Source organism: Moschus berezovskii, chromosome 21 (assembly GCF_049115385.1).
Source record: "Moschus berezovskii isolate FMDL1 chromosome 21, NW_MosBer_1.0, whole genome shotgun sequence".
Lineage (NCBI taxonomy): Eukaryota > Metazoa > Chordata > Mammalia > Artiodactyla > Moschidae > Moschus > Moschus berezovskii.
Window position 1 is genome coordinate 30,827,658 of NC_142480.1, and position 72,089 is coordinate 30,899,746.

A 72,089-nucleotide genomic window follows, 5' to 3' on the forward strand; every position below is an offset into this window, starting at 1 on the left:
AGGCTCCCCCTTCCCTGGGATTCTCCAGGCAAGAACACTGGAGTGGGTTGCCATTTCCTTCTCCAATGTGTGAAAGTGGAAAGTGGAAAGTGAAAAGTGAAAGTGAAGTCACTCAGTCGTGTCTGACCCTTAGCGACCCCATGGACTGCAGCCCACCAGGCTCCTCCATCCATGGGATTTTCTAGGCAAGAGTACTGGAGTGGCTTGCCATTGCCTTCTCCGATAATGAGCCCTAGAATGTCTTTATCTACATATGTTCAATAAGTTAATGTTTGAGCGTGCACTCTAGAGCTGGAATGCTTGGATTCAAACCCTAGTCTAGCATATTTACTATGTGTAACCTTTGGAAGACAGCTTGGCCTGTCCAAACATCTTTCCTTGTCTTAGTTTAATCATATCTCTGCCTTATACTTTTCATTCTTCATGGTAAGGAACAAACCATCTCTTCCTAAGTTTAAGTCTATAAACATAATAATGGCAGTTTTTTTTCTTCTTTATTATAAGTAGTGATGTTTATAATGGTTAAATATTTCTATGGCTCAGTGGTAAAGAATCCATCTACCAAGCAGGAGATGCAGGTTCGATCCCTGGGTCAAGAAGACCCCCTGGAGAAGGAAATGGCAACCCACTTCAGTGTTCTTACCTGGAAAATTCCATGGACAGAGGAGCCTGGCAGTCTACAGTCTATGGGGTCACAAAAAAATCAGACATGACTGAGCACACACATGCACACACACATTAAATCCTCACACATATTACTCCATTTGTCCACACTCATCTTTTCATTTCATCTTAGATTTAAATAAAGCTTCCCTTAATTTGCTCATATTTCAAAGGATGGAGCTAGGATTCTTATGATAGAAATAGTGTTTTCTCCAAGAATTTCTTGAAACATGAAGATTCAGATCATGAATAGCTTTTTTAATCATATTCTCAAATATTATTCCATTTTATTAATCATCTTCCCATAAACATTTTGAAGTTATTTATGATATGTATGGTCTTTAAGTAGAGGGTTCATATGATGACTTTCCATAGCTGAAAACATTTATAGTACAGAAAGGCAAAGTGGCAAACTTAAAGTTGATTATGGGCAAACTTTTAGTAGGATTGACTACAGTTTCAAAAACAAGTGGGAAGAATCATCTTATCGTGGATCATTACCCCATACTTCTTTAGTACTTTGTATTCAGAGTGATCTGTGATTAACCTACCTCAAACAATAAGCAAAATATACATTGACTAGTCGGTGTTCATTACATGCAATGGGAATGATGTATAAGAGATCAACCCAACCTGACTCTCAGGTACATAACAGTGTAAACAGGAAGATAAAATTAAACTTCGGGAAACTAACTTGGGAAGATCACTAGGTATTAAAATGTATAGAGCAGTCTATAAGTGTGCCAGAGGTCTTATTTTTAAAATACTTCTCAGTGAATCTTGAGAGGTACTCCTTTATGAGTTTCTTTCCCTGCAACACTTTTGCTACTTCATCCAAGTAAAGGAGAAAGTGAATGCCATGTAAGGTAGAAGAAGGGAATGAACCAAGGCAGTTTCTGTCAGATGGAGAAATATAAGGGCCCTCCATCTCTAGGGAAGAAGACAAGAAAGACAAAAAATGAAGGAAAAGGCATGATGTCAATCATGAGCATATCAATCAATCATTCTTATCGTTCCTCCATCCTCCAGAAAACGAGGGAGCCAGGAGTAATACATAACAGACAGTGTATGCATATGTGAGTGTGTGTGTGTATGCTGAGTTACAGGTATTTATTTCAGTTTCAGTTCAGTTCAGTTCAGTTCAGTCGCTCAGTCGTGTCCGACTCTCCGCGACCCCATGAATCACAGCACGCCAGGCCTCCCTGTCCATCACCAACTCCCGGAGTACACTCAAACTCATGTCCACAGAGTCGGTGATGCCATCCAGCCATCTCATTCTCCGTCGTCCCCTTCTCCTCCCGCCCCCAACCTTTCCCAGCATCAGAGTCTGAACATTAGTTTTACTTGTGGTAGTCAGAGATCATTGTTAACCTTAACTGAAACCATTTTTCACACTACTGGAACTGGCTAACTTTGACGCATATTGAAATACTCTTTTAAAATACATGGATTGTCTTAGATGATCACTACAGTAAAGTGCAAAAATTTTACTTTAGACATCCAGAAAAGTTGCACAGATCATACAAAGAATTCTCATTTACCCTCTGCCCAGTTTCCCACAATTTTACATCTTATATAACTATTGTTCAATTATTAAAACCAAGAAATTTTATATGTTTAAACTAAAAAATAAAACAAATGAATAAATATGACAAAACATAAGCAGACAGATGCAGATAACAAGTTAGTGGTTACCAGAAGGGAGAGGGGTGGGGGAGGGCCAAAATATGTGAAGGGAATTAAGAGGTACAAACTACTAAGTACAAAATAAATAAGTTACAAGGATATATTTGTACAGCACAGGCAGTAAGCCAATACTTTTCAATTACTTTATTTGTAGCTACTTTATAAAAACATCAAATCTCTATATTGTATACCTAAAATGAAATAATAGCATAAGTCAACTATACTTCTATTTAAAAAAGTAAGAAATCAACAATGATGTCATATTATTAACCACTATGAAAGCCTTATTTAGAATTTTACCAGTTATTCCACTAATATCCTTTTCTCTGACCTAAGATTCAACCCAAGGTCCCATATTGGATTTAGTTGCTTTTGGGGGTTCTTCAATGTGTGATAGTTCCTCAGTATTTCATGTTCTTGACACATTTGAAGAACTCATGCCAGTTCTATTTTTAGAACATCCTTCAATTTGTGTTTCTCTAGTGCTTTCTCATAATTAGATTGTTGTTAACGTTTTGGCAAAAATATAGCAGAAGTGACGTTATGTCCCTCTTTGCTGCTGCTGCTAAGTCACTTCAGTCGTGTCTGACTCTGTGTGATCCCATAGATGGCAGCCCACCAGGCTCCCTCTTCCTTGGGATTCTCCAGGCAAAAACACTGGAGTGTGTTGCCATTTCCTTCTCCAGTGCATGAAAGAGAAAACGGAAAGGTGAAGTCGCTCAGTTGTGTCTGACTCTTAGTGACCCCACGGACTGCAGCCTATCAGACTCCTCTATCCGTGGGATTTTCCAGGCAAGAGTACTGAAGTGGGTCGCCAGTGCCTTCTCCATATGTCCTTCTCAGTGCATCATATACTGGAATAAATTATGGCATTATATCTTATTATTGGTAATGTTAACTCTAATCACATGGCTAAATGGTGTCTGCGAGTCTTCTCTGTTCAATGTTAATATTTCCCCCTTCATAATTAATAAGTATTTTGTGAGGAAATACTTTAAATTATACAAATATCCTATTTCTCATCAATCATTAATTTTAGCATCAACTGATGGTTTGAACATGTAAGTAGGGAGACAGATTTCACAAATATTACTGACATGTTTGTTTAATGGTGACTTTAATTTCACTTATTCCTTGTAGATTTATCCCTTTATATTCTCTCGTAAAGGAGAGTTATTGCTGTTGTTGTTCAGTCACTAAGTTGATTCTTTGCTATCCAATGGACTGCAGAGCACCATGCTCCTCTCACTATCTCCCCCCATTTGATCAACTTCATGTCCACCAAATCAGTGAAGAATTCTATCTAACCGTCTCATCCTCTGCCACCCCTTCTCCTTTGCCTTCAATCTTTCCCAGCATCAGGGTCTTTTCCAAGAAGTCAGCTCTTAACATAAAGTGGCCAAAGTTTTGGAACTTCAGCTTCAACATCAGTCCTTCCAGTGAAAATTCAGGGTTGATTTCTTTTAGGATTGACTGGATTGATCTCCTTGCTATCCAAGGAACTCTCAAGAGTCTTCTCCAGCACCATTCAAAAGCATCAGTTCTCTGGTGTTCAGCCTTCTTTATGGTCCAGCTCTCACATTCATACATGACTACTGGAAAAACCATAGTTTTGACTATACAGACATTTGTCAGTAAAGTGATATCTGTTTTTTAATATGCTGTCTAGGTTGGTCATAACTTTTCTTCCAAGGAGCGAGCATCTTGTACTTTTGTGGCTGCAGTCACTGTCCACCGTGATTTTGGAGTCCAAGAAAGGAAAATCTGTTACTGCTTCCACTTTTTCCCCATCTATTTGCCATGAAGTGGTGGGACTGAATGCCATGATCTTAGTTTTTTGAAAGTTGAGTTTCAAGTCAGCTTTTCCACTCTCCTCTTTCACCCTCAACAAAAGGCTCTTTAGTTCCTCTTCACTTTCTGGCATTAGTGTGGTATCATCTGCATATCTGAGGTTGCTGATATTTCTGTAAGTCTTATTTCTAGCTTGAGATTCATCCAGCCCAGCATTTCACATGATGTATTCTGCGTAGAAGTTAAATAAGCAGAGTGACAATAGGCAGCCTTGTCATACTCCTTCCCCAATTTGGAAACAGTCCAATCTTCCATGTCCAGTTTTAACTCTTGCTTCTTGACCTGCATACACGTTTCTCAGGAGACAAGTAACGTGGTCTGGTATTCACATCTCTTTAAGAATTTTCCACAGTTTTTTGTGAACCACACTGTCAAAGGCTTTTACATAGTCAAGGAAGCAGATTTTTTTTGGAATTCCCTTACTTTCACCATGATCCAGTGAATATCAGCAAGTTGATCTCTGGTTCCTCTGCCTTTTCTAAACCCAGCTTATACATCTGGAAGTTCTCAGTTGATGTCCTATTGAAGTCTAACTTGGAGAATTTTGAACATCACTTTAATAGCATGTGAAATGAGTATAATTGTGTGGTAATTTGAATATTCTTTGGCATTGCCCTTCTTTGGGATTGAAATGAAAACTGACCATTTTCAGTCCTGTGGCCACTGCTGAGTTTTCCAAATTTGCTGATACATTGAGTGCAGCACTTCAATAGCATCATCTTTTAGGATTTTAAAGAGCCCACATAGAATTCTGTCCACCTCTACCAGCTTTGTTTGTAGTAATGCTTTAGGTCCACTTGACTTCATACTCCAGGATATCTGGCTCTAGGTGAGTGACCACATGATTGTGGTTATCCTGGTCATTAAGACCTTTTTTGTACAGTTCTGTGTATTCTTGCCACCTCGTCTTGATCTCTTCTGCTTCTGTTAGGTCCTTATACTTTCTGTCCTTTATCGTGCTCATCTTTGCATGAAACATTCCCTTGATATCTTCAGTTTTCTTGAGGAGATCTCTAGTCTTTCCCATTCTTTTGTTTTCCTCTTTTTTTTCCCATTGTTCATTTTAAAAGGACCTCTTATCTGTCCTTGCTATTCTCTGGAACTCTGCATTCAGTTGAGTATATCATTCCCTTTCTCCCTTGCCTCTTACTTCCTTCTTTCCTCAGCTATTTGTGAAGCCTCCTCAGACAATCACTTTGTCTTCTTGATTTCTTTCTGTTTGGGATGGTTTTGGTCACTGCCTCCTGTTACAAACCTCCATTCACAGTTCTTCAGGTACTCTGTTTACCATATCTAATCCCTTGAATCTACTCATTGCCTCCACTGTATAATCTGAATGGATTTGATTTAGGTCATACCTGAATGTCTCAGTAGTTTTCCCTACTTTCTTCAATTTAATTCTATATTTGCAATAGGGAGCTCATGATCTGAGCCACAGTCAGCTCCAAGTCTTATTTTTGCTAACTATGGAGAGCTTCTCCATCTTTGGCTGCAAAGAAACAATCAGTCTGATTTCAGTTTTGACTGTCTGGTAACGTCCATGTGTAGAATTGTCTCTTGTGTTGGAAAAGGGTGTTTGCTATGACCAGCACTTTCTGGTGGTCAAAAACCCTGGAAAAACTCTGTTAGCCTTTACCCTGCTTCATTTTGTTCTGCAAGGCCAAACATGCCTGTTACTCCAGGTATAGCTTGACTTCCTACTTTTTCATTCCAACCTTCTATTATAAAACGGTATCTTTTTTGGTGTTAGTTCTAGAAGATTTTGTAGATCTTCAGAGAACCGGTCAACTTCAGTTTCTCTGGCATCAGTGATTGGGGCATACCCTTGGATTCCTGTGATATCAAATGGTTTGACTTAGAAATGAATGGAGATCTTTCTGTCATTTTTGAAATTATACCCATGTATTGCATTTCAGACTCTTTTGTTGACTATGAGGGCTACTCCATATTTTCTAAGGGATTCTTGCCCACAGTAGTAGATATCACGGTCATCTGAATTAAATTTATCCATCCCCAGCCACTTTAGCTCACTGACTCCTAAGATGATGATGTTTACTCTTTCCATCTCCTCTTGACCATGTCCAATTTACCTTGATTCATGGATCTAACATTCCAGGTTCCTATGCAATATTGTTCTTTACAACATCAAACTTAACTTTCACTACCAGACACATTCACAACACATCCTCATCTTCCAGTGTCATTATCTTTTTGCCTTATCATACTATTCATGGGGTTCTCGCAGCAAGAAAACTGGAGTGGTTTGCCATTATCTCCTCCAGTGGACCACATATTTTCAGAACTCTTCACTATGACCCATCTGTCTTTTTTGGCCCTGTATGGCATGGTTCATAGCTTCATTGAGTTATAGAAGCCCCTTCACCATAAAAAAGCTGTGAACCATGAAAGGCTAAAGAAGAGTACTCTCTTCTATTTATTTACTTTTACATTTATATTTTTATATCTGTGTAGTCATTCATAATCATTTTTAATCTAGAGGTTGTAGTTCAAGCAAGGCCTTTCCTGGCGGCTCCATGCTAAAGAATCCACGTGTAAATGCAGGAGATGGAAGTTCCATCCCCAGGTTGAGAAGATCCCCTGGAGAAGGAAATGGCAGTCCTTTCCAGTATTTTTGCCTGGGAAATCCCACAGACAGAAGAACTTGGTGGCTTATAGTCCGTTGGACTGCCAAAGTGTCAGACACGACTTAGGAACTAAACAATAATTCAAACTAGCATTTTTCAGGTTGTTCTCTAATTGATCCAGTTGGGGGCGGGAGGAGAAGGGGATGACAGAGAATGAGATGGCTGGATGGCATCACTGAGTTGATGGACATGAGTTTGAGTGAACATCAGGAGCTGGTGATGGACAGGGAGGCCTGGCGTGCTGTGATTCATGGGGTCGCAAAGAGTCGGACACGACTGACCGACTGAACTGAACTGAACTGAAACTTAGTTTGGTGGATGCTTCTATACTTTATCTTAAGATGTTCCAGTCTTATCTTGTTTTCTCCTACCCTGGTCCTTTCCAGCACCAGCTATTTCTCCAAGGAGTCCTGGTTCCTTTTACTGGAATGATATTTAAATTCCAAGATCTAAGAGTTAAATGTGGTTATTGCTACTGGGAAATAATTGTTTCTAGCCACCCACCCACCCCCCCAAGAACAAAGCTGGGAAATAGATGTATGTGTAATAATATATGAATACACACAACTGTTTATTTCTGTAACTATCCATCTATGCGTATATATATATATATATATTTAAGAAAACTGAGTTCATTCTGATATGTTTTATTTTAATTTAATGTGACAACTCATTTTATTTTTTCTCATTTTCATTAGTAACCTTTTCCTCTGCCAATGAGAAACATAGTTCTTATGAATGAAAGACAGTATATTTGCTTATTTGTTCTGACCTAGTATGAACATAAAATACTTTTAGAATTCCTAACTTACACCCATGTTAGAAGGACATCCCAGGTGGCACTAGTAGTAAGGAACCAACCTGCCAAAACAGGAGACATAAGAGACATAGGTTCGATCCCTTAGTTGGGAAGATCCCCTGGAGGAATGGCATGGCAGTATTCTTGCCTGGGGAATCCCCATGGACAGAGAAGCCTGGTGGGCTAAAGTTCATAGGGTTGAAAAGAGCTGGACACAACTGAAGCAACTCAGCATGCATGCACCCATGTTAGAAACAAATTTACTAAAAAGATTGCAACATTTGTGGGAAACTTTTTCCTTTGTCTTTCAGTTCAGTTCAGTTCAGTTCAGTCGCTCAGTCGTGTCCGACTCTTTGCGACCCCATGAATCACAGCACTTCAGGCCTCCCTGTCCATCACCAACTCCCGATGTTCACTCAAACTCATGTCCATCAAGTCGGTGATGCCATCCAGCCATCTCATTCTCTGTCGTCCCCGTCTCCTCCCGCCCCCAATCCCTCCCAGCACCAGAGTCTTTTCCAGTGAGTCAACTCGTCGCATTAGTGGCCAAAGTTAGATTTACTATATTTAGTCAAAATATTGCTTTCTGCAGTTACTCACTTTAGTTCTTTTATTTCCACCTTCATCAGTGTGGTTATTTTTTTTTATTTATAATACAATCAGGTTCACTTGTTACTGTGTTTCCAGTTTGGGTTTTCCTTACACCCTGCTTTCTTTAATCATTTATTGATTTGACAGGTATATAAAATAATAACATGATTCGAAGAGTATAAGCTATAAAAAGTGTACACTCACAAAAGTATTACTTCTCCCTCAGTCCTATACCATGTTACCATTGCCTCTTTATTTCCATACCTTTTCTACTTATTCCAGTACAGAATCAATCTCTTTAGCTTGTTTTGTTCCTTTCTATAAGCCTTTTCCACAAATAAGCAAATACATGTATATTCTCTTATTCTTCCTTAATGCTTAAATAGTCACATACTATAAATGCTTTTTGCACTTTGCTTTTTTTACAGAACAATATAAACTGAAAAGATCTTTCTCATTTTTATTTAGATGCATGGTACTCCATTGTGTAGATGTAGTAGTTTATTCAACTGTTTTTCTTATGTGTGAGCATTTAGGCTGTTTACAATATTTCACAAGTATAATAAAGAAAACTTTAAGAGATTTCCAGTGAGAGAATTTGCTTCTATATCCTCAGGATATTGACTAGGAAAACTTCAATAATCTTAAACAAGCTCCACATCAAACAGGGCACTGGGAGTATGGTACCTCATGAGCTAAGAGGATAGAAACTTCTCTGGTGGTTCAGTGGCTAAGACTCCACTCTCTTAGCAAAAGGGGCTTGGGTTTGATCCCTGGTTGGGGAACCAAGATCCTGCATGCCACAACTAAGATTTAGCATGTCACAACTAAGACCTGAGATAGCCAAATAAATAAAATAAAATGCTTTTTAAAAAAAAATAAGATGAAGTTAAGAGGATAAGAACAATCTATCGTGGTAGAGCATCAGATTCCTCATGGCCCATACATGATGTGTGGGGCATCCACAGGCTCAAGTGCTGAGACTACAAGTAGATCACAGTAGGCCAGGGTCTGTTGGAAAGGCTGAAAGATGAAAGTATTTCATGACCAAAAGGCATGATCAAGTTCACAGTCAGAAGGAGTAGATTACAGAATAATGTCCAAATGAGACCAGTTCTCAGTGGACTCCACTGAAAAAAAGTGTCAAGGTGAAATGAGGGTCCCTTCGGCAGAGGGAGCAGGGTCTAGAGAATGGTATAAAATACATTCACTATGAATTTCCTCTGGAGAAGTTCCATCTTGGATGAGGAAGGAGAGACTCTTGGAGGAAGTTGGAATTCGGGGAGAAGCTAATCTTATCAGGGAGATTGAATTTCAAATCACTGAATGTTACCTTGCAGAGACTATTATATTAATTATGTATTGCTGTGTAGTAAATTATCCCAAAACTTAGTGGCTTAAAACAACAAACATTATCTCAAAATGTCTATGGCTCATTAATTCAAGAACTGCTTAGCTGGATGGTTCTGGCTCTGGGTCTCACATAAGATTGCAAACAAAATGTCAGCCAGAGCTTCTGTCATCTGAAGTCTTGACTGGGGCTTCAGAGTCTGCTTCCAAGCTCATTCACATGGCTGTTGGCAGGAGACTTCACTTCCTCACTAGCTATTGGCTAAAGGCCTCGGTTCCTTGCCACATGGGTCTCTCTGTGGTCTTTTTTAGTGTCCTTATGACATGGCACTTGGCTTCCTGTAGACTCAGTGGGCCCAGAGAAGGAGCAAAGAGGAAACCACAGTACCTTTATGTTCTAATCTCAGACGTGACACATTATCAATTCCACCATATTCTTTTCTTTAAAAGTAGGTTACTAGGTTAGCCCACATTCGGGGGAGGGGAATCAGACTCCACCTTTCAAATGGAAAAGTTTCAAAGAATATGTGGACATATGTTACAACTGTAATAACTGTTTTAATCTGGAAGATATGAGCTACTTATAATTAACAAACTAAAATTTGTTTCTTTCGTCAGTAGGGCTTAGGCTCCAGAACAAGATCAGCACAAAATAAAGTCCTGTTTTTAAATGTGTTATATGTAAGTTGTCCTATGATCTGAAGTGCTGAAAAAGACCATATACATTCTCAAATAACTTTTTAAAAACTTTTTATGTTGTATTGGAGTATAGCCAATTAGGGATTCCCTGTTGGCTCAGACAGTAAAGAATCTGCCTGCAATGCAGAAGACCTGGGTTCAGTCCTTGGGTCAGGAAGATCCCCTGGAGAAGGGAATGGCAACCCACTCCAGTATTCTTGCCTGGAGAACCCTATGGACAGAAGAGCCTGCAGGGCTACAGTCCATGTGGTTGCAAAGAGTCAGACACAACTGAGAGACTGACATACAAACACATAGCTGATTAGCAAACAATGTTGTGAGAATTTCAGGTTAACACTTTCTTTTAATATTTATTTTTATTTATTTGATCACACTGGGTCTTAGTCTCTTCATGGAGGATCTTCGATCTTCATTTTGGCACATAAACTCTTAGTTGCGGCATGTGGGATCTATTCCTAGACCAGGGATCGAACCCAGGCCCCCAGCATTAGGAGACCAGAGTCCTAACCACTGGACCACCAGGGAAGTCCTCTCAAATAACTTTTTAAAAACTGAATCTATACTACGTCTATGAAGTCACTGATGACATAACCTCATCCTGCATCTGTATCATCAGTAAGATTTGAGAAGAGTTTAAATTCTCGTTTCCATGACTGTTGAATTCTACGATGTAAAATAACTTAGGTTTAATAATAATAAACCTTGATAGAAAGATGTATATTCAGATATACATTGGTTAGAAACTCATTTCTAGTTACTTACTAGTTTCATGTGAAAGTTTTTTTGTGCTTCCATCTTCAACACTTCTTCATAGTATTGATATATCACTAAAGCACCTAGCATAGTACCAAGAACATGGTGGATACTCAAAGAATGATATTATCACTCCATGCCATGCAAATATAATTATATTGGTATGGTTTTATGATTGAATTTCCTAACCCTCATTCTGTTTAGAACTCTGCAAAGTGCTATACATAAGTATCAAGGACATACAATCAGATGGCATTGGGAGATAAACTTTACCATCTTCATCAAGTGTGCTTGTGTGCTAAATCACTTCAGTCATGTCCAACTCTCTGTGACCCCATGGACTATAGCCTGCTAGACTCCTCTGTCCGTGGCATTCTTCAGGCAAGATACTGAAGTGTGAGTTGCCATGCCCTCCTCCAGTGAACCTGAGTCTTTTGTATTAGCAGGCGGATTCTTTACCACTGAGCCACCTAGAAAGCCCATCAAGTATAATATTCATAATAAATTAAACTAATAAAATATTTTCATAAATACCTAGGATTAGAACACAACTTTTCAGTTACCAAGGGAAGATTTCTAAGAGTTAAGGACTCTGATACTGGAGTCAGATAGCCTGCATTAAAATAACTAGTTCCACACTTACTAAGTGTATGACTTTGGGCAAATCAGTAACTTCTCTGTGCCTGGTTTATTATCTATATAACAGAAATAATAGTTTCTTCCTCATAGGGTTTTGGGAAGATTAGTTAATACATTCAAGTAAGTAAATGAAAACCTGGAATATAGTAAATGCTAAATAAATGTTATATTAAAAAGCAGAGACATTACTTTGCCAACAAAGGTCCGTCTAGTCAAGGCTATGGTTTTTCCAGTGGTCATGTATGGATGTGAGAGCTGGACTGTGAAGAAAGCTGAGTGCCGAAGAATTGATGCTTTTGAACTGTGGTGCTGGAGAAGACTCTTGAGAGTCCCTTGGACTGCAAGGAGATCCAACCAGTCCATTCTAAAGGAGATCAATCCTGGGTGTTCATTGGAAGGACTGATGCTAAAGCTGAAACTCCAATACTTTGGCCACCTCATGCGAAGAGTTGACTCACTGGAAAAGACTCTGATGCTGGGAAGGACTGGGGGCGGGAGGAGAAGAGAGTGAGATGGTTGGATGGCATCACCGACTCAATGGACATAAGTTTGAGTGAACTCCGGGAGTTGGTGATGGACAGGGAGACCTGGCATGCTGTGATTCATGGGGTCGCAAAGAGTCAGTCACGACTGAGCGACTGAACTGAACTGAAATAAATGTTAGCTGTTTTCATTAACATGATTATTGCTATTACAATTATTACATTCATTTGCTTTTTTTCTTTGGAAAAAAAGAAGAGTTTTAAAGTTAAAAACAAGAAAATACTGTTATTAATTCCAAGTGATGTTTTAAAATAATTTCCTGCTTGGATTTTGTGAGCTATTTTAAGAATAGTAAGGAAAGACTTTATTTTTAACCCTTCATCACTTGACAGAAGAATCTCAGAAAACCCAAATGTTGTATGTAGGTAAATTTTGGAGCTGAAAAGGTCCTTTTTCAGCATTTCTGAATCTGGATGAAGATGTATATCTGTTAATCATTTTGAGGCCAAGCTGAACAGAGTGCCTCAAGGGAAGAGTGACTTGTAAGGAATTCCCTGGTGGTTAGGACTCTACACTCTCACTGCTAAGGGCCTAGGATCAGTTCCTGGTCAGGGAACTAGGATCCCACAAGCTGAGGGTGCAGCCAAAAAAAGAAGAGTTGTAGCTACTTTTGTGATCCTAGAGTGATCATGATTCTCCTTGCTTCTGTAACCCTCTGTCCTCCATGTGCTAATCACTGACCAGAATTCTCACAAGATTATTGACCCAGTTACTTGTTTCCAGTGATAGACTAAACCCCTCACAGGGCTTTCCCTGGTGGCTCAGTCATAAAGAATTTGCCTGGCAGTGCAAGAGACTCAGGTTCTATCTCTGGGTCAGGAAGATCCCCTGGAGAAGGAAATGATGACCCCCTCCAGTATTCTTGCCTGGGAAAAATCCCATGGACAGAGGAGCCTGGTGGGCTGCAGTCTATGGAGTAACAAAAGAGTCACACATGACTTAGAGACTAAACAATAACACTAAACTCCTCAACAAGTCTCAAGTTCCTGAATTTGAGAGAAATTGCCATGGGGTTAAGTATGGCCAAGAAAGCTTACTTCAAGACCTAGGGAAAAAACACTAGCTTTTCCCCATACCATATATTTTGAAAGCTTGAGTCGACTGAGAATTTTACACAAAAACAAAAATCAGCTTAAAATAGGCACTGATTATTACTGGCAAAATATAGAATTTAAGCTGAAAAAATTTAAAAGTCACGACTTTGCACAATATAGTGGTAGCCTCTTCTGGTTGACAGAGGTCTAGTAGTCTAAGTGAATATCACCCCAGCCCAACTATGCCTTGTGGGAAAAACTTGTCCAGTATCCAAATATCACTAGCCAGTGATTATGAGAGTGGTCACATTTACAAAAATGCTCAGACTGCTGCTAGGTCTTTTATTGCATACCTCATCTTTTCCTCAAAATTCCCCTTCTGAAATTCTCAAGGAGGAGCATCTCATGTTTCCCAGGAACAAGTTTTACGTCTATTTTTCATCTCTGCTCACTTCAGAGAAATCCAGTACTCATGAACCCATTACTGTTGCCTTTCTCCACCATCCCCACTCTGACTGTCCCTTAGGATGTGAATTTTGCACAGAAGTCTACAGAGGAGTGAGGAGTCAGAGATAGCCCTCTGGCTGCCTCCAAGTGGAATTTTAGTGGTATTACCAAGATGATATGGTTGGAATTAATTTGTACTAAAATGTTAATGACTTATGTGTAGTATTTTCATTGTAAATTAAGTAATTTAGTGCCTAAGTTTAATAGAAAAAATGATTTTTATTTTTTGGCCATACAATAAGGTGTGTGGGATCTTAATTCCCCAACCAGGGATCAAGCTCATGCACCCTGAAGTGGAAGCACAGAGTTCTAACCACTTAACCACCACGGAATTCCCTGATTTTTAACAGGAAAAAAGTCTTCACTGAAAAGCTACTACAAGAGATTGTGTGGATGGTGTAGCCTTTCGTGCTGGTGGTGGTTAAGTCATGTCTGACTCTTTGCAACACTGGACTGTAGCCTGCTAGGTTCCCCTGTCCATGGAATTTTTCAGGCAAGAGTACCAGAGTGGGTTGCCATTTCCTTCTCCATGGGATCTTCCTGACCTAAGGATAAAACCAAGTCTCCTGCATTGTAGGCCACCAGGGAATCCCTATGGATTTCAAAATCGAGAACTGACCTCAATATTACAGAATCGATGAAGTAGTATAATTCTTGGCAAAGAAAAAAAAGGATAAAAAGGAAAATTTTTTTAAATGGAGAGGTGAAGATTCATCTTTGCTTCTTTTAGCAATCAGGGAGCCTCTTGAGTGAGTCCACAAACTCCAGGTTTTTGTTTCATTCTAAGTTTTAAAAATGGATTTATAAATCTTTACCTATTTGAGATGATAGGTAATAACTCCAGGGAATCAGAGTAAAGCACACTTTATAGATATAAAATGTTTTGCAAAAGAAGATTGACCTCTTTACTGAAATTTGTAGACCATTTCTTCATATGCTTTCCTTTCAAAAATAGAAAGGAAAATGCTTATACCTTAAACAATAATTTCCTCATCCTCTGGAAAGTTGTCATTGAACTAACATAAAGCATATTGACTCTCACCTCTGGTCTGTAGTGATGGAAAGAATTACTTTGCTTTCAGGCATAGTTCTTTAAACTTCAAAGTAGGTACTATCACACTCTAAGTTTGAATTGATTGAATAAAAAGTTTCAATTAATGTAAAAGTAAACTCAACTCTGAATCTTTGATATTCAAAAAAATAGAGTTAAAATTCTCATTCATTTTACTGAAAGTGTATGGTTTTCCTTAATTCAAATGATATTTATTTAGCATGTGACTCAAGTAAGCTCCCTGTTGGATAGGAAAGAAGTTATATTCATCAGGAAAATAAGTAGAACAGAAGTCTCTCTAGTGCAGTACGGGCTGACAACAAGAAAGTGACAGGCACAGAGGTGATTAATAAAGGAGGCTAATTTAAAAACTAAGATAAAATTAGAGGGGAAGATTTTGTAGCCCAGTGAAGATTAAGCTGTTTTGTGAAAAATCATTAATGCTCGTATAAAATAAAGCTTTTATGAAAGTAATTCTTAGCGTATTAATTTTAGTACACTATAACTCTGCAAAAAAATATTTTTTTACCTGTTAATCTGGAGTAGGTTCTTTATGAAGAGAGCAAAATGTTCCAGATTTCATTTCTTGCCCTTCTTGTGTGCACAGCTCATCATAGAAGAAGGTGTTCTCATTCTGAGATCTTTCTGTTTAAGAAAAATAATCAGTGTCGCAAACTAGAAATGTACCCGTTCTAGGAACTGCACCCTCTAGACATAAGTCATTTTATGTGACTTTGAAGTTTTTTTTAAAAGGCGACTCAGATTGTGGCCCATTCTACTGAAATGAAGTGGAGGGAGGAGCCACACTTTTTCTGAAGTTCTTGGTGTCTGAAACCATGGCATCAATTTGAAGTATTTCAAGATTTAAATTTAAGAAAAAGCAAAATAAAAAAATAGCAGAACTCTGGTTGATGAGATATGGTCAAAATGAGTGTGTTATCATAATCATTTGCGTCTTTATATAAAGGTGCACCTCATCTAAATCTTATTATCATCTTATACTTAAAAAAACCTCAACTAGTTCAGTGCCCACTGAAAATTTCATCCAATGTTTGTCCTAAAAACACAATGCTGATATTTTTAAAGTACAAAACAACCTATTTCACAATAAAGTCATCTATTTTATTAATCTATAAAACAGTTAGTGAGGTTGTCTAGAAAAACAGTTCATTTAACTTAAGATGTCTATCTATAAAATTGAATCTTAGATTTCATTTTATGATGATTCATATTTTATTTGAAATGTTCATTCTAACCATTTTAATTTTTAAAAAGAGATATCCCCTACAAGAAGAAGTAAAGTTATGGTATCAAATGATCTGGAAAATATGATATCTTTGTCTGAAGAGACAGAAATCTTATTAGTACGCTTTTAATCTTTTAAAACAATAAAGAGAGTATCTTCTATTCACTTTCAATAGGACAAGACGATATTAAAACAAGACCATCCCATCAGAGAAGCTTGATTATTTTCTCAGGGTTTTAAATTATGCATATGACTGGTGACACAAATACATGTTTAAGTGGTTGCAAATTTTAAAAATCAATATTCCTAAAGAACTAAAATTATGCCCAATCATAAATAACAAATTAATTCACCTGCATATTTTGATCTACAACTTTCCTTATGAACACGAACATTTTATAAAAGAGAAGTATCTTTTCATATCACCTTATGTTCATTGTATTTCATACAAATATAATTCAAATCAAATGCAAGCCTTTTCAAAGAGGGGAAAATTAGAACTGTTCACTGTTCTCTCCTTGCCCAGATGATCTTGTGTGAGATCTGGACTGCCATGTTGCACCAAACCCACAGCAACCAGGACCCATTGTTCCCAAGGGAAACAGCCTATGCGGGAATGCAATAGTGTGCCCTGCAAGGAACGTGGAAAATAGCATATGTCACTACTGTACGGAACACAACAGACAATTATGATTCAACTGTCCAAATTATAATCAGTTTGACAAATGTCCACAAGCGTCTTCATTCTATTTTATATTTTCCCTAAGACAAGGCAATCACACAACCAGACAATTCCATCAGGGAAGCTTGTTAGCTGCTTAGTCTGTTAAACCCTGGTTGCCATAGCATCTAGAGTTGAAAAAGCTGCAGATTGGCATGAAAAAGCATGTCGACAATTGCCCTGTCACAGCATGCAAGCCAGGTCTGCTCAAAGGCAGCACACTACAAGTTTTCTTTCCCAGTTTGCACTACCCCATGCTGTTTAATAATATCCATTTACTGGTATTGGGATTGATCTAGCACAGTGTAAAATTCACATCTAGTGAGACTTTGCTTTTCACATGGAGTGAAATTCTTTAACAAATGGGAGTATGGCAATTAATTTAGAAATGTAATACTGTATATACTAAGAAGTATATTTAGATTTAATAGAGAAACTGTCCAAAATTTTAATGCACAGTTCTTTAAAGAGCCAAAGAGTTTTACTTGGCAATTTTTTAGTTGACTTTCTAGTCATTTCTGAAACCTAGTCATACTTTGGAGATGACAGACAGCATTCAAAATTCAGTAGTACATTTTAAGCATGTTTTAATCATACCATAGTCATTTCTCCTTTACATGCATGGTATAATTTAATTAAGGATACGCATTTCTAAAATAACTATAATTTAATTAGAGATTAATATCATGAACATTAAAATTATAGTCTAGAGAGCAATGTGCATCCATTTTTTCCCAGAGGAATCATATACTTAATGGTGATAAATTACCATGTATTAATAAGAAGAAGTGTGTTTCTACTGGAGGGTATTCAAATCCTTGCCAACTCTCAGATATATATGGTATATGGATGTTCAATAAAGTAAGCATGTTTACAGACAGCCATTGTTAACTTACCAGAACTATGGAAATATAAAAATGTCTACATAAGTTGTGAGACTTACAAAATAATTTTTGCTCAGAAGTTTGTGTTATTCATTCTTTCCTTCTCCCATTATCTCCTTCTTTTCTATCTGTCACTTCAATTTAGTTTTCTTTCAATGCCACAAAGAAAAGAAATATCTTAAGATTCATGCTCGGGAGCAAATTAACCTGGCAAACTAAGTATTTCTAATACAGATATTTTTCTGTGTTTTCTACAATACTTGTTCTTTCCATTAATATCCACTGCTTTGCTCACCAAATGTCACAAAATCATATTTAATTAAGTAGAGTTTCATTTTCTTGAACTTTTCATGGCAAAAAGTTGATAGTTTAACCACAATACAAGACAGGGAAGTTAATATTTACTCTAAAATAGAGATGCAGAAGTAATGATTACTTTTCTTATTCCTGAACTATTGAAGACCTTTTTTATCCTAAATAAGACTATCGAAGATGTTTTTAGACAAAATAATCAAAGAATAACACATTGAGTTTTACATGTACATATAAGTATATGAGTATGAAAATAGTGTTAATGAGTGAGCCTCTTCAGTAAAATTCAGTATAAATTTAAATCTGTCATTTTCTAGGAATTCTCAAAAATCTCAAATCTTGGGATGAAACTTGGTTCACATATGGTGTCCATGAATGTGTTTTCTTATACCACATCTTCCAGTTTTTTAAAAGAGAGGAAAGCTGTTTACTTGTTAAAGGTCTTTTTATAAGCTTTGATGACTCAAAAACACCTTCATTTTAACACATGGAATTTGGCAAAGAACTTAACCATGTTACCATTTGAAAGACTTTGATATTTTGAAAAAGAGAGAATTAAAACAACAGAGATTGAAACTCAAGTTGGCTTTTGTGTATAGAACATAATTTTCTCGAGTATATTTTTTAGTATAAGAATTTACTATTGAAATGCATCTGCCAGAACACTATAACATATCAAAACTATAATTATCTGGAATGAACAATGGTGAATAGAGTCTCAACCTGTACTCTGGTGTATCAAGTTAAATACACACACACACACACACAGATTCTTGGTATAGCATCACAGTAATCTAAATAGATAAATGTGTATGTCAAATAAAAAGCTTAATAAAAGGTTGAAACAAAATGTCTTCTAATTACGCTTTTCCAGAAAGATTGTACTCAAACTTTATTTCTCATTCCCGTAATTCACATGCAATACAGTGCAGTGCAGTTCTTCCAGTTGGATTAAAGGAGCTACCACCTCTACACAAGTCTTTAGGATGTGTATTTTCAGTCCTCTAAGTATTTGGTTTGCAGAATTCCACAAACTGGGTAGCATGGAAATGAAAGTTTTTTCCTTAACTCAGAGTACCTTTGCTTTAGTCAGGATATCTCAAATGTTCCTGTTACGCAAATGCTGCTTTTGTCGTTGATTTACAAACAAATGCTGTTCTTTCTAACTGTGTTCATATTCTCCATTCCCACTACTTAAAAATCTGTTAAAAGTGCATTTTTTATATCTAGATTATTTCATGTACATTCTTCTGCTCTAAAGTTGGAAATTATGTGATCCTTTCTGAATTGCTTCGAACATTTCATTGGATATCATTATTATTTTGGGACCTCCTCTACAAATAATCTACCTTTCGGTCCTTTTGATTATTGCTGAATGAAATTACACAAGAAAATGTTGATAAATCTAAATAGGAATCCGTAAAATGAAAGAAACAAACTTGACCTGTGGGAGCAAAGAGGTGGTGTCTTGCAGTGGCCTCAGTTCTTTTCATAATACAAAGGGTAAATGTCCTAATAAAGACACTAAACTGAACTGCTTTATTTTGTAAAATTCAGGCACCCTGTTTATTTCCCCCAAATGAACTACTACCTTACACAAAATGCAGGTTTCAAGTAAGTGCATACATTCTTCTGTAAGGTAGTTTTTGTTTTTCTGGGTGATTTTGCCTTATTTAGACATTTTCTTCACCTGACTGAAAGCACATTAACTGCTAGATAGGCATCACACGGCCGTCCCCATGCTGTAGCATACAGCCGTGAATTTGCTACGATCTGTTTAATCAGCAGTGTATTGATTTTCCTCAGCTTTCCTTCATTTTAGCCCCATAGCAGGCTTCTGTAATTTCCTTTGGACAAAGTGTAACCAAACTGTGCTAAGTGATGTTGATTTGCAGGCAAAAGTAAAGGGGTAAATATAAATTAACAAGCTATAAACATTTTACAAGTGGGGAGTCAATAAAAACAGTGTCTGCAGTTTCTTTTAGAAAAAATGATTTGAAGCAGATTGTTAACAAACGTGTCCAAAGAAACTGACATGAGTCTGAGAATAATTTTTGCGCTTTGTGATTAAGAATTGATCAGTCTAAAAGCCTCGGATGCAACTGAATCACCCATAAGCTGCTGGCCTGAAAAGGCTCAGCAGGGGCTGGTATTTGTTTGTTAAACTCCCATGATTCCAAGTAGATAATTGGTCTGTGAAGTTCATGGCAGAATCTGAATTTGCTTTCTTGCTTCCCAGCTGGCTGAGCACTGGTTTATAGACTTCTGTGTACAAATTTAGCCAGCAGCAAACCTCACATCTTTAATATAAAAGGTGTTTTGTTGTGTTTTTCAGGTGTTGAGTGGAAAGCCCACACTCCAGAAGCTCATTAAAAGGGCCAAGTTACAGTACAGGTTTATTTCTGTCACAGCGTTTCTGAAAACAGTGACAAGGATTAATATGTTTCTTTAGTACTGGAAAAAGCCTGACACAATCCCTTGTGAATTTGATCATCTGTTTCATTGCGTGTATAAGATTCAATCTCTTATTATATCCTGAAGTTACAGCTGTAAACTAATGCTGGTAAGAATTCATAAGCTATTGCAGAAGCCTGGGGCAAAACTAATTGTTTTATTCAACAGTCACTTATTTATTTATTATTTGTTTCATACTCCTCTCCTATCATCTTTTTCCACTGTTCCTCCTCAAAGTCAAGATGATCTTGGCTCTTTGTCTACATGCACAGAGCAAATATAGAGACATGGGAAGTTCATGTTGCCAGGAGCTTTCAAAAAAGTTGATACAGATCAGTGTTGTAGAAATGTGGCCCAATCTACATTTTAAAAATAAAACTATTCTTACTTTTCTTTCCTGAAAATAGAAATTCCTTATTAAAAAGCAATATCTGCACAAACATTATAACCTTTGTGTTCCATATAATCATGTGACTTTAAACTCTATCTGCTAGTGGTTGCTATGTTTCTGGGGCATGATTTAACATGTGGTACATGCAAATCCTGGTAAAGTGCAAACTATATCATAAAATGATTCTGTTTTACATCAAAGTAGATAGGCAAATAGCTATTTGTCATTTTCAAAAATTAACAGAGCTATAACAATACACTGTGGATACCATAAAAAAGTAATCTTCTAAATTTAAATTTCAGAGAGGAATCTCTCTGAATCTCTAAGTCAATTTCTTTCTCTTTCTCAAGTCATTTGTAGAGAAATATTTATTCCCTACCTATCAGTTTTTGTTATTATAGCAAATTACATGTGACATTAAAAATTTACATGCAAAAATTTATATTGAAAATTTCAAACTTTAATGCAAGTGCATAATAAGACACAAACAGAACAATTCCGAATAATTCATTTGTATACACTTTAATAAAGTTGGTAGAAATTAATGCAAGATTAGACAGAAGTATGTTCAGGGAATGTTTGAAACTACACATTAGGCTTCCATTCTTAACAGAAGTTGGGTGCTAATTCCCTATGCATCACAGACATTTTAACCCATAATAACTGATTGTAAATACAGTATGAAGCTAGCTGTAGCCTTATTTACACCTGCCAATTTGCTGCCCTCCAGCACTAAAAACAAAAACAAAATGGTAGCACAAGAACTGCCAAGCAAAACACACTCTGCCCCTCATATACACTCCTTTCTATTTCCACAAACAGAACCTCTTGCTTGTTTTCCATCAACAAATTCAAACTATGGGATTTAAAATAAAGTTAAGGAGAAAGACACATGACAGAACAATAACAAATAATTGTTAAAATGATCATCTCTTTCAAATGCCTCCTCTTAAAACATTGTAAGTATCGTAAGCACTTCACGGCACTATTAACTGAGGGAAGTAACACATGTGCCGTGCAATGCATATGTTGCAATGGCAGTCACTTATTTTTACTGGATAGCTCCAAAATTTGCACTCAGTTTTGTTCATATAATAAAAGCCCATGTTATGCGTTAAAAAGAATAATCAAAGATATTTGGTTGACAAAGTTGCACTTTCTGTTTTTTATCCCCTGTGCCTTTCCATCATATCTCATTTACCTAAATTATGACAGTCCAATTATTTCTGTTTCTACTGCATTTGTAGAAGCTTAAAGCATTTGTTAACATTTTAGGGAGGTTTTCCCTACTACCTTAATTCAATAAAAATAATTTCTGCTAAATGTTAGACAGTGTTTTATCCTTCTATTGTGGACAGCAGTGCTTTGCATATTATTGCACATATTACTTAACTTGTATATATTAAAACAGTAACATAAGCATATAATAATGACTTGCATATATAATGATATGAATAATTTGTGTATCAATAGCATCTTTTTTTCAGTGAGCTCAGTGCCTGTAATTTGATACTGAACTCCATCCTTAAATGTTCAATACATTGAGAACCAAAAGAACTCATACATTAGACCAAAGTAGTGGTTCAGTTCAGTTCAGTTCAGTTGCTCAGTCATGTCTGACTCTCCGCAACCCCATGAATTATAGCACGCCAGGCCAGAGGATAAAGGGTAGGGAGTGCAAAATGGGTAGAGGGGATAGATGAAAATTAAATTTTGGGTGGTGAGTACATGTAGCATGCACAGAAGTTGAAGTAGAATGTTGTACACATGGATAAACTAATGTTACTTCAAGAAAAAATAAATTTAAAAAGATACACTTACATCTTAATTAGCTTTTTAAGGTTGTTGAGAACAATTATTATTTTTATCACATAGAAAAGACTGAAGATTACTCCATGGACAAAAATCGGTGGCTAAGCCAATATTAGAATTTCATACTCTTTAGATTTTAGATCACATCTTAATATTTTATGTCAAAAGTTTATGATTTTGAAGGCTGGTAAGCACATATGTGGAGATCTATGTTTTATTGGCTAAATTGTAGGACCCTGAGGACAAGATAAATGTCTCATTTAACTTTTAACCAACACTAAACATGTATTTGAGGAGGGCATGGAACCCACTTCAGTATTCTTGCCTGGAGAATCCCCATGGACAGAGGAGCCTGGTGGGCTACAAGTCCATGGGGGTCACAAAGAGTTGGATACAACTGAGCGACTAAGCACAGCATAACACACAAACGTGTATTTAGTGTTCAGTAAAGAAAAGACTCTGATGCTGAGAAAGGTTGGGGCCGGGAGGAGAAGGGGACGACAGAGAATGAGATGGCTGGATGGCATCACCGACTCGATGGACATAAGTTTGAGTGAACGCCGGGAGTTGGTGATGGACAGGGAGGCCTGGCGTGCTGTGATTCACGGGGCCGCAAAGAGTCGGACACGACTGAGCGACTGAACTGAACTGAACTGAACTGAAATATTCATTAAATTAAACAAACAGGCTTTCAAGACATAAATTGCCAACATATGATATCTTAATAGAGTATACAAATTCTTGGCACTTAGGGAAACAATGACCAGTTCTTCAGGTCAATATGTTAAAATTATAAATCGTTGCACAGACAATGTGTATTGTGCCTTCTAATGGGAAAAGAAATGAATAAGTAATAAATAAAATAGTAAACAATGTCTAGCACTCTGTATTTGGATGTTGCATTACTCCTGTTAATTAAAAAGATTAGATATCTTAGGAGAGAAAAAGGTGAAATTTCAAGAATTTTCTTTTTCATTTTGGGTTAAGTATGTGAAGTATAGAATCCTATGAAACATTAGTAAGCAAGAAATTAAATACAAGAAAAATTCTATAAAAGGCATGATTGCTATAGATTTTTGACAGAGTAAAAGTAAACTCATATCATTCATTAGAAATTGAATGTAAAAAATATAGTTTCAATTGTGTGGCTGTTTGAGTGAGTAAAAATCATGGCCTTAAATTTACTATGAAAATATATATAAGAGAGAGGCTAAAGCAAGCATAATTTGTTGAAACAAACTTTGAAAAAATTTTCTACCAATTTCTGTTCTCATATTAAACCCTCAAGTGTTCAGGTATTGAATCAATATAGGTTTATGACAGAAATCTGAAGCATATTTCTAAGGACAGAATTTGTGCCAACAGTGTCAATCAGACAGTGAGAAAGTATTGTTTATTTAGGATGATTAATGGCTATCTAATGTCTTTGTTGACTTTTCTTTGCAGTTAAGTGGTGGTCTCAGGTTTATTTTGGTAATAAAGCACTGTTCTGGGAAATGAATTCAAACCTTGAGTTCTCGTCTATTTATATTTTAGATTTTTGTTAAGTGGAAATTATGTTTTGTTCCCTTTATTTCCTTTCTTCTGCATTATACTATACCTTCTCATTCAAAAATGTCCAAATCAGTAATCAGATACATACTATAACTTACTGCAATCTGTAGCTACCCTTAGTTCAAGTAGTTTCAGAGAGTTAAGGTAAGTTAATGATCAGTTAATCAGTGTGAAAAGAGTGTTGCAGATCATAGTGTATTTGTGCCCATATAGAACAAAGTAAATGATTTGTGCTTTCTCAGCTTTTCTCATCCACTATTTTTAATTTTTTTAAATTCTTTTACCCTTGAATATCAAACACATGACTCTACTTAATTACTTTAGGCTCTATGAAAAGAATAAACATCCCAATTAATATGTGTCATCAGTTTAGGTGATATATCCTAGGGAATTGTATAACTAAAATAACAAGAAATAATAAATATTTACATAAGGAATACAGATACATTTATCTCATTATAACCAATAACAATGCCATAGATATGGCACTTAGACTGAAACTACTTCTTTATTCCCAAATCATAGATTATAATTTTTGTTGAGCTATTTGTTTGGAAATTTAGAATACGGTTATTTGACTAATTGATTCTTCTTACAGGAAGCTATTCCTTTGGGGGTAAATTATAGCATCAGGGAGGAGGTTGGCCCAAGAAAATTTCCAAGGTTTAGTCAACAATATTTGCGTATGTGTATGCTCAGTCACGTCCAAATCTTTGCAGCCCCATGGACTGTAGCCCACCAAGCTTCTCTGTCCATGGAATTTTCCAAGCAAGAATACTGGAGTGGGTTGCCATTTCCTACTCCAGGGGATCTTCCTGACCCAGGGATCAAACCCACATCCCTTACATCTCCTGCATTGGCAGGTAGATTCTTTACCACTAGCGCCACCTGAAAAGCCCATCAACAATATTTACTAAGCTTTTCTTCCCTGGTGGCTCAGACAGTAAAGCATCTGCCTGCAATGCGGGAGACCCGGGTTTGATCCCTGGGTTGGGAAGATCTCCTGGAGAAGGAAATGGCAACCCACTCCAGTACTCTTGCCTGGAAATCCCATGGATGGAGGAGCTTAGTAGGCTACAGTCCATGGGGTCGCAAAGAGTCGGACATGACTGAGCGACTTCACTTTATGATAAAACAGAACACTATATCAGGTTTTATATAGAAATAATTTAAAAAATGACTGTAGGATATGGGATTCCTCTCCACCGAGCATTTTAGTATATCCTGGAAAATTAGGACATTCATCAAGAAGACTTGAACACTTTTATTAACCAGTGTTGCATAAGTACCATGAAAATGCCAAGTGAAGGCATGGTCATAATCAAGTGGGATTCATCATGGAAACAATTGGTTTTTAAGCTTGGTTTTAGAGTAATTAAGAACTATTGAATGGAAAAGGGGAGAGAATTATAAGCTCACCAGAAGAGAAGTAAATGTCATTCAACGAGCACTGAATGCTTTCTATGTGCAAGGAGGGCACTATCCTGTGAACTTCACTGATGAGTGAAAGACTCAAAGGCATGCCTGCCCTCATGATCTCTCCAACTAGTGATGGAGATACAGAGGCAGAGACTGACAACAATGGCATGGGCCAAGGCTCAGGAACAGAGCCATATCTAAAATTTTTAGAGAACCAAAAAACGTGTTTGTCTGTGCTAAAGATTCCATGCAGAAGAAGGGAAATGAATTAGTTTATGAGAAAAGTTGGAGTGGGTCATCAGTTGGCAGATGATCTTGAAAGCACATGCATCAGCTAGAAACAGTTTCAGTCCTGAGAGCTGTGAATCAAGCTCCAAAATGCCATCAATGTTCCAGGTTCCTTCTTTCTTTCGGCTTAATGATTCATGGTGTGAAACTCAACTGAGAAGTGGAAGCATCATGAGCCTGAACTTCCCTCTCACATGCACCCAGGTGGCCACGCACACACGCACTTTCTCCATCTTAGTTACCTGGGACCCCATTCACCCAAACTACAAATATAGGAATCATCTTTTCTCTCCTTCCTCACCACTTGTAGCAATTCCTATAAACATTACATCCAAAATACTCCTTACATTTAGCCATTATTTATTACCATCTTCACTAATACCACCCTAATTCAAACTTCTGTAACTGGATGGAATTATTACAATAGTCATTTACCAGATCTCCTTGAACTCTTATCCCTCACCATAAAGTCTCCTCTGATAACCAGAGTGATTTTCTAAAGAGTATGTATCAGATTACTCTGCTCACAGCCTTAAAACTGCTGACAAGCTTTTCATTGCAATTAGAATTAAAACTTCAGATTCTGTATCATGGCCTGCCTATATCACCATAAATGATCCAACCCCTCAGCACTCTTCCACTCATTGTCTCCACATTGACACACTCCTTATAAGTTACATGATTTCCTTTTTCTTTTTTTAATTAATTAATTTGACTGTGCTGAGTCTTCATTGCTGCATGTGGGCTTTCTCCAGTTGTGGCGAGCAGTGGCTACTCTCTAGTTATTGTGTGCAGCAACTACTCTCTAGCTGTGGTGTGCGGGCTTCTCGTTGCAGTGACTTCTCTTGTGAAGAACAGGTTTTAAACACATGGGCTTCAATAGTTTCAGAGCATGGGCTCAGTAGCTGTGACTCAGTGGCCTGTGGAATCTTCCTGAACCAGTGATCAAAACCACGTTCCTTGTATTGCAAGGCAGATTCTTAAACACTGGACCACGAGAGATGCCCTCTTATTTTCTTATACTTCATATACTTACACTTTGTAAACTTTCTGTAGAACACATTAAGATCATTCCTGCTTGAATGTTTACAATTTGTTTGTCCTTCCTGTAATACTCTACTACTCTTCCTAGAGTAGGTAATTGCATTCATGTATATAGCTCCTGAAAGAGATGGGAATACCAGACCACCTGACCTGCCTCTTGAGAAACATATATGCAGATCAGGAAGCAACAGTTAGAACTGGACATGGAATAACAGACTGGTTCCAAATAGGAAAAGGAGTGCGTCAAGGCTGTATATTGTCACCCTGCTTATTAAACTTATATGCACAGTACATCATGAGGAACGCTGAGCTGGAAGAAGCACAAGCTGGAATCAAGATTGCCAGGAAAAATATCAATAACCTCAGATATGCAGATGACACCACCCTTATGGCAGAAAGTGAAGAGGCACTAAAAAGCCTCTTGATGTAAGTGAAAGAGGAGAGTGAAAAAGTTGGCTTGAAGCTCAACATTCAGAAAACAAAGATCATGGCACCTGGTCCCATCACTTCATGGGAAATAGATGGGAAAACAGTGGAAACAGTGTCAGACTTTATTTTTGGGGGCTCCACAATCACTGCAGATGCTGATTGCAGCCATGAAATTAAAAGAAACTTACTCCTTGGAAGGAAAGTCATGACCAACCTAGATAGCTTATTCAAAAGCAGAGACATTACTTTGCCAACCAAGGTCTGTCTAGTCAAGGCTATGGTTTTTCCCATGGTCATGTATGGATGTGAGAGTTGGACTGTGAAGAAAGCTGATCATCGAAGAATTGATGCTTTTGAACTGTGGTGCTGGAGAATACTCTTGAGAGTCCCTTGGACTGCAAGGAGATCCAACCAGTCCAATCTAAAGGATATTGATCCTGGGTGTTCATTGGAAGGACTGATGCTAAAGCTGAAACTGCAATACTTTGGCCACCTCATGTGACGAGTTGACTCACTGGAAAAGACTCTGATGCTGGGAGGGATTGGGGGCGGGAGGAGACGGGGACGACAGAGAATGAGATGGCTGGATGGCATCACCAGCTCTATGGACATGAGTTTGAGTGAACTCTGGGAGTTGGTGATGGACAGGGAGGCCTGACGTGCTGTGATTCATGGGGTCACAGAGTCGGACACGACTGAGCGACTGAACTGAACTGAACTGAACTGATGTAGCTCCTTAGAGTCTTCCCTCAGGAGATCCAACTAGTCCATTCTAAAGGAGATCAGTCCTGGGTGTTCATTGGAAGGACTGATGCTAAAGCTGAAACTCCAATACTTTGGCCACCTCATGCGAAGAGTTGACTCACTGGAAAAGACTCTGACGCTGGGAGGGATTGAGGGCAGGAGGAGAAGGGGACAACAGAATATGAGATGACTGGATGGCATCACCAACTCAATGGACATGAGTTTGAGTGAACTCCCGGAGTTGGTGATGGACAGGGAGGCCTGGCGTGCTGTGATTCATGGGGTCAGAAAGAGTCGGACACAACTGAGCAACTGAACTGAACTGAACTGAACTGAACAGTCTTCCATTATAGCTCAGTTGGTAAAGAATCCACCTGCAATGCAGGAGACATAGGTTCGATCTCTGGGTTGGGAAGATCGCCTGGAGAAGGGAAAGGTTACCCACTCCAGTATTCGGGTCTGGGGAATTTCATGAACTTTGTAGTCCATGGGGTTGCAAAGTCAGACATGACTGAGCAACTTTCACTTTCATATAGCTCCTTATCTTTCAGGTCTCAGAGGCCTTCAGAGTTCAGTCTATCTAAAGTGGTCTCCTTTTACCTATTTACCATCCCTGTTCTATATTTTTCTTTGTAACTTTCACTCTGTAAAATAGTATCTCTGTATATAGTGTGTATTGTCTGTCCAGTAGAACATAAGCTCCATTAGGCAGGCATATTAACAGTCATGTGTGTTCTCATTTCTCAGCAGGTACAGCAGCTTCTTCTTCAAAACAGGCCCTCAGTAAATACTTGTGGCATAAATAAATGATTACAAGAATGGCTTCGGAAGATGTCCACATCACTGTCATTGAAATGAGGTAAGTTTGATCTTCCCAAACCAAGGAGAAATAGTAACACTATTTTTTTTGCAGTAGGAAAAGTAATAGTATAGGAGGAAAAAAAAAATAGTTACAGGATGTCCTGGGATATTCTTCCTCACTACACAGCAGGCAAAGGAACAAGGCTATTCAGGTTTGGAACTGAACTGAAAAAAGAATAACGGGATCAGAGGCTATAGACTTTAGTAGAGGGAGTATACAACCCATTTTACTCAGTCACAATTTACATCTATTGTCTCAACTTAGTTATGAAGCTTGCTCCCTTTTCATTCTCAAACAAATGTTCCTTGGATGAAAAATTATATGATCAACCTAAGTTTAGGATGCTGAAGATTACCCATGGAGTTTCTACAAGCCAATGAAGTTTAAATGGAGATTCTTCGGTGGTTTTGTACCATGTTACTTGCTCCTCTGAAATGCAGAACATCTCAGAATGTTTTCCAAAGGCATAGGCCTCAAAGGGACCAACATGGACTTTTCCACCAGCTGCTTCAGTGACTGTGCAATAAGCAATCATCCAGGGAACTCAGCCTGAGCTCCTGCGAAAGTATTTGGCAAAAAGGAATTAACACTGCTACTTCTGATGCAAGAACAGCAAGTACTTCCCTGAATCATCAAGTCAAACCAAAGATGGAAGGAGTCCCAGAATGCCAGCTGGGCTAGGTTCCTACTTTAGTAAGCTAAATACAAAAACTCCATCAGGTCTCAAATGGCATTCATTTAACATTCAGGTAAAATGGGCCATGTGAAGAGTGTACAACATGAACAAACCATATAACTATGTGGCAGCTATTTTATTGGATTTGCAGATATGGGTCTAATACATTTTTATTCAATTTTATGTAGACTTCTTCCAGCTCTGAGTTTAGAGAGAAATTTTTAAAAGCATATATAACAAGTTTTCTCTGATAAACTCTGTTACAATTTTTGTCATCAGCAGAATTAGCACAGGTACTTGCTTGGAAGTTTATGTAAGTTATATCAATTAATCTCTATACAAGCATACTCCAGAGATACTGTTAATTCAACTCTAGATCAATGCAATAAAGCAAATATCAAAATAAAAGCAAATCACATGAATTTTTTTGGTTTCCTAGTGCCTATGAGACTTATATGCACACTATGCTGTAGTCTATTGAGTGTCAAATGGCAGTATGTCTAAAGTCATGTCTAACTCTTTGCGACTCTATGGACTATAGCCCACCAGGCTGCTCCACCAGGAGAATCCATGGGATTCTCCAGGCAAGAATACTGGAGTGGATTGACATTTCCTTTTCCAGGGGATCTTCGCAAACCAGGGATTGAACCTGCATCTCTTATGTCTCCTGCATTGGCAGGCAGGTTCTTTACTACTTCACTACTTTATTGCTAAAAAATACTAACCATAATCTGAGCCATCAGGGAGTCATAATCTTTGTGCTGGTAGAGGGCCTTGTTTCTATGCTCATAGCTGCTGAGTGAGCAGGGTAGTAGCTGCTGAACACTGGGGTGGCTGTGGCAAGTTCTTTTATAATTTATTTTACTGTCAAAAGTTAATTTTTATTGGAGTAGAGTTGATTTAGAATGTTGTATTAATTTCTTCTGTACAGCAAAATGAATCAATTACACAGATACATATATCCACTTTTTTTCAGATTTTTCAGATTCTGTTCCCATGTTCTATTTCAATTACAGAGTACTCTGTAATGACCTATATGGGAACAGAATCTGAAAAAAAGTGGATACATGTATCTGTATAACTGATTCACTTTGCTGTACAGAAGAAATGAACAGTGTGTTATACAGTAGGTTCTTATTAGTTATGTATTTTAAATATAGCAGTGCGTATGTGTCAATCCAAGTCTCCCAGTTTATCCGTCCTTGCCACCGGCAATTTCTTAAACTAAGAAAACAATGAAGTGTGCTGTATCGGTTTGCCCTTCCCCTCGTGAACAATTTCTCTGTAGCACTCAGTGCCATTTGATAGCATTTTACTCACAGTAGAAAGTCTTTCAAAATTGGAGCCAATCTCTCAAACCTTGCCTCTGCTTTATCAACTGTTAGTTTATTTACTATTCTAAATTGCTCGCTATCATTCCAACAACTATCATAGTATCTTCACCAAAAGTAGATTCTCTCTCAATAAATCACTTTCTTTCCTCATCCATAAGTAGCAACTCCTCATCTATTCAAGTTTTATTATGAGATTGCAGTTAATTCAGTCACATCTTCAGACTTCCGTTCTAACTCTCTTGCTATTTCTATCACATCTATGGTTACCTTCACTGAAGGCTTGACCCCTTCAAAGTCATAAGGGTTTGAATCAGCTTCTTCCAAACTCTTGTTAATGTTGATATTTTGACCTCTTCCCATGAATCATGAATGTTCTTAATATTATACAAAAATCCTTTCCAGAAGGTCTTCAGTTTACTTTGCCCAGATCCACCAGAGGAATCAGTCTGTGACAATTATGGTCTTATAAAATGTATTTCTCAAACAGTAAGACTTGAAAGTCAAAATTTATCCTTGATCCACGAGCTGCAGTATAAATGTTATGTTCAGTTCAGTTCAGTTCAGTCACTCAGTCGTGTCCGACTCTTTGCGACCCTGTGAATCACAGCACGTCAGGCCTCCCTGTCCATCACCAACTCCCAGAGTTCACTCAAACTCATGTCCATCGAGTCAGTGATGCCATCCAGCCATCTCATTCTCGGTCGTCCCCTTCTCCTCCCGCCCCCAACCTTTCCCAGCAGAGTCTTTTCCAGTGAGTCAACTCGTTGCATGAGGTGGCCAAAGTATTGGAGTTTCAGCTTTAGCATCAGTCCTTCCAATGAACACCCAAGATTGATCTCCTCTAGAATGGACTGGTTGGATCTCCTTGCAGTCCAAGGGACTCTCAAGAGTCTTCTCCAGCACCACAGTTCAAAATGTTATGTTATGCTAAAATGTTATGTTCAGATCAGATCAGATCAGTTGCTCAGTCGTGTCTGACTGTTAGCAAGCATAAAAAAACATTGATTTCATTGTATATCTCCATCAACACTCTTGAGTGACCAGGAGCATTGTTAATTTTGAAAGGAATCTTTATGATCAGCAGTCTTCAACAGTAGGCTTAAAAAATTCATTCAGTCAGTCAGTCAGTTCAGTCGCTCAGTCATCTCTGACTCTCTGTGACCCCATGAATCACAGCACACCAGGCCTCCCTGTCCATCACCAACTCCGGGAGTTCACTCAAACTCATGTCCACAGAGTCGGTGATGCCATCCAGCCATCTCATTCTCTGTCGTCCCCTTCTCCTCCCGCCCCCAATCCCTCCCAGCATCAATCTTTTCCAGTGAGTCAGCTCGTCGCAATAAACAGACATGCTGTTATCCAGGCTTTGTTGTTCCATTTACAGAGTGCAGGCATAGTAGACTTAGCATATTTCTTGAAGGGCCTAGAACCTGGGGAACTCACCAGCTCCATTAGCCCCTAACAAGTGATTCAGCCTATCCTTTGAACTTTTGAAGCAGGGACTGACTTCTCTCTAGTTAATGAAAGTCCTTGATGGCATCTTCTTCCTGTAGAAGACTGTCTCATATACATTGAAAACCTGTTGTTTCATGCCAAAGGCACATGACAAAATGTTCAACATCACTAATCCTCATGGAAATACAAATCAAAATCATACCTAGATATTACCTCATACCTAAAAGAATGGCCATTACCAAAAACATAACAAATAACAAGTGTTGGCAAGGTTATGGAGAAAAGAGAACACTTGTGCACTATTAGTGGCAATGTAAATTGGTGCGACCACTGTGGAAAACAATATGGAAATTCCTCAAAAAATTAGAAATAGAACTACCATATAATCCAGAAATTCCACTTCTGAGTATTTATCTAAAAAATAATGATAGTAGTAATTAGAAAAGATATATGCACCCATATGCTCCGCAAGGAGTATTATTTACAACTGGCAAAATATGGAAGTAACTCAAGTGCCTATTGGCAAATAAATGGAAAAAGAAAATGTGGTATACATAGACAGTGAAATGTTAGGCATAAAAGAGAATGAAATCTTGCTACTTGCAACAACATGGATGGACCTAGAGGGTATTATGCTAGATGAAATAAGTCAAAGAAAGAAAGAAAAATACTATATTATTTCATTATATGTGGAATCAAAAAAGCAAAATAAATGAATAAACAAAACAGAAACAGTGTAATAGATACAGAGGACAAGCAGGTGGTTTCCAGAGGAGAGGGGAGTACAAGAAGGAAACAAATAGGTGATGGAGATTAACAGACAGAACTTCCCGTTGCAAAATAAGGAAGTCACAAGTATGAAATGTACAGTATGTGTACATAGTCAGTAAACATGCAATATTTTTCTTTGGTGACATAGTGTAACTAGCCTTCTGTGGTGACCATTTTTAAATGTATAAAAATATCAAAATAGACTATTTTGTAATAGAAATTAATATAGTGTTGTAGGTCAACTGTATTTTAAAAACAAACAAACTCATCGAAAAAGAAATTATATTTATAGTTACCAGATATAGGGGGTGGGAAAGAAAGAATTAGATAACGACAGTCAAAGAAACAAAGATAAATAAGTATTAGGTATATAATGTACAACAAGATAAATATAATTAACACTGCTGTATGTTATGTATGAAAGTTGTTAGGAAAGTAAAGCCTAACAAGTCTCATCACAAAAAATTTTTTTTCTATTTCTTTAATTTTGTATCTGTATGAGATGATCAGTGTTCATTAAATATATTGTGGTAAAAAATATTGTGATAATAATTTCATGATATATCTAATTGAATCATGCTGTACACCTTAAACATATTTCATGCTGTATGTCAATCATATCTCAATAAAACTGGAAGAAAAAAGTACTACATATGTAAAAGTAAATCTGTCCTTCAGTATGGACACTTTCTTTTTTAATGAAGTATAGTTGAATTAAAATGTTGTGTTTGCTTCAGATGTATATCACAGTGATTGTTATACCTATATATGAATATGTGTTATACATATATGTCAAACTATATATTATATGTTTTACATATATATATAGTATGGAGGTTCCTTACAAAACTAAAGATAGAGCTACAACATGATCTAGCACTGCTGGGTGTATGTGTATATATATATATATATATGAAAGAAAAGAAAACACTAATTTGAAAATATACATGCATCCCAATGTTCATAGCAGCATTATTTTCAATGCTCCCTCCCTTGCATTGCCTTTTGGTAGCCATAAGTTTGTTCATGGTTATGTCTATGAGTTTGTTTCTATTTTGTGTATAGACTCATTTGTATTAGTTTTTAGATTCCACATATAAATGATGTTATATAGTACTTGTTTTTGACTATTAGTAGTATGATATTCTCTAGGTCCATCCACATTGCCACAAATGGCAATGTTTCATTCTTTTTATGACTGAGTAACATTTCATGTCTATATATACCACATCTTCTTTATCCATTCATCTGTTGGACATTCAGATGGCTTACATATCTTGCCCATTATAAATAATGCCGCTATGAACACTGGGATGCATGTATCTTTTCAAATTAGTTTTTTCTTTTGTCATATATATATATATGCATATATGTACATATATGCTTCCTTTGCTGAAGATGAATTGACCATAGGTATGGGTTCTGATCAGACCTCATATCCGCGTCCTGCTACCCATTTGTTCTTTAGATCTTTAGTTTTGAAAACCCTTTTCTGCTAGTATTTGGGTTGCTCTCAGAGATAGTTGCTCTCTAAGTAGTTATAATTTTGGAGTGCTCACATGAGGAAGTAAGCTCTGAATCTTCCCACTCTGCCATCTTAATCCTGTCTCCTGTTTCATCAGTGTTAACAACACAGTGCACAAAGTTAAGAGGAAACTAGGAGTAGGTCTTCAGCTGGAATTACGGGGTATCTGAAGCTCTCTGTACTTCGGGAGTGGCTTTTCTGTAAGCTTAAAAATGTTCTTTTAAAAAAGTAAATATGCACCTGGTTATGTATGTTCATAAAAAAATTATGGTGGCTAAAAACAGTGAATGTAAATATAATCATATTGCAGAATTTGTTAGAAGATTTGGTGAAGATTTCAGGTGACTTGAGCTTGAATAACTCATTACACACACACACACACACACACATATACATAAAGAGAGAGAGAGACAGAAGGAGAAAATTACAAAATTCTCTTCAAGATAATCAAATCATGACAAATGAAATGTTGAACATAAGCCAAGCACAAGAGAATCTCAATAATAGTGTCTGAGTATAACCTTGGAATCATACATGTATGACCATTGACTTCTCCACCACTCATGTGTAATTAGGCACAAAATCCCATCCACGCTTTCTCAGTTTGCCTCTGCTCTTGAGTCTCACTGCCATCTTCTCTTCAAATTTAATGTGGACTAAAACAGTATCAGACTTTATTTTTTTGGGCTCCAAAATCACTGCAGATGCTGATTGCAGCCATGAAATTAAAAGACGCTTGCTCCTTGGAAGGAAAGTTATGACCAACCTTGATAGTATATTAAAGAGCAGAGACATTACTTTGCCAACCAAGGTCTGTCTAGTCAAGGCAATGGTTTTTCCTGTGGTCATGTATGGATGTGAGAGTTGGACTGTGAAGAAAGCTGATTGCCGAAGAATCGATGCTTTTGAACTGTGGTGTTGGAGAAGACTCTTGAGAGTCCATTCTAAAGGAGATCAATCCTGGATGTTCATTGGAGGGACTGATGCTAAAGCTGAAACTGCAATACTTTGGCCACCTCATGCGACGAGTTGATTCACTGGAAAAGACTCTGATGCTGGGAAAGGTTGGGGGCGGGAGGAGAAGGGGACGACGGAGAATGAGATGGCTGGATGGCATCACCGACTCTGTGGACATGAGTTTGAGTGTACTCTGGGAGTTGGTGATGGACAGGGAGGCCTGGCGTGCTGTGATTCATGGGGTCGCGGAGAGTTGGACACGACTGAGCGACTGAACTGAACTGAACTGAACTGAAAGCCTTTGAGCTCAGTGGTTCACAACACTTGTGGCAGAATTGAATCATTGATTCAGTGATGTGCCCACACAACAGTATTTTTAAAGTTCCCAAGGTAATTCCAATGTGCATCCGGAGCTGAGAAACAATGTTTTAATCAAATTCTCTATCCCTGGTCTCTCTTCTTAACCCTTCTTTAACTGTACTGATATGTCTTTGTAGTAGGCAGATTTTTAAGTACAATTATTCTGTTTAAAACACTTCTATTAGTTTTCCATAGCCAGAAAAATTCCAGATTCCTTAGAATTGCATTTAAAGTCCTTCAAGCCTCTGAATATAATCAACATTTTTAGTTTCATATGTCTTCATACACAGTCTTAAGTTCAATGACACTAGAGCATTCATCATTGCTAAAACATGCCATGTATTTTCATGCCTAGCCTGTACGATTGATTCTCATACTTCGGTGAGCGTAAGTAGAGTATGGGAAAGAGCTTATGAAAAATGAACATTTCAAAGGAAAAAAGTTAAAGTGCACATTTCAACAAAACAGAAACAGTCTCATAGATAGAGAGAAATAATTGGTGGTTTCCAGAGAAGAGGAGTTCAGGGAAAGGGAGAAAATAGGTGAAGGAGACTGAGGTACACACTTCCAATCATAAGATAAATGTCACAAGGATACAATGCACAGCATAGGAAATAAAGTCAATAATATTGTGGCACTTTGTGTGGTGACAGATGGTAACTGGATTTACTGTGGTGATTATTTGATAATGATAAAAATATTGAATCATTATGTTGTACACCTGAAACTAATATAATATTGTATATCAAGAGTAACTTAATAATGAAAAATGGCAAAAATTCAATGAAATAATATAAAACTGGGATACAAGTTGGGACATCTGGTCTCATCCTGATTTAATAAAATATTTGTGTTCTGTTTTAAAAAATTAAATAATGAAGAATACAAATGTACATTTCAAGTCAATGTACTGCATTATTACCCAAAATAGTCCAAAGGATCTTCCTGGTACAGCACAACCAAATATTTGATAGAACAAGTTTCTATACATCGCTGAACAGGAAGTAAGGGAAATGCTAAAGGCAAACCCTAGGGATTGGGGGCAGAAGGAGAAGGGGATGACAGAGAATGAGATGGCTGGATGGCATCACCGACTCAATGGACATGAGTTTGAGTGAACTCCAGGAGTTGGTGATGCACAGGGAGGCCCGGCATGCTGTGATTCATGGGGTCACCAAGAGTCGGACACGACTGAGCAACTGAACTGAACAGCGAGGCAGTATCTGTTTGCTGAATTTTATTCTGTGACCTCTATCTTGGTTCTCCACTTTTCCTCATTAAGTTGTTCTCAACATCTGTGAGTCTGTTTCATTTTTGTTTCTGTTTCGTTAGTTTTATATTTTAGATTCTACATATAAGTGATATCATCTAGTATTTGTCTTTTCTGTCTGACTTATTTTACTTAACATAATACTCTAAAGTCTGTCCATGTTGTTGCAAATGGTAATATTTCATTCTTTGCCATGGCTGAGTGGTATTTCATTTTTTATATGTACCACATTTTCTTAATCCAGTCATCTGTTGATGGACACTTGGGTTGCTTCCATGTCTTGCCTATTGTAAATAGTGTTGCTATGAACACAAGGGAGAGCATATCTTTTTAAATTAGTGTTTTCATTTTTTCCAGATATATACCCAGAAGTGAAATTGCTGGATCACATGATAGTTCTATTCTTAGTTTTTAAGAAGGCTTCATAATGTTTTCCATAGTGGCTACACCAATTTGCATTCCCACCAACAGTGTAGAGGGTTCCATTTTCTCCATATCCTTGCCAACATTTTTTTGTCTTCTTTTTAATGATAGCCTCTCTCACAGGTGCAAGGTACTATCTCATTGTGGTTTTAATTTGCATTTTTTATGATGATAATGATGTTGAGCATCTTTTCATGTGCCCATTGGCCATCTGCATGCCTTTTTTGGAAAAAATGTCTATTCAGGTCTTCTTGCCATTTTTAATCAGTATTGTTTGGATTTTTTTTGATATTGAGTTATATGAGCTGTTGTTATATTTTGGATATTAACACCTTATGGGCCATATCATTTGCAAATATTTCCCCAAATTTAGTAGGTCATCTTTTTATCTTATTGATGGTTTCCTTAGCTGTGCAAAAGGTTTAAGTTTAATTAGTCTCCATTTATTTTTGCTTTTATTTATTATATCTTCAGTTCAGTTCAGTTCAGTCTCTCAGTCGTGTCTGACTCTTTGCGACCTCATGAATCACAGCACGCCAGGCCTCCCTGTCCATCACCAAATCCCGGAGTTCACTCAAACTCATGTCCATCGAGTCGGTGATGCCATCCAGCCATCTCATTCTCTGTCATCCCCTTCTCCTCCTGCCCCCAATCCCTCCCAGAATCAGAGTATTTTCCAGTGAGTCAACTCGTCGCATGAGGTGGCCAAAGTATTGGAGTTTCAGCTTTAGCATTAAGTCCTTCCAATGAACATCCAATGAATACCCAGGACTGATCTCCTTTACAATGGACTGGTTGGATCTCCTTGAAGTCCAAGGGACTCTCAAGAGTCTTCTCCATCACCACAGTTCAAAAGCATCAATTCTTCCACGATCAGCTCTTATTCACAGTCCAACTCTCACATCCATACATGACTACTGGAAAAACCATAGCCTTAACTAGACGGACCTTGGTTGGCTAAGTAATGTCTCTGCTTTTTAATATGCTATCTAGGTTGGTCATAACTTTCTTTCCAGGAGTAAGCGTCTTTTAATTTCATGGCTGCAGTCACCATCTGCAGTGATTTTGGAGCTCAAAAAATAAAGTCTGACACTGTTTCCACTGTTTCCCCATCTACTTCCCATGAAGTGATGGGACCAGATGCCATGATCGTAGTTTTCTGAATGTTGAGCTTCAAGACAACTTTTTCACTGATTTAAGAAAAATATTGCTACAATTTATATGAGTGTTCTGCCTATGTTCTCTTTTAGGTGTTTTTAATGATCTCAGGTCTTACATTTTTAATGATCTCAGGTCTTATATTACACTCACCTAGAGCCAGGCATCCTGGAATGCAAAGTCAAGTGGGCCTTAGGAAGCATCACTATGAACAAACCTAGTGGAGGTGATGGAATTCCAGTTGAGCTATTTCAAATCCTAGAAGATGATGCTGTGAAAGTGCTGCACTCAATATGCCAGCAAATTTGGAAAACTCAGCAGTGGCCACCGAACTGGAAAAGGTCAGTTTTCATTCCAGTCCCAAAGAAAGGCAATGCCAAAGAATGCTCAAACTACTGCACAATTGTACTCATCTCACATGCTAGAAAGTAATGCTCAAAATTCTCCAAGCCAGGCTTCAACAGTACATGAACCATGAACTTCGAGATGTATAAGCTGGATTTAGAAAAGTCAGAGGAACAAGAGATCAAATTGCCAACATCGTTGGATCATCAAAAATGCACGAGGGTTCCAGAAAACATCTATTTCTGCTTTATTGACTAAGCCAAAGCCTTTTACTGTGTGGATCACAACAAATTGGAAAATTCTTCAAGAGATTGGAATACCAGACCACCTTACCTGCCTCTTGAGAAATCTGTATGCAGGTCAAGAAGTAACAGTTAGAACTGGGCATTGAACAATAGACTGGTTCCAAATCCGGAAAGGAGTACGTCAAGGCTGTATATTGTCACCCTGCTTATTTAACTTACATGCAGAGTACATCATGAGAAATGCTGGACTGGATGAAGCACAAGCTAAAATCAAGATTGCTGGGAGAAATATCAATAACCTCAGATATGCAGATGACACCACTCTTACGGCAGAAAGCAAAGAAGGACTAAAGAGCCTCTTGATGAAAGTGAAAGAGGAGAGTGAAAATGTTGGCTTAAAGCTTGACATTCAGAAAACTAAGATCATGGCATCTGGTCCCATCACTTCACAGGAAATATATGGGGAAACAGTGAAAGACTTTATTTTGGGGGGCTCCAAAATCACTGAAGATGGTGACTGTAGCCATGAAATTAAAAGATGCTTGCTGCTTGGACGAAAGGTTATGACCAACCTAGGCAGCTTATTGAAAAGCAGAGACACTACTTTGGCAACAAAGGTCTGTCTAGTCAAAGCTATGGCTTTTCCAGTAGTCATGTATGGATATGAGAGTTGGACTATAAAGAAAGCTGAGTGCTGAAGACTTGATGCATTTGAACTGTGGTGTTGGAGAAGTCTCTTGAGAGTCCCTTGGACAGCAAGGAGATCCAATCAGTTCATCCTAAAGGAAATCAGTCCTGAATATTCATTGGAAGAACTGATGCTGAAGCTGAAACTCCAATACTTTAGCCACCTGATGTGAAGAACTGATTCATTTGAAAAGGCACTGGTGCTGGGAAAGATTGAAAACGGAAGGTGAAGGGGACGACAGAGGATGAGATGGTTGGATGGCATCACTGACTCAGTGGACATGAGTTTGAGTAAACTCTGGGAATAGGCGATGGACAGGGAAGCCTTGTGTGCTGCAGTCTGTGGGGTCGCAAAGAGTCTGACACAACTGAGCAACTGACGTGAACTGAACTGAATGATGTCAGGTCTTACAGTTAGTTGTTTAGTACTCCAGACCCCACTCAAAGTTGGCAGCCTTTTGTGTCATCCAGTTTATAGACCAGAGGATTATTCCTATATAGAGAGAGATAATTTATTGCCTGCAGAACCAAAGAACCAAAGTAGTTGATTTACTTTTTGTTAAGCGGGACAGGATTAAGGAATTTTTCTTCTTGGAGGGGAATTGTGGCTTTCTCGTGGCTACTGTTTACCTGAAATCTTCACTGGCATAGTCCCTGAGTCTTTTTGGTGTTTATATCTCACCCTCTGGAACATGTGTCTCACTAAAGTCTCTTGTTATTAGCCTTCTCTTGTTTGTCTGGATCAGTCAACATGATGTTTTGACATAGTTTTTCCACCTGATGTTCTGTGAGATATCAATGCAGTCCAGATATTTTTTGGCAATATGATGACAGTGGGTTAGAGAATTAATATAGCACTGAGTCAGTACTGTAAATTAATATTTTTGTCCATAACATGTGAATGCAAACTGTATATGATTTTCTTTGCAGATTAGAAGAGCAGAAGATACATTTGCTAAATTTTTAACCACATACCATATGTCTGAGGCATTGTTCTTCTGTTCTGACAATGATACCAACTCCAGCACAGTATCTGAAATCATCTGCAGTCATTCTCCAGCACCCATCCAGTCACTATAAGACCAACCTGACTAACTAAATAGGTGCTGATAGGGGCAACCACACTTGTATCCCTTAGGTCTTTAAATATTGTATTAATCTCCACCATCTCTCATAGAGTATTATATCATTTTTAATTTACTATCTTGATGGGGAGGCCTGGAGGGCAGGGAATGTTTCAGAGGTTTTCACTTGGACTTCTCTGCTTTTACAGCACTTGCCCCAAAGGCCAAAGAACAAATACGGTGATTACTCCAACTGCAAGTATATCAATTCAAATTACACATTCAGACACTCAGAAAATGAGTACTGGATGGATCCACAAACATAGTGGAAACACTCTTAGCTGGCCTCTAAGCCAGAATTCCATTTATTACATACCACCCTTAAGTCTCCATTCTAAAAGAGGAATGTTGATGAAAGCTTGAAGTTCCGTATGCAGATGTCAGCACAAACTCTGGGTCTAATATTCCTCAAGATTAGAAGTAAGAGGGCCCCCTTTCTCCTCTGTACGGTCATTTATGCACATTGCTAGAACTCCTTCCTCAGTGGAAGACAACAGAATCTTGTTTCTACAATGTATCAGCCACAATATGAAACATATTTTTTAAGTAGTAGATATTTTTTGCAATTTTAATGCCTGTTTTATTAGAGATATTTATGACTGTATCTTTTTATTGAGTTATAGTTAACATACAGTATTATGTTAGTTTCAGGTGTCCAACATAGTGATTCAATGTTTTTAGACATAATGAAGTGAATACCTCAATAAGACCAGTTACCATCCATCACCCTGCAAAGTTTTTACAATATTATTGACTATATTCCCTCTGCATGAATTGCATCACTGAGACTTATTTTATAGCTAAAGGTTGGTGTCTCAGTCTCCATCTATTTAAGTAGGTATTTTTTAAATGGTCAAAAGTGAATGATGAAACCAGTCAATAGAAAAGTGTTAGTCGCTCAATTGTGTCCAACTCTGCAACCCCATGGACTGTAGCCTGCCAGGCTCCTCTGTCTGTGGAATTCTTCAGGCAAGAATACTGGAGTGGGTAGCCATTTTCTTCTCCAAGGAATCTTCCCAACCTATAGATTTAACCTGGATCTCCTGCCTTGTAGGTGGATTCTTTACCATCTGAGCCACTAGGGAAGCCCAGTCAATAGATCCTGAGTACGAAGTGAATCAAACAATGGAATCAGTAAACAATGATTTTTGAAGTAGCTATTGTTAATCAGTTCAAGAATTTAAAGGAAAATTTGGTTATAAGTGAATGGATGGAGAATCTCAGCTGAAAAATAGAAACTATGAGAAATGAGAATTCCAAAACTGAACAGTACAATCTGAAATTAAAAATCCCTTGTATGGAGTTAAAGACTGTAGGTGGCAAAAGAGAGTTCCACTGAACTTTAAGACAAAGCAATAGTAATTATTTCTATCTTAATTGGTGCTTGTGTCCTAAAAGATATTTTTTCTCTATCATGTAAACTTTGAAGCCAACAGAGATAACCTATTAAAAAAAAAGAAGCAATTGTTATCTTACACATGCCTACATAAAGACACACGCATACAAACATACACTCAAAGAGTAAAAATATGTTTTATTATTAAAATTAAAACAGGTCTGTTGAGTTCATTCATTAAGGTTTACTTTATCTAAATAAGAATATCTTAGGATATATATATATATAGCTATAGTTATGGCTGATACACATTATTGTATGGCAGAAAATAACACAATATTGTAAAGCAATTATCCTCCAGTTTTATTATTATTTTTTTTCGGTTTGCATGAAATATTTTTATTTTCATTACTACAAATGTACATATAACAATTATATTAAACTGACATGAGAAAGAGTAAATACACAATTATGATATTAATCTGATATGAGAAAGAATAGATAACCTGATGTGGTCCTACATCTTTTTTTTTTTTTTTGGTATTTATTTATTTATTTATTTTTTTAAATCAAATAATCCAAATTTTATTTATTTTTTTTTCAAGTTGAACAGACTAAATTTCTTTAAACAAACTTACTTATACTCCAGAGTCCTTTAAAAACTTAATAGCATTTATACATTGAAGGTATTTGATTTTCTTGTAACTAGCACTTCAAATGCAACAAGCATTTGAAGCAACAAAACAAGCATTTGACCCAACAAGTAAAACTTTCTATAGTTCATAACTTTTATAAATAAATTAAATGTACAGTGAATAAGTTCTCTGAAATATTTCAATATTTCTGCAGGTTTAGTAACATTGTAAAATACATTTCAACTAAAATTCACAAATCTAAAAACCTGTTAAGGCATTTTTAGGCGTTTTAAGTTGGAAATGAAGACCAATGTTACATCGTAATATGCCAATTACAAATAGTACTTCAAATAGCAAATACTACAGTTTGTCCCAAACTTTAAAAACTATTCATGAACTCAACACTGAACTATTGATGGCTATGAGAATTGTTTCCTAGCCTTTTTGAAAATTTCAACCCATTTACGTTTAAGGTAATTATTGATAAGTACGATCCTGTAGCCATTTTCTTTATTGCTTTGGGTTCAAGTTTATACACTCTTTCTGTGTTTCCTGTCTATAGAAGATCCTTTAGCATTTGTTGGAGAGCTGGTTTGGTGATGCTGAATTCCCTCAGCTTTTGCTTGTCTGTAAAGCTTTTGATTTCTCCTTCATATTTGAATGAGATCCTTGCTGGGTATAGTAATCTGGGCTGTAGGGTATTTTCTTTCATCACTTTAAGTATGTCTTGCCACTCCCTTCTGGCCTGAAGAGTTTCTGTTGAAAGATCAGCTGTTATCCTTATGGGAATCCCCTTATGTGTTATTTGCTGCTTTTCCCTTGCTGCTTTTAATATTTGTTCTTTGTGTTTGATCTTTGTTAATTTGATTAATATGTGTCTTGGAGTATTTCGCCTTGGGTTTATCCTGTTGGGGACTCTCTGGGTTTCTTGGACTTGGGTGATTATTTCTTTCCCTATTTTAGGGAAGTTTTCAACTATTATCTCCTCAAGTATTCTCTCATGGTCTTTCTTTTTGTCTTCTTCTTCTGGGACTCCTATGATTCGAATGTTGGAGCGTTTAACATTGTCCCAGAGGTCTCTAATATTGTCCTCATTTCTTTTAATTCGTTTTTCTTTTTTCCTCTCTGTTTCATTTATTTCTACAATTCTATCTTCTAGTTCGCTTATCCTGTCTTCTGCCTCTGTTATTCTACTGTTTGTTCCTTCCAGAGTGTTTCTGATCTCATCTGTTGCATTATTCATTGTATATTGACTCTTTTTTATTTCTTCTAAGTCCTTCTTAAACCTTTCTTCCATCTTCTCAATCCTTTTCTCCAGGTTATTTATCTGTATCTCCATTTTGCTTTCAAGATTTTGAATCATTTTCACCATCAAAATTTGAAATTCTTTATCAGGTAAATTCCCTATATCTTCTTCTTTTATTTGTGTTGGTGGGCAATTATCTTGTTCCTTTACTTGCTGGGTATTTCTCTGCCTCTTCATCTTGCTTATATTGCTTTGCTTAGGGTGGCCTTTCCCTCTTCTTGCAGTTTGTGGAGTTCTCTTTATTATGTAGTTTCTTCGCTGTGTGTGGGGTTGGACGGGTGACTTGTCCGGGTTCCCTGGTTAGGGAAGCATGTGTTGGTGTTCTGGTGGGTGGAGCTGGATTTCTTCTCTCTCCTTTAGAAGACAATGGGCTGCTTTTCTGGGAGCCTGATGTCCTCTGCCAGTATTCAGAAGTTGTTTTGTGGACTTTACTCCGCGTTCAAATGTTCTTTTGATGAATTTGTGGGGGAGAAAGTGGTCTCGCCGTCTTATCCCTCCGCCATCTTGTTCCTTCCTCCCCAGAACACTGGATTCTTATATTCCACTTGGTCGTGGAGTATCTCTTCCCAGCTGCTCCAGCAAGGTGCAGCCGCTGTACCTTACCTTGGACGAGGGGTATCTCCTCAAGGCCGCCCCTCCTGCCCCGAATGTGGATCAGCTCCTCTCGGCCCTCCGGTGCCCAAGCAGCCACCGCCTCCTGAACGTGGTACAGCTCCTCTCGGCCACCGCCCTAACCCTGGGTGCGGGGTAGCTCATCTCAGCCACGATTCTGCATGTGGTCGGTTGAGCCGGAGCCGGGCGTCTCTCGCGTCTGCGCCGCCGGAGCCGGGCGTCTCTCACGTCTGCCAGTCCTACATCTTCTATCCTCCAGTTTTAAATAAAAGAACATCTTATAATGTCAAAAATGCTTTTTCAATGTATTAATAGAAATGCATACAAAAAAATGCAGAAAATGCATAAAAGTAAAAATAAAATATATATCACCAAGAGACCATGACAATTAGCATATTGCATTTAAATAGACATTTCTATTTTTGCCTAAGCAAATATAAACATATTATTTTTTACTAAACTAGATCTTTATGTAAATAATGTTATTGGTTGCTTTTTCTTTCTTTCATTTCTTTTTTATTGACTGAGACAAGCAGGATACTAGTACTCTGACCAGGGATCTAACCCATGCCCTCTTGCATTTGGAGTGCGGAGTCTTAACTACCGGACCACCAGGGAAGTCCCAACTGCTTTTTCATTTAACATTTTTTTCATGATCATTTTCGTATGTCATTAAGCATTCTTTTAAAATATAATGTTAATTGCTTTTTTATCTGTATCAGAAATTACAAATCTATTCCTCTATTGTTGAACAATGAGTTGATTTCATTTTTCAATATTGCAAATATCATTGTAGTAGATTTCATTGCACACAAATGTGCCTGAATTCCTTCTTATTTAGAAAACCTATAATTGAAATTATTTATGTAACTGTACTAGTTTGCTAGGACTACTACAACAAATAACACAAATTGGGTTTCTTAAACAGCAGTATTATCTCACAGTTTGGGAGGCTGGAAGTCTGATATCAAAGTGTCAGCAAGACTGATCCTTTTGAGGGCCACAGGAGAAGGATCTCTTCTGGGTCTCTTGCCTTGGATTATTAATAGATGGCCACATCCTCCCTATGTCTTCAGATTGTCTTCTCCCTGTAAGTGTCTGTGTCCATATTTCTTTTTCCTATAAAGACATCAGTCATACTAGATTAGGCCATACCTTAATCATTTTAACTTCAACCCTCTTTTAAAATCTTATTTCCAAATACAGTCACTTTCTGAGGTACTAAAAGTTAGAACATCAACTTCTGAATTTTTTGAGAATACACAACTTACTCTGTAACAAATGGCACGGAACACTTTTAAATATATGAATACTTTTAATCAAACAGGCCACAATAAATTGCATTTCTGTCCATACTGAGGATAATCTTTTCCAAGAGCATATGGAATATTCATACACAGCAAAAGTTACTCCTATAGTATTTCCCTCCAAAGGTATACATTGAAAGTAATTCCATTTGAAATTGGAGAAGACATCTGTATTAGGCAGCCTCTCAATGTTTGAAACATATTGAGAATTAATTTATCATATATGTAATTTAGTAAAAGCTCCTACAGAAATACCACCTGGATTATTTCTCTATTCTGAGGGACATGGATTATAACCACATTATCTAAAAGTTTAACATTAATTTGTCTTATATTATATATGTATACAATATACTTTACCAGTATGTTATAGTTCTTTTTTACAGATGAGACATTTTAGATGAACTTCTCAAATGTTTCTTCTGCCATATTTTGAAATGCTACTTGCAATCAGGCAATAAACTGAAAGGCAACTAAAGAAGTCCAACACAGCTGCTGGAATAATCTTACATAAATGTTGTTTGGATAACATCATTCCCTCTCTTAAAAAACTACAGGGGCTTTCAACTTCTTTTTGTTCCAAATGTGAACTTCTAAATATTTGCTACAAGGTTTGGAAAAATTCAAAACCACCTACCAAGACAAGCGTTTTCTTCGTCTGATGATTCACAATCAGTTTCTATTCTATCAAACAACAGCTACTTAACTTCCAGGGCATATGTATCTCATTCTCATGGTTGACTTTCGGCTCAGCTATTGTTACCAACCAAAATTTCTTTTCCATAACCTCACAATCTTTCTTTCCATTAAAATTTTTTTTATAAAATTTGTCTACACCACAATGTCTTTTTTCTAAAAGAGCAAAAATACAGCAAAACAAACAAGCAAAATGTTTCATCAAGGTACTCCAGTGGGCTTCCGTGGTGGCTCAGTGGTAAACAGTTACCTGCCCGTGCAGGAGATACGGATTCCATCCCTGGTTTGGGAAGATCCCACATGCCACAGGGCAACTAATTTTGTGTGCCACAACTACTGAGCCTGTGCTTCAGAGCCCAGGAGCCACAATTAATGAGCCCTCCTGCTGAAGGGCTGTGCACAACTACTCAATCTGTGCAACCTAGAGATGTGCTCTGCAAAAAGAGAAGCCATTACAACAAGAAGCTCACAGACAGCAACAAAGAGGAGGCCCTGCTGCCACAACTGGAGAAAGCCTGTGCAACAGCGAAGACAGCAGAGCCAAACTAAACAGAAAATAAAACACTTTTAAAAATTAAAAACAAAAAAGATAGTCCCAACAAATTCTAGCACTGTTCAGTTAAGTTTCAGTTCAGTCGTTCAATTGTGATTGACTCTTTGCGACCCCATGGACTGCAGCACACCAGGCCTCCCTGTCCCTCACCAACTCCCAGAGTTTACTCAAACTCATGTCCGTTGAGTCAGTGATGCCATCCAACCATCTCATCCTCTGTTGTCCCCTTCTCCTCCCGCCTTCAATCTTTCCCAGCATCAGGGTCTTTTCAAATGAGTCAGTTCTTCGCATCAGGTGGCCAAAATATTGGAGTTTCAGCTTCAGCATCAGTCCTTCCAATGAATATTCAGGACTGATTTCCTTTAGGATGGACTGGTTGGATCTCCTTGCAGTCCAAGGGACCCTCAAGAGTCTTCTCCAACACCACAGTTCAAAAGCATCAATTCTTTAGTGCTCAGCTTTCTTTATAGTTCAACTCTCACATCCATATATGACTACTGGAAAAACCATAGCTTGGACTAGATAGACCTTTGTTGGCAAAGTAATGTCTCTGCTTTTTAATATACTGTCTAGGTTGCCCATAACTTTTCTTCCAAGGAGCAAGCGTCTTTTAATTTCATGGCTGCAATCACCATCTTCAGTGACTTTGGAGCCCCAAAATATGAAGTCTCTGTTTCCACTGTTTCCCCATATATTTGCTGAGAAGTGATGGGACCAGATGCGATGATCTTCGTTTTCTGAATGTTGAGTTTTAAGCCAATTTTTTTCACTCTCCTCCTTCACTTTCATCAAGAGGCTCTTTAGTCCTTTTTCGCATTCTGCCATAAAGGTTGTGTCATCTGCATATCAGAGGTTATTGATATTTCTCCTGGCAATCTTGATTCCAGCTTGTGCTTCATCCAATCCAGCATTTCTCGTGATGTACTCTGCATAAAGTACTGTTAGGTACATTTAAAGGCCAGCAAGTAGAAGCATTTGCCCAGGTCTCATGTGCCCTTTCAAAATGGTAATCCTTATTAAAGTCAATAAGCTACATAGCTTGCTTTTATAAATTTTTGAAGTATTTTCTAGTTTTCAAACTGTTTTATGTAACTGAAATTATTATGGTGTACCCACAAAATGTAGTTCAAGATTACTACATTTTTAATGATAAAATATTGCATGTTATTCTAAAACACTGTGAATGGAGGATAAATTTGTGTAACATTTTTCAGAGGAATTCTATATTGAACAAATACGTTTAAATTTATACTTCAGTGAAACAGGGGGTTCCATTGGATATGGTAGATACACAATACAGTCATATATGTTTAAGATATTGGTAGCACCATTAACTAATGGAAAAGGCTATTTGACAGAAAATTGATGGAACATTATGCAGCTTTACAATAAATGAGCAATTTAGAATGAAGTAGCTCTATACAGAAATAAAATTACTAGATATAGGAAAGTGAGTAAAAGTCACTGCAAAACTATACATAGTGTATGATACTATATGTTTAAAATAATGTTAGAAGTGCTTGTATCTGGTATTATGGTACTTTGAACTTCCCCTTTCAAATAGATAGGAGCATCTATTTATTTTATTTTATTTATGTATTTTCACTGTTCTGGGTCTTCATAGTAGGCTCTTTTTTGTGGCATGAGGGCTTCTTTACTTGAGCCATGTGGGCCTCAATAGTTGTAGCACATGGCTTTAGTTGCCTCCTGAAATGTAGGATCTCCGTTCCCCAACCAGGGATTGAACCCACATCCCCTGTATTAGAAGGCAGATTCTTTACCACTGAGCCACTAGAGAAGTCCCTTGAGCATCTGTTAAGTATAAAATACAGAGATAGGTTCCTTCAAGAATTACAGCCTTGTCCTGGCAAAGAGACTTGCATAACTCAATGAATCTATGAGCCATGCTGAGCAGGGCTATCCAAATGGACAGGTCATAGTTAAGAATTCTGACAAAAAGTAGTCCACTGGAGGAGGAAATGGTAACCCACTCCAGTATTCTTGCCTAGAGAACCCTGTGGACAGTATGAAAAGTCAAAAACGTAACAGAAGATGAGCCCCTCGGTTGGAAGGTGTCCAACATGTTACTGGAGAAGGCAGTGGCAGCCCATTCCAGTACTCTTGCCTGGAAAATCTCATGGACGGAGAAGCTTGGTGGGCTGCAGTCCATGGGGTTGCTAGGAGTCGGACACAACTGAGAGACTTCATTTTCACTCTTCACTTTCATGCATTGGAGAAGGAAATAGCAACCCACTCCAGTGTTCTTGCCTGGAGAATCCCGGGGACGGGGAAGCCTGGTGGGCTGCCGTCTATGGGGTCGCACAGAGTTGGACATGACTGAAGCGACTTAGCAGCAGCAGCAGCAGCAGCAACATGCTACTGGAGAAAAGTAGAGGAAAATTACCAACATCCATTGGATCACTGAGAAAGCAAGAGAGTTCCAGAAAAACATCTATTTCAGCTTTATTGATTATGCCAAAGCCTTTGACTGTGGATCACACCAAACTGGAAAATTCTTGAAGAGATGGGACTAGCAGACCACCTGACTGGCTCTTGAGAAATCTGTATGCATTTCAGAAAGCAACAGTTAGAACTGGACATAGAACAATAGACTGCTTCCAAATTGGGAAAGGAGTACATCAACGCTGTATATTGTCACCCTGCTTATTTAACTTATATGCAGAGAACATCATGAGAAAAGTTGGGCTGGATGAAGCAGAAACTGGAATCAAGATTGCTGGGAGAAATGTCAATAACCTCAGATATGCAGGTGACACCACGCTTAAGGCAGAAAGCAAAGAAGGACTAAAGAGCCTTTTGATGAAAGTGAAAGAGGAGAGTGAAAAAGCTGGCTTAAAACTCAACATTCAGAAAACGAAGGTCATGGCATCTGGTCCCATCACTTCACAGAAAATATATGGGGAAACAATAGAAATAGTGAGAGACTTTATATTTGGGGGCTCCAAAATCACTGCAGATGGTAACTGCAGCCATGAAAGTAAAAGATGCTTGCCCCTTGGAAGAAATGTTATGACCAACCTAGACAGCTTATTAAAAATCAGAGACATTACTTTGCCAACAAAGGTCTGCCTAGTCAAAGCTATGGTTTTTTCCAATAGTCATATATGGATGTGAGAGTTGGACTATAAAGAAAGCTGAATACTGAAGAATTGATGCTTTTGAACTGTGGTGTTGGAAAAGACTCTTGAGAGTCCCTTGGACTGCAAGGAGATCCAACCAGTCCATCGTAAAGGAAATCAGTCCTGAATATTCATTGGAAGGACTGATGCTGAAGCTGAAACTCCAATATTTTGGCCACCTGATGCAAAGAACTAACTCATTTGAAAAGACCCTGATGCTGGGAAAGATTGAAGGCGGGAGGAGAAGGGGACAACAGAGGATGAGATGGTTGGATGGCATCACTGACTCAATGGACATGAGTTTGAGTAAACTCTGGGAGTTGGTGAGGGACAGGGAGGCCTGGCGTGCTGTGATTCATGGGGTCGCAAAGAGTCGGAATGACTGAGCGACTGAACTGCACTGAACTGAACTGAATAGCTCCAGAAAGAAAGAGACTGGGCTAAAATAGAAATGATGCTCAGTTGTGGATGTGTCTGGTGGTGAAAGTAAATTTCAATGCTATAAAGAACAATATTGTATAGGAACCTAGAATGTTAGGTCATGAATCAAGGTAAATTGGACATGGTCAAGCAGGAGATGGCAAGAGTGAACATCAGTATCTTAGGAATCAGTGAACTAAAATGGACGGAAATGGACTGATTTAATTCAGATGACCATTATATCTACTACTATGGGCAAGAATCCCTTAGATGAAATGGAGTAGCCCTCATAGTCAACAAAAGAGTCCAAAATTCAGTACTTGGGTGCAGTTTCAAAAATGACAGAATGATCTCACTTTGTTTCCAAAGCAAACCATTCCTTATCACAGTAATTCAATTCTATATCCCGATACTGATGCCAAAGAAGCAGGAGTTCACTGTTTCTGTGACAACCTAGCACACTTTCTGGAATTAACACCAAAAAGGGTATCCTTTTTATCATAGGGGATTGGAATGCAAAAGTAGGAAGTCAAGAGAAAACCAAAATAACAGTCAAGTTTGGTCTTGAAATACCAAATGAAGCAGGGCAAATAGTAACAGTAATTTTCGTCAAGAGAAATGAAAATTGCTGGTCATAGCAAACACCCTGTTGTTTCTAACAACACAGAGAGAGTTCTACACATGGACATCACCAAATTGTCAATACTGAAATCAGATTGATTATGTTCTTTGCAAGATGAAGAAGCTCCATACAGTCAGCAAAAGACCTGGAGCAGACTATGGCTCAGATATAAGCTCCTTATTGCAAAACACAGGCTTAAACTTAAGAAAGTAGGGAAAAACCTCTAGGCCATTCAGATATGACCTAAATCAAGTCCCTTATGATTATACAGTGGAGTTGACAAAAAGATTCAAGACATTAGGTCTGGTAGACTGAGTGCCTGAAGAACTGTGGATAGAAGTTCATAACATTGTACAGGAGGTGGTTACCAAAACCATCCCGAAGAAAAAGAAATGCAAGAAAACAAAATGTTTGTCTGAAGAGGCTTTACGAATAGCTGAGGAAAGAGAAGTGAAAGACAAGGGAGAAATGGGACGATATACTCAACTGAATGCAGACTTCCATAGAATAGCAAGGAGAGATAAGAAGGCATTCTTAAATGAACAAGCAAAGAAATAGAGGAAAACAATAGAATGGGAAAGACTAGAGATCTCTTCAAGAAAATTGAAGATATCAAGGGAATATTTCATGCAAGAATGAGCATGATAAAGGACAGAAACAGTCAGGACCTAACAGAAGCAGAGGATATCAAGAAGAGGTGGCAAGAATACACAGAAGAACTGTGCCAAAAAGATATTAATGACCAGGACAACCACAATGTTGTGATCACTCACCTAGAGCCAGACATCATGGAGTGTGAAATCAAGTGGGCCTAAGGAAACACTACTACAAACAAAGCTAGTGGAGGTGATGGAGTTCCAGCTGAGCTATTTCAAACCCTTAAAGATGATGCTGTGAATGTGCTGCCCCGAATACGTCAGTAAATTTGGAAAACTTAGCAGTGGCCACAAGACTGAAAAAGGTCAATTTTCATTCCAATCCCAAAGTAGGGCAGTGCCAAAAATGTTTAAACTACTGAACAATTCCTCTCATTGCACGTGCTAGCAAGATGATACTCATAATCCTTCAAGCTAGGCTTCAGCAGTACATGAACCAAGAACTTCCAGGTATACTACCTAGGTTTCTAAGAGGCAGAGGAACAAGATATCAAATTGCCAACATTCATTGAATCATGGAGAAAGCAAGGGAATATTAGAAAAACATCTTCATTTACTGCACTATAGCCTTTGACTGCATGGATCACAACAAACTGGAGAATTCTTCCCCCCCCCCATGTTTTTATTTTATTTTATTAGATTAATTAGTTGTTTTAATTGGAGGATAATTACTTTACAATATTGTGATAGTTTTTGCCATAGATCAACATGAATCAGCCATGGATTCATATGTGTCTCCCCATCCTGAAACCCCCTTTCACATCTCTCCCCACCCCATTCCTTTGGGTTGTCCCAGGGCACCGGCTTTGGGTGCCCTGCTTCACACATTGAACTTGCACTGGTCATCTATTTTACATATGGTAATATATATATTTCAATGTTATTCTCTCAAATCATTCCACCCTCGCCTTCTCCCACATAGTCCAAAAGTCTGTTTTTCATATCTGTGTCTCATTTGCTTCCTTATATATAGGATCATTGTTACCCTCTTTCTAAATTCCATATATATGTATGTTAATATACTGTATTGGTGTTTCTCTTTCTGACTTACTTCACTCTGTATAATAGGCTCCAAAACTGGAGAATTCTTAAAGAGATCGGAGTACCAGACCACCTTACCTGTCTCCTATGAAACCTGTATGCGGGTCAAGAAACAATAGTTAAAATTGGACATGGAACAATGGACTGCTTCAAAATAAGGAAAGAAGTACATCAAGGCTGTATGTTGTCACCTGCTTATTTAACGTCTATGTAGAGTTCATTATGTGAAATGTAGGGCTGGATGAATCACAGGCTAGAATCAAGATTGCCAGAAGAAATATCAACAGCCTCAGATATGCAGATGATACCACTCTAATGGCAGAAATTGAGGAGAAACAACCAATCCATTCTAAAGGAGATCAGTCCTGGGTGTTCATTGGAAGGACTGATGCTAAAGCTGAAATTCCAATACTTTGGCCACCTCATGCGACAAGTTGACTCACTGGAAAAGACTCTGATGCTGGGAGGAATTGGGGGCAGGAGGAGACGGGGATGACAGAGAATGAGATGGCTGGATGGCATCACCGACTCGATGGACATGAGTTTGAGTGAACTCCGGGAGTTGGTGATGGACAGGGAGGCCTGGTGTGCTGCAATTCATGGGGTCGCAAAGAGTCAGACACGACTGAGCGACGGAACTGAACTGAACTGAGAAGGGGGATAAAGTGGAAGCAGTGACAGATTTTCTTTTCTTGGAATCCTAAATCACTCAGCCAAGAAATTAAAAGATGCTTGCTCATTCAAAGGAAAGCTGTGACAAATCTAAACAGCATATTAAAAAGCAGAGATATCACTTCCCAACAAAGGTCCACATAGTCAAAGCTATGGTTTTTCCAGTAGTCATGTACAGATGTGAGAGTTGGAGCATAAAGAGCCATAAAGAGCAGTGAAGAATTGATGCTTTCAGATTGTGGTGTTGGAGAAGACTTTTGAGAGTCCCTTTGACAGCAAGGAGATCAAACTAGTCAATCCTGACAGAAATCAATCCTGAATATTCATGGGAAGGACTGATGCTGAAGTCCTAATAATTTGGCCACCTGTTGCAAAGAGCTGACTCATTGAAAAAGACCCTAATGCTGGGAAAGATTGAAGGCAAAGGAGAAAGAGGCAGTAGAAAAGATGTTTAGACAGCATCATGGACTCAATGGACATGAATTTGAGCAAACTCTGGGAGATAATGGAGGACAGAGGAGACCGGCATGCCACAGTCCAAGGGGTTGCAAAGAGTCAGACATGACTTAGTGACCGAACAACAACACAGAGACAGGTTTGCTATGCTGCTCTCAAGAGAACTGGGCTGGTGGGAGCTGGAGGAGGGGAAGTTGGACTGGCAGAAGGTCAGGATGGGAGGTGGGTAGAGAAGATAGAATATTAAAAAGTGGAGGAAGAGTGAGAATAGGGGGAAGAGAAGGCAAAGAGGAAGAGAACAACAACAAAAATAAAACCAAGAAAAATTAGAACCAAAAAAAGGAAAGGACAGGAGATAAATTGTCCAAGATACAAGCATAAGAAGCCACATTTGGCAGAAGGAAAGGACAGGAGATAAATTGTCCAAGATACAAGCATAAGAAGCCACATTTGGCAGAATGAGTCCTGCTCAAGTTTAGCCCCTCATCAGCATTGTGTCATTTTTTCTATTAAGATGCTACTGGGGACTTCCTTGGTGGCGCAGTGGATGGGAATCTGCCTGCCAATATTGATTAGGGACTCGGATTTGATTCTTGGTCCAGGAAGACTCCACATGCCATGGAGTAACTAAGCCCATGTGCCACAACTACTGAGTCCACATGCTTTAACTACTGAAGCTCATGCACCTCGAGCCTGTGCTCCACATCAAAGAGTAGCCATTACTCACCACAACTGGAGAAAACACACATGCAGCAGTGAAGACCCAGTGCAGCCAAAAAATTAAAAAAAAAAAATTCTCCCTATCTTTCAATAAAGACAATTAACAAGCAGTAACATACTTAACTTTCATTAAAAGTTTAAAAGTATATATATATATATGTGTGTGTGTGTGTGTATGTATGTATGTACAGGCTTTCCAGTTGGTGCTAGTGGTAAAGAACCCACCTGCCAATGCAAGAGACATAAGAGATGCACATTTGATCCCTGAGTCAGGAAGATCCCTTGGAAAGGGAAATGGCAACCCACTCCAGTACTCTTGCCTGGAAAATCCCATGAACAGGGGATCCTGGTGGGCTACAGTCCATAGGATCTCAAAGAGTTGGACACAACTGAAGCAACTTAGCGTGCACACATGCATGCATATATGTATATAATCTTATATATATAAGAATATACGAATTCAAAACTTTACATATAATATTATGTTCTATGATATTATAATAAACATTATTCACTCTACCATGGAGTGCAACTATATTTATGGAAATATATTTAGATAACTCAATTTCTGCTGCTTGAAGTAGAATATCCTAAACACCTAAGTCAATTATTTTTTCCCTACCTTTCCATCTATTGCTCAAAATCATACTGTAGTTTATTTTACTGCATGCTTAGAACATTATTTCTTGCAGAATATTTTTCTTTCCTGAAATTTCCTGGAAGCTCAAATTAATTTTATTTACTTTTTATATATCAAAAGAATCGTGTCTTTATTACTAAAATTATCCAGAGCTTCATACTTATACTATATGATACAGTGCATTTTTTGAAGAATTTTCTTTGACATCAATCTGACTTAAAGCTTAGTTTGATTGTTTTATAGGTTTCAGTTCAGTTCAGTCACTCAGTCATGTCTGACTCTTTGTGACCCCATGAAACCGCAGCACGCCAGGCCTCCCTGTCCATCACCAACTCCCGGAGTCCACCCAAACCCATGTCCATTGAGTCGGTGATGCCATCCAACCATCTCATCCTCTGTTGTCCCCTTCTCCTGCCCTCAATCTTTTCCAGCATCAGGGTCTTTTCAAATGAGTCAGCTCTTCGTATCAGGTAGCCAAAGTAGTGGAGTTTCAGCTTCAACATCAGTCCTTCCAATGAACACCCAGGACTGATCACCTTTAGGATGTACTGGTTGGATCTCCTTACAGTCCAAGGGACTCTTAAGAGTCTTCTCCAACCCCACAGTTCAAAAGCATCAATTCTTTGGCGCTCAGCTTTCTTTATAGTCCAACTCTCACCTCCATACATGACCACTGGAAAAACCATAGCCTTGACTAGACAGACATTTGTTGGCAAAGTAATGTCTCTGCTTTTTAATATACTGTCTGGGTTGGTCATAACTTTCCTCCCAAGGAGTAAGTGTCTTTTAGTTTCATGGCTGCAATGGGTTTAATACATAGTTATCAGACTATTATATATTTTTGTCACATTCTTGGGATAATCCGACTATTTTTTGCATCTTTAATCTTTATTTTTCTTGAATTATTTTTTACTTGTGTATTTATTTTGCTGCAGTAAATCCTCTAGTTATCCCCAAAAACGAAGCATTGAGCTAAGGTCAATATTTATTGTAAAATATTTTTATTTTGACATTGATTAGTAGTTTGGCTTTATTTCTTTGCTATATTACTTTGTTGTTGATGTTTAATCGCTAAGTCACATCTGACTTTTGGTGACCCCATGGGCTGCAGCCTATCTGGCTCCTTTGTCCATGGAATTTTCCAGGTAAGAATACTGGAGTGGGTTGCCATTTCCTTCCCCAGGGGATCTTCTCAAACTAGGGATTGAATCCACATCTCCAGCACTGGCAGGTGAATTCTTTACCACTCTGACACCAGGGAAGTCCACCATATTCCTTAGCAAAGAAGAAAAACATGGAAGTTCTGAAACTGATAAACAGTTGCAGAATATGCATTTTTTCAGAGATAAATTGTGAGCAACTAAACCCCTGTGGCAGGCCATATCATAGCATCCCAAAGATGTCAATGCCCTAATCCCTATAACCTATAAATTTATTAAATTACATCCGTTCTGACATTAGAAGAGATACAGAAAAAGTCAGACTATAAGGACTAAATGAAGATGGAGAAGCAAGGTGATGAAAATGTGGGTGGATTAAAGAGAGGCTCCCAGTTGACAACCAGCAGAGAGGCCTCAGTCCTACATCCATGAAGAAGTGAATTTTGCTGACAACCTAAGTGAGCTTGAAAGTGGATTCTTTCTCAGACCTTTCAGATAAGAGCCCAGGACTACTGCTGCTTTGATTTTGACCTTATGAGACCTAAAGCAAAGAAAATTATTGAGCCCACACAGACTTCTGACCTATATAAGTGTGAAATAAGAAATGTATATTGTTTTAACCTGCTAATAATAATGTGGTAGTTCGTTATGGCAGCAGTCTAGAACTACTTCTTTGGAAACTTCAAGGCTCTGGGGTACCAACAAAGAATTTATGAAAACAACTAAAAAAAAAAAAAAGATACAACACCAAGAAAATGGAAAACTAGTCACAGGAAGATATGCCAACTATGTTTGTCCTCTCCAAGGGCTTGTTACAAGTTTTTTCTCTGGAAATAAATGGAAATGAGTGTTCAGAAGATGTATTAAGAGTGCTCTTGGCATCTACACAGCAGAAGGAAAGAGAAGGAAGAAAGATTGGGCAGTGGGAGAAAGTGAGCTCTCATGCAGTCTAAATGAAGACCTCAGTCAATCATGCATGGGGTTCTGAAGTTGGATGGCCCTGCAGAATTATTCCAAGACAGGGTGAATGGTTCAGGTTTTTATATCCATACTTCAAATAATATGGAAGCCCCAATAGAGACTGTATCTTTGAACAAGAACCCTCATTGCACCTGAAATAATCCCTCCATTTAGGTGGCTGACAGTTGAGGAAGAGGAGAATCACTATGCTAGTAGCACTTATACCAGCAGCAGAAGTCAGGCCTTCATTCCATCACACCACAGCATCCACTGCAGGATTGCTATTACCAAATCACCTGAAGTTATGTAGAAACATAATACACTGTGTCTTGTGGTTCAGTTCAGTCGCTCAGTTGTGTCCGACTCTTTGCGACCCCATGAATCACAGCACACCAGGCCTCCCTGTCTTCACCAACTCCCAGAGTTCACTCAGATTCATGTCCATCAAGTCAGTGATGCCATCCAGCCATCTCACTCTCTGTCGTCCCCTTCTCCTCCCGCCCCCAATCTTTCCCAGCATCAGAGTCTTTTCCAGTGAGTCAACTCGTCGCATGAGGTGGCCAAAGTATTGGAGTTTCAGCTTTAGCATCAGTCCCTCCAATGAACACCCAGGATCAATCTCCTTTAGGATGGACTGGTTGGATCTCCTTGCAGTCCAAGGGACTCTCAAGAGTCTTCTCCAGCACCACAGTTCAAAAGCATCAATTCTTCGGCGATCAGCTTTCTTCACAGTCTGAACATAACTACGATCCATGATCTCTTTATGCATAAATTAATTCAACAGATTTTTGTCATGAAGTATCAAAATGCCCCAGGTACTATTCTTACTTACATAATTATTTATTTGCATGCTTTGTAAGGTTTTGTTTCTTTTTAGTTTATTGAGACTTTTTTGTATCATAGAAATTGATCTATCTTGGTGAACATATTCTACACAGTTGTAAGAATGTGTATTCTTCTCCTGGTGAATATTAATTAGGTCAAGGCAGTTAATAATATTGTTCAGATCTTTACTGATTTTTTTTTCCAATTTTTCTATCAATTGCTGAGAGAGGGTTGTTAAAATATCTAACTAGGATTATAATCTCTTTCTCTCTTTAATTTTGTCTACTTTTCTTGGAGTCTTCCCTGTGCATGTATCAAAGACATAGGTGAATTTTACAAACAAATTTTGGAGCTACCTTTTCTCTGATTGTCTTCTTTCTGGGATATTTTCCTTATTTTCCAGTGGCTATGATTGCTCTGAACTCTGTCCTCCAGTTATTCAAACATGTAAGCTTGGAGTCTTCTCAAATAATGTTTTCTAAAGGAACTCTTCTAAAAGAATGCTTCTGGTGCAGTTGGGAAAGACTTAACACTACTTACAGCAACGGTGCAAAGTCCTTCCTCGAGGGCATCTGGCTTCTCTCTCAATCAAGGGCCTTGAGTCTATGAACTGACTTAAAGGTTGAAACTGGGTGAGAACTGGTAGTGACGCATATTAGGTTTTTCTAAAACTATATATATACTTGGCAGTGCTGGGTTTTAGTTGAAGCTTATGGGATCTAGTTCCCTGACCAGGGATCAATCTCAGGCCCCCTTGCCTTGGGAGCATGGGGTCTTAGCCAATGGACCACCAGGGAAGTCCCACAAATTAGGTTTTTGGATACCAGACTTAGAGTTTTTCCCTCTGTATAGTTCAGGAAATAATCTGTTAGGCTATCTATTTCTTTCCTAGAGACTCTGTAATCAATTAGCAACTATGAAAGATATATATGAGAAAAGGCTTTCTTATTTCGAGTCTTTCCTGACATTTACTAGTTAACAGAATCACATTATATTTGACAATTAAGGGTAGCAACAGGGGAGGTTTTGGTACATATTTAGGACAGTAAGCATTTCCTTCCACACCATCTTTTCAAGTGTAATTATCACCAGTTTATCAGGCAGAAAAGGCTAGCCTCTTTGGACACCAGAAAGCAAGCTACTTTCCCTGATGAGGGCATCTCAGAATGTCATGTGGACTCAAGACTGTCAGTTGCAGTTAGGTCCAACCAGAAGTCCCATTGCAAGTTTTAGAATTCCACTATTTTCCACTTTCACATGAGAAACCTAGCAAGAGTATGAATTTGCCTGTCATTGTAATTTAGCAACTCACACAATTACATTTTACATTTGTTTTTCACCAATATCACTCTCGTGATTACAAGAATTAAGAGCATTTCTCAGCCGTTTGGCTAAGATCAAGTGTATGAGAATTAAGATATTTTGAGGAACATCATAGAAGCTCTCTGGTTATGAAGGTATGAGTTAAGTTTAGAAATAATGGAGTTAAAATTATTATTTTCTCTCTATAACTACTCAGGTGCACACAAAAATATTTCACCCCACATTCCAGTCATTATAGAATTCATTACTCCCATCTGGTTAAGTGTAATAGCCACTTGAGTTCCCAAGAAATGCTTTAGTTGGCACTTCATTACAATTACCCACAGTTGGTAGCTTAATTAGCTGTGATGCCATACAAGCCATGGATTACTAGCATCTATTTCCTGTTGACAAGGAACTCAGCACTGTGCTACTCAAGAGCAAGGCCAATCTCAAAATCCCATCTTCAAGAGTCTACTTCCTGAGATACAGTCCACTTCTTACACCAATTCTGAATCAATCTGGGTCCAATTAGGAGATAGGAACATCATAGTGATTTAAACAGGAGAAGTTTAATATAAATAATTACTAAGATATGATAAAAGAGTAAATATAAAATGTAAGGAATTTCTGTAAATCTCCCTAAAACTTTGAGAGAGTACCTAAAGTGAAAAAGAAAAAAATACTTGGACTGAAGGTTCTTTCTATAAGGGTGAGGTTCAGATTTCACTGGAGAAGGTACAGCTGCAGAGCAGGTGTTGAAGGGTGAATTTGGAGCTGAGATGCAGTCAGTAGATATCAGATGTGTCTCCTATCCTTCTCCTATCCACTCTCTCCCCTTTCCAATCAATTTATTTGTTCTTTTATTGGACCAATATTATGGAGCACTTATCATGTCTCTTTTCAGTTCCAAAGATAACACACTAGGCAAGACAAAGCCTTTGCCCTCATGTCATTCTATTGCAGGGGATAGTAAACTAACAAACAAATCAGATCATATATTCTCAGATTATGATACAAAAATCAAATAAAATATCATGTTTAGTAACATTTTTAAAAGAAAACAGACTAAGAAGGTGACTGTAATTTAAAAGATATAACCATTTCAGATAGAATGGTCAGCAAACCTTTTGAAAATGGTAACTTTCAAACAGACCTACTTACTTACCATCGGACCTACCAACTAGCACTCTGCCAGTTATCAATCAAAAGTCACAGTTGAATCATGTCATTTTCTTCTCAAAAATCTTTCATAACTCCCTACTTAAACATAGATTAAGCAGATCAAAGTCACATTCAATAATAAAAGTGATCAGGACAAGTCTTCAATCCTAGAAGGGTCATGTTAAGGTAAGCAAGAAATGAAGACAGAAGCCTAACTGTTGGGAATGAGTAAGCCCCAGTAGGATGAAGAAAATCCATGTGGTGGGCTAGAGCCTCCTATGAGTCATTTCCTTTGGCCACAGATAGTACAACTCATAATGGAAAAACTGCATGTCTTGAAATGGCCCATCAATACCTGTGACTGGGGTTCAGCGTATAGGTTCATGCTATCCACACTAAGCTCTCTCTTCCCACTGATAACCATTAGAAATGAAATGTTTTAATTTCAACCTGGTACTTTCTTGCTTGCTTCTTTCTTTTTAGAACTTGGAAAACTCAAAGTTGACTCTCTTCTGGTCTCCTTCAGAGGCACAAACAGTAGATTGTGAGAGACTAAGCATCTTGCCCAAGATCACATAAATTTATTGGTGGCAGGCATGATTCAAATCTTATTTTTTGTGCTATCACAATTCTTAAAGTATGTGCATAATCAGTTGGTCTGAGAAGATGTTGAATGAGAAACAGCTTATGATCAAATAAAATTGGTAATCATTTCACACCATAGTGCCCTTTTTAAAATTTAGGTTATACATTTGCATACTAAAAGCTCTGAAAAGTCTATTTTTGCATACTAAAAGCTCTGAAAAGCTCTTTGAAGGAAGAAAATTTTGCTTAACTTTATTTATTCATTCATTCATTTAACAAATATATCTTGAAAATTTACCAAGTTCAGGGCATTCCAGGCAAAAAAAAAAAAAAAGAGTACAAAGGCCCCAGGGTTAAAAAAAAAACAAACCCAAAACTGGCTTGTGTGAGGAACTTAAAAAAGACTGATATGTCTGCAGTGTCTTGATTACATGAGAACAGTAAGATACAAGGTTTCAGAAGTTCGCAAGGAATTAATAGACTACCAGAAGAAATTTGATTTCCATTCCCAGTGTAATCAGAAGCCTCAGAAAGATTTAGCCCAACATTAAACTTACCTGCTCACAATCCTCTTTATTCACATAAAATTTTAATAAACATATGCTTCTTTATACTTTGCTGATCCCCTTTCACTGGTAGAAACCATTCTGACCTAGATAAGCTCCTCCAGGGCTGGATAGATACTGTAAACCCTAGGATAGACATAGTAACTACTCAGTAAATGATTTTTGGAATGGATTAAATTAATGAAGAGATGGAAAACTATGACGTTTGATAAATGTTTGGAAGAACTCGAAATGTTTCAGCCTGCCGTCTGGAAGATTTATCAGAGAACAAGACACAAACCGTGAAATGTTTGCAGTGGTACGAGAAGACAAACTGGGGCTTCCCAGGTGGCACAGTGGTAAAGAATCCACCTGCCAATATAGGAGATGCAAGAGACACAGGTTCAATCCCTGGGTTGGGAATATCCTCTGAAATGAGAAATGGCAACCCACTTCAGTATTATTGCCTAGAAAATTCCATGGACAGAGAAGCCTGGCAGGCTACTCTGGGGTTGCATGGGGTTGCAAAGAGTTGGATATGACTGAGCGACTGAACGTACACAAAAGGCAAAGTACATTGGCTTTGTAAGGTTCATGAAGATGTGCTCCTAGTCCAGAGCAATGAATTGTAGTTACAGAGAAGCAGACAATAAAATGGACATGTCAATGTCATTGAGGCAGTAAATTTCTTATCACTTGTTTTCAACAGAAATCAAGAAACAATTATAGGAAATATCATTTATTTATCAATCAAAGGCTGCATTACATACTTTAAAAATCTCTTTCAGCATCCCTAAGATTCTGGGATTCCTTTTGGAAAGGATTGGAGGAAGGAAAATGATTAGATGAAGAAGTAAGTGTGGCTAGAGAAAACTTTTAGATAACATTTTTTAAATTTTGCAAACCTTTTATCTAATTAAGGCAGAATAAAGAGCATTATTTAAAAGAATGAAAGGAAGCAAAGTGAAGTGAAGTGAAGTGAAGTGAAGTCACTCAGTTGTGTCCGACTCTTTGCGACCCCATGGACACCAGGCTCCTCCATCCATGGAACTTCCAATACATGATGGCAGTATAAAGAAATTCTTATTATACTCCTCACTCTGACACTAACATGAAAAAAAAAACAACAAAACACAAGCCACTAGAGAATAAAATGTTCATCAGTAAAGTCTACAAAATCCTGGAATTCCAAGTCCCAACCTGTAAAATCTGTCAATAAAACTAAAGAAGCCACCTAAAAAATTGTAGAATTCTTGAAATATTTCTGTAATACACAAGAAAGCACTAATAGAAAATTTTAGAGAGTAACGATTGGGTTTATGGAAAGAAGGGAAAGTGGGAATTTCTATTTTTCACTTTGTACCTTTCCCTACTCTTTTAACATTTTTAGATAAATATGTATATATTTTACATTTCAAAAACAATTTCAGATGGATAAACGTGATAGAAGTAAATTTCTAATGAATATATGAAAGATTCTTTCAAGGAGATGTTTCTTCACTGTTATATATCTGAGTACATCACAACTTAAAATAGTTCTCTGAGAGGAAAGCAAAGGGATGGCCAATATAAAATGTATTCTGCTTCTAGATCCTACAGTCCTACAAAAAATAAGCTCTGCGACACCTGAACTTTTAATTTCATTGGAAGAATTAGATTCATACCACACTGTAGAAACACCTGGAAGCTAATAAAATATAATGCACGTGTGTGTGCTCAGTCTCTCAGTAGTGTGTGACTCTTAAGACCTCATGAACTGTAGCCCACCAGGCTCCTCTGTCTGTGGGATTTTTTCAGGCAAGAATACTGGAGTGGGTTGCCATTTCCTCCTCCCGGGCATCTTCCTTACCTCAGAATCAAATACACAACAAAATGTAACATACGTGTTATAAATGAAAGTCATAATAAAAGTCCAGATCTCTGATCAACGATAAGCGCAAGTCCATGAATACTGTTGTAGGTATAGGCTGTGCAATAGCTGAAAATCAAATTATGACTTCTTCTTAGACACTAGAGTTTAAGTATGTAGCCTATGAGTAGCACCTTAACAGTCAGATTTCAATGGAAAAAAAACACGAGTGGAGAGATAATTTCCCCAAATTTCAAGTTCAGGTAGATTTCACTTGAAGAATATATTTTGTCTTATGCTAAATTTATTGCTTTGGAAATACTACACTGATGCCAAGTCATATTTAAAAGGGAAATTTTCTTTTAATGCCACTTACGAGAAACAACCTGGAGTTTTACAGAAGTAATGCCATTGGCCTTTCTTTTTTAAGAAATCTACATTCCACCCCAAGCATCTGTAGGCTACAGAATATTATCAGACAACTAATACATCCCAATCAGACTGAATTTATTTATAGACAACGTTCTTTTTGCAATGTTAGATGCCTCATTAACTTGATTCAGCTTGTGCATAGCAAAAATATTCCCTCCCTCTTCAGATTTTTGATAGAGTGAATTATAATTTCTTGTCTCTCTCATTATAAACCTTTAGTCTGGAGGACATTTCAGAAATGTGTAGTGCTACTTATGTAAAGCCTGGATTACTTGTCCTGGATTAATTATGCACTTTATTTATCTTTATTTGGGAAGAATATTAAGTGGTGTAGTGACCATTCTTATTTTTCACTTTACATGGAAAATAAGTTAAAATTTAATTTTGCTATAAACCCTCTCCTGGGAGAAATGAAATGTGAATTTGCATTTGAATAGATTCCATTATAGACATTACTGTCAAGTTAGCGGGGTGTAGGTAGTATAGTTGGGATTTTAAGACTCCTAGAGCCTTAATAATTCAATGTACTTTTTAGGTATGTTCATCAGAGAAGAAAACCAAGGAGATACTGTGAAAAATCAGCACATATAGCTCCCATATTATGTTACACACATTTGAATTGTGAAATTTCCTCTTGAATATCACTATGCAACTTTGGGTTGTATGCTCTTTTAATTTGGCTTGCACTTCCACAGTGTGGGGAAAAAAACGATTTTTCGTTCCAAATATTCCACTACAACTGTTTCAGACTCATCATTTTAAAAACCAGATTTAACAGGTTAAATTGAGCTCAGGAAAAAGATGATAATTAAAAAGCTAACTTCTATTTCTCTTAAACTCAACATATCATGGTTTCAATGAATTTTCACACAAATAAATAAGAATATCTAATGTTAGTTATAAAGTAGCCACAAATTAAACTGAGAAGTATTTCCACATTTTGTTTTAAACAAATGGTAGTTTTGTGAAGAATAAAGAAAATTTTTTCTTAAATTTTAGCCTGCAATGTTTTAAATTTACTCTATATGATTTATTAAGCCTGTTTCACATACTGGAATATAGCAAATATAAAATATCCAATATATGTTATTTTATTGTCTGCCACATAATAGGGAACATACTTACAATCTTGTAGATCTGATACTATCATAATTAATTTAGCCAAAATTAATCATATAGCAACAACAGCAAAGGTAGTTTCATTGCTGAGTCTTAACTAAAATGTGTAGCAGAAATGTGAACACATTAAGCAAGTTTTAGGATTTCCGTTTTTAGTCAAGGAAAAATGCAAAAATTTTTTCTCTTCTGCAAAGCAGATTTTTTTTCTTTATTATGTGTATTCTAAGTAAGCTTCTATTCAGAAGAAAGAATTAAAAAGAAATCTCTAAATGTGAAATCCTCCATGTGATTGGGGGAAAAAAAGAAGTTTTAAAAACCATCTATAACCAGTGTTTTGTCATCAAAAACCATGACATTAACTAGAAGAAAACTTCCCCTTCTAGGCCATGAATTGTCCTGGATCCACATTGTTTGATAAAAATTCTGATTCTCACAAGAGAATGGCAATTTATGCAGAACAGTAAAACCTACGTTCATCAGAGGGAGTGCTTTTCTTTGTAGTGGGAATGGTGGAAAATTAAAAGCATTTAAGATGGAGTTTCTAAACTTATAAAATTAGTCTAGTGTGCCAAATGTATGCCAAATGATATGGAGCATAGTTTAAGCATATGTAACTGGCCTGTAGATGAGCTGTCTTTTTCAGAATACATAAATGAAAAGTTATATGTAAGTGCCCCCCACCGGTTTTTTTTTTTGGTCCTAGAGAAATTACAAGTTTACCTGTTAATCAGGTTTTAAGGTCAGGGTACATATGGTAAGCCCAAACTAGAGACCATCTCCTATTCTAATCACAGTTAAAATCAGCTGTGGGAGGCTGCCACTCTTGAATGGTTTATAATCAGCTTGAGACATGAAACTGACTCATTTCTGGAAGTGTGGGGGCTGTTCTTGCACTCTTCAGTACAAGAATGCCACCATAAAATAAGATTAAAAGCTCTGGGGTTTCCCCTGCTGCTTCCCTTCCCTATTTGTTAGCTTTTCATGGTATGTGGGCTTATACTGTATTTATGTGTTCTCTGCTACAAATTATCTCACTCAGGTCTTCATTGGACAGCCTGCTTTGCTATACTTCCAAAATAAGACGTATTTTCTTATTATGCTATATTTTTATGATGTTATTTTTAAAAGATTAATACCTTAAATATAGATATAATACTTAAACTCGTTAGAGTTATCTTTCTTGGTGCCCCACTCCATTCAATGTCATCTCTTGGGAGAAGATTACTTGTGAGCTTCTTTCACACTGTCTAAAGGTAGCTGTAAACTTGTCCTCTAAAATACTATTATTAGGGAATCACGCTGAAATTACAGACTTTCTTCCTGAAGCATCTAAACTTCAAGTTATAGTGTTTTATTTCCTTCTTTTAAAAGTATCTTGGTCCTCTCAATTATGGACACATATCTTCCCGGATCTTATAGATATTCATCTTACTTAAGTTAATGTTCTCTTGCATTTTGAAAAATCTTACTCAAATTTTAAAGGAGGAAAAGGCTTAATGTACTCAATCCACTCTCAAATGGGTTAGAAAAATAGACTACAGAGAGAGGTAATATAGAAAATATGGTAAGATGTTAATTTAAAAAAATCAGTAAATATTAAAAAATAATGAGTTTTCTGTACTATTTTTGCAACACTTCTGTAAGTTTGAAGTTATTCCTAATGGAAAAATAGGGAATTCCCTGGGGGTCCAGTGGTTAGGACTCCACATTTTCATTGCCAAGGACCCAGGATCAGCTCCTAGTTGGGGAACTAGGATCCCATAAGCTGCATGTTACAACAAAAAAAAAGAAAATGAAAAAAATATTAGCATTAAGAATAATATGTGCAGGTATGCAGCAAATACAACAACAATGTGGCAAAGAATACTATGATAACAACAATATAAACTATAAATATAACATGAAGTGAGAGGTGTGGGGTCCTTTCACTAAAATCCTTTAATATCAAAAATTTAACCAATTATTGTATAAATTTTGTATCAAAACATAGAATGATAAAATCCATTTGTGACACTGAGATCAGAGAAAAGTATTCAAATATGGTGGAAGTAGGCAATGGCAAGCCACTCCAGTACTCTTGCCTAGAAAATCCCATGGACGGAGGAGCCTGGTAGGCTGCAGTCCATGGGGTTGCTAAGGGTCGGACACGACTGAGCGACTTCACTTTCACTTTTCACTTTCACACATTGGAGAAGGAAATGGCAACCCACTCCAGTGTTCTTGCCTGGAGAATCCCAGGGACGGGGGAGCATGGTGGGCTTCCGTCTATGGGGTCACACAGAGTCGGACACGACTGAAGTGACTTAGCAGCAGCAGCAGCAGCAGGCATTATGCAGAGAGGTAGGAAGGAGATTTCATTTATATACTTACTTATTTTTATTGAGATAGCACTGGTTTATAACATTAAATAAGTTTCATGTAGAGAACATTGTATTTCTGTGTCTGCATACACTACAGTATGTTCACCACCAAAAATTTAGTTTCTATCCATCACCATCCAGATGATATTCTTTACATGTTTTGCCATCCCTGATCCCTTTTCCCTCTGGTTACCACTACTCTGTTCTCTTTATCTGCATGTTTAGTTTGGTTCATACATTTATTTTAGGGTTTTTTTTTTTTCATTTTTTTTATATTCCATATGTGAATGAAACCCTAAGGTATTTGTCTTTTTACATTTGATTTATATAACTTGGTATTTTATTCTGAAGTTCCATCCATGTTGCCACAAATGGTATGATCTCATCTTTATTATGACTGACTAGTATTCCATTGTATATATAGATATGACATGTGTGTGCTCAGTGGCTCATTCATGTCCATCTCTTTGTCACCCCATAGACTATAGCCTGCCAGACTCCTCTGTCCATGGGATTTTCCAGGTAAGAATACCGGAATGTGTTGCCATTCCCTTTTCCAATATGTGACATATATATACATATATGGGCTTCCCTCGTGGCTCAGGTGGTACAGAATTCTCCTGCAATGTTGGAGACCTGTTGATCCATGGGTTGAGAAGATCCCCTGGAGAAGGGCATGGCAACCCACTCCAGTATTCTTGCCTGGAGAATCTCCATGGACAGAGGAGCCTGGAGGGCTACATGGGGTTGCAGAGTCAGACATAACTGAGTGCCTAAGCACACAAAAAGATACACATAAATATATATAGTTGCATCTTCTTTATCCCTCAATCCATTGATGGGTACTTAGGTTGTTTCCTTATCTTGACTATTGTAAATAATGCTGTGATAAATACAGGGGTGCATATATTTTTTCAAATTAGTGTTTTTGTATTCTCTGGATAAATATTTGGAAGTAGAATAGTTGAATCATATGGCAGTTCTACTTTAATTTTTTAAGGAATCTCCATACTGTTTTTCACAGTGGCTATACCAGCTTACATTCCCACCAATGATGTATGAGGGTTCTCTTTCCAAAGAGATTTACTTTAAATAAATAAAGCATTGGCAACACACACACACAAGTCCTACTTAAGTAGAAAGAATTTAACTATATGATTCATTTAAGGTCTGCAAGTAGTCACAATCAGAGCTGTAGATGCAGATAATGATACTTGAAAAATGACAAGATAGTAACAAGCAATGAGAAGTTATAAAGCAACCAAAAAAGAATAATAGAAAAGATAGGACAGATACATAGCACCAGAGAATTTTTAAAAAGAAAACCTGAAGCAATTGACTCTGTCAGATTAAGCTGATTTACTTGGGTGAGAGTTGATTCTGACTAAGCCAAAACTGAAGACTTACAGGGTTCCTTGGAAATAAAAATTAGAAAATTCAGCCTGGCTTGGTAGAATGCAGAAATGGGATCCAGTAGAGTGTTTGGCAAGCCACTCCAGTACTCTTGCCTGGAAAATCCCATGGACGGAGAAGCCTGGTAGGCTGCAGTCCATGGGGTCGCTACGAGTCAGACATGACTGAGCGACTTCACTTTCACTTTTCACTTTCACACATTGGAGAAGGAAATGGCAACCCACTCCAGCGTTCTTGCCTGGAGAATCCCAGGGACGGGGGAGCCTGGTGGGCTGCCGTCTATGGGGTCACACAGAGTCGGACACGACTGAAGTGACTTAGCAGCAGCAGCAGCAGAGTGTTTAGTCGGAGAAGGCAATGGCAAGCCACTCCAGTACTCTTGCCTAGAAAATCCCATGGATGGAGGAGCCTGGTAGGCTGCAGTCCGTGGGGTCGCTAAGGGTCAGACACGACTGAGCGACTTTACTTTTACTTTTCACTTTCACACATTGGGGAAGGAAATGGCAACCCACTCCAATGTTCTTGCCTGGAGAATCCCAGGGAAGTGGGAGCCTGGTGGGCTTCCGTCTATGGGGTCACACAGAGTCGGACACGACTGAAGTGACTTAGCAGTAGCAGCAGAGTATTTAGTAAAGGTTTATCTAAATAAACTTTTTATTTTGTAATAGCTTAGATTTACTGAAAAGTTTCAGAGTTAGTACAGATAATCCCATATACCATTTCTCCTATTATAAACACCTTATATTGGGATGGTACATTTGTCACAATTAATGAACAAACATTGATACATTATTATTACCTAAAGTCCACATTTTTTCAGATTTCCTTCAGTTCAGTTCAGTTCAGTTGAGTCACTCAGTCGTGTCCGACTCTTTGCGACCCCATGAATCACAGCACGCCAGGCCTCCCTGTCCATCACCAACTCCTGGAGTTTACCCGAACTCATGTCCATCAAGTTGGTGATGTCATCTCATCCTCTGTTGTTCCCTTCTCCTCCTGCCCCCAATCCCTCCCAGCATCAGGGTCTTTTCCAATGAGTCAGCTCTTCACATGAGGTGGCCAAAGTATTGGAGTTTCAGCTTCAGCATCAGTCCTTCCAATGAACACCCAGGACTGATTTCCTTTAGGATGGACTGGTGGATCTCCTTGCAGATTTCCTTAGTGGTTACCAAATGCTATTTTCTACTCCACAGTCCCACCCAAGATATCACATTAATTTAGTTGGCAATTCTTAATCTCTTGGCTGTGGTATAGTTACTCAGACTTTACTTATTTTGGATGACCCTGACACACTGTAGGAGTACAGGGCAGGTATTTTGTTCAATGTCCTTCTATTGAGATTTTTCTGATTTTTTCTTGTGATTACCCTGGTGTTGTGTTTTGGAGAGGAAGATCACAGAGGTAAAGTGTCATTTTCATCATACTACATCAAGAATGTATATTATCAACATGAATTGTCACTCCTGATGTTAATCTTAGTCACTTGATTGAGGCAGTGTGTCAGGTTTCTGCACTGTCAAGTTACTCATTTCCCCCCTTTCTGTACTTTACTCCTTGGAAGGAAGTTCCTATGCATAACCCACACTTAAGAAGTGAGAAGTCATGCTCCCCCTTCTTGAGGGTAGAATATCCAAATCTTATTTGTTTATTAATTATTTAATATCAGTTTGGACTCGTGAATATATATCTGTTCTTTGGGTTATTGCTGCTGCTGTTCAGTCATTCAGTTGTGTCTGACTCTTTGCAACCCCATGGACTGTAGCACACCAGACTTTTCTGTCCTTCACCATCTCCCGGATCTTGCTCAAACTCATGTCCGTTGAGTCAGTGACTTTGGGTTATAATCTGATACTGTTTTATTTTGTTGCTCAAATAATTGTATGTTTATTGAGAGATCTTTACTTGGCTTCTGTGTCTCTTTGACATACTCCCATCATTGTGTGTCTGTGTATGTGTGTGGGTCATGTGGGTTACTTTCTAAAATTACAAGATTTTCCCAGTTTATCTTATATATTTCCTGCCTTAGGCTTCGAATCAGTAATTTCCCCAAGGAGCCTTAGTTCCTCTAATTAAAGAATGGTTCTGGAAACCAAGATTTGGGTGTTAAGTATACTTGTTGCTACTGGGAGTCTTCACCTTCATGGATCACAGTCTTGTCACGGTGAAGGGGCTTGCATAAGTCAATAAAGCTATTAGCCATATCAAGTAGGGCCACCCAAGATAGAGGGGTCAAAGTGAAGAGTTCTGACAAAACATGGTCAA